Consider the following 71,129-nt stretch of genomic DNA (forward strand, 5'->3'; position numbering starts at 1 on the left):
GGGGCACAAAACAGACTTTTGAGATGATCTCTCATCCTTAAAATTTACATTTTTAACAACGGGAGTGTTGCAAATTCATTTACATTTTTCTTCATATGTATATTCTAATTAACTACTGATCACAATTCTGTGACTATCTGATCACAATTCTGACACTATTCTGTCATCAGATTAAAAACTTACTTGTTCTTTCTTTTTCTGCTTTTGCTTTAAAAAGAAACATCAAAGGCCTGGTCTGAAGACTCAAATAAAATTCTCAGTTACAACTGGTCAGCAATTTTACTTCAAGTTTCTTTCAGTGGGAAAAAAAAGAAACTTTTTTTGAAAGCTTCACTGGGAAAGACTTCTCGGCTTCCAGATGGAATTTCTAGTAAGAGCAAGTGAGATAATCACTCTGAAACAGCCTCACTTGCGATGTGGGAGTTTCAGATTTGTGCTCCTGCTTTGCCTGTTCCAGGCCCTCCCACGTCTTGCAGAAATAGATGAAGGACTGGAATATAAAACTGATACTTGTTTTTCTAGACAAGTTTAAATTTAACTATTTATGAACCCAAATGCTCCAAAAAAAGAGATTGACAGAAAGCCTTTGTTCTTTTTCCTCTACAAAATGTTCTTTGTTTCACAGTAACTATTTCCCAAGTGCATCACCAAGTTAATTATCTGGTGAAGGATTAGGTAAAGTTTTATTCTAAGAGAAAAAGATGTTTGAAAGGGAAGTTCAGTGAACCCTATAATAACGAACATAAATATTTGGTTAAACTAACAAAAAGCACGGTTACTTGCTGATCTAAATATTTTATTTCAAGAAGTTGTACAAAATCAGTACTAACATTACCATTGTTATCTAAAAATAAGATATTACGCAACAACAAACTCCATAACCCATTGAGCCACACAATGAAACAGCTTTAATTAATCAGAGAGATGCTGAGGACATCACTGTATAATTAGCTGAATTGGATTTGTAGCCCCTGCACAGCAACAGAGCTGCCCAAAGGAGACTATGAAGAACACACTCTTGAGCCGATGGCTCTTCTCCCCATCCCTGGGCACAACATTTGTGAACCTGTGTTTAATGTCCTCGTGCGCGTCCTTCCTTTCTCCTCTCTTGTATTCCTGCGCTTACTTGCTGCTCCTAATCCTACAGCAATTCAACACTTACACGCTGTCTCCAGATGCTTGTCCAGAGTTTGTACACAGCCTTCTTGCAGAGGACTCCTTTCAGGGACCCAGTTCATCACGTGGCCCCAAAACAATGGCGCTGGTAACTCTGCTGGGGGAATTACGAGGTGGGTGAAAGGGCTGGGGATGGCACCTCCTGAGCCACCTGAGGAAGAAAAACCTGAGATTGCATGCTGAGAGCAACGGGGGCATTGTAAAAAGGCAAGAGAGATCAGACAGGGCGTAATACTGTTTTATTTTTAGGCATCATTACGGAGAACAACAATAAGCAATCTCCACCCAAGGCCAGTTTGCCATGCACGGCTGCCCTCCTGCAGGGCCAGTTCCAAGAAGGGGCTTGCTCCACGGCCTGCTGTGCCGCACGGATGCGTGCCAGAGCCTGTTATCAGCTCTTGCCCAGAAAGGGAGTGCCTCTCTCCAAAACCTAGCAGTTCTGTACAACTCTCGGGTCTTTACTTGGTAACCTCCTTCAGCCAGGCCAAACAACAGGATATGTACTTTCCCGCAGGCAGGCAGGCAGGCGTGTTTTTCCAGAAATGTTTATAACTTGGGGAACAGACTGATGCAGTAACAAAATTTGGCCATGGGTACTAACTGTCCCCAAACACGTGTAGGCTGGAAATTTGAAGAAAATTTCTAGTAATCAGACCAGCAAGAAGGGGAATAACCTCTCAAGAGAATCAATAAAGGCAAAAATGTAATTACTTTTAAGTTAGAGCATGGTTATGAAAGGAATTATACCACAGCGGGGCCTCTGAGGTTTGTTTCTCCCTACATCCTTTCAGGAATGCTCAGAAAGGCGCATGTGACTTCCCACAACGTGACACTGCCCTAACGGGAGTTCTTGGAAATGGGGTACAGAACTGTACCTTTGGCGGGGAAAGAAAGAAAAAAAAAACCTACAAAATGCAAACTTGTGACTTCTACAAATCTGAAGCCAGAGCACGGCACTATGCAGTTCCGGCTTGTAGATGAAAAAGCCGCTTACCTATGAAGAGATCACATTTGGATCTTATGGCTTTTGATGTTTCTCCACCCCACACAAACGCACGTACGGACGACGGGAACAGCCGCTCGGGCTGCCAGGGCGGAAGCACGGGTGCTGCTGAGCGCCGCCGCGCCAGACAGTCCCCCCACGCCGAGCCCGCCGAGCCCCGCTGCCGCGGCCCCAGCCCCTCCGCACTCAGCGCAGGGCGCGGCGAGACGGCAGGAGCGGGGCTCGAACCGGCGGCCGTCCCGTGCGGGCGGCGCAGGCGCAGTGCCGCGGCGGTCCGCGGGGGATGCCGGCTCCCGCCCGCCGGCCCGGCCCCTCCGCGCCCGCTGCTGCCGCTCTCCGCGGGGCTGGCACGGGGGCAGCGCCGGGCGCGGGAGCGCGCAGGGCTTGGGGCGGAGGCGCGGTCCCTGCCCGCGGCGGTGCGCGGAGCGCGGCGCTGAGGGCCGGGAGGCCCATGGCGGCGGCGGCGGCGGCGCTCCCCCGGCGCCGGCAGGGTGGCGGCCCCGCGGTGACCGGTGGAGACGGGCTGCGCGCAGGGCGTGCTCGGCGGTGACAGCGCCCGCGGCGCCTCGCAGCTCGGTGCCGGGCGCGGAAGCGGCGGGGCCTGCGAGGGCCGGGAGGCGGCGGTGCGGATCGGTAGCGCCGGGGCGCTCAGCGGCTGAGCCTGCGCCCCGGACGGCCTGCGCAGGGGCCCGGCGGGGCGATGTAGGGGCCATGCCCTGACGGGACGGTGAACGGACGGGTGCCGTCTGCCGGGAGGCAGCTGCGCCAGCCCAGCCGCCCGCGGCCGATCGCCGCCGCTATGGCTGGGTCCGGCCTCTGGACGAGCATCAGGTCCCTGCTGCGGCGGAGCGAGGACCCCCTGTTCCTGAACGACTCGAGTGCCTTTGACTTCTCGGACGAGGCGGGGGACGAGGACTTTCCCCGCTTCAACAAGCTGCGCGTGGTGGTGTCGGACGACGCCTCGGAGGCGGCCCCGGGGACGCCGGTGAACGGGGGGCCCCCGGGCCTGTCCTCGGACGACGACTCGCCGCCGGAGCGGGACATCACCCTGCGCGGCGGCCGGGCCGGGCGGTCGGACCCCTGCAGCGGCTGCAGCAGCCGGCGGGAGCGCTCCAGGCAGAGGAAGGTGAAGAGGCGGTTGACGCTGGCGGCCCTCCTCTACCTCCTCTTCATGACGGGGGAGCTCGTAGGTGAGTCGGCGGTTGGCTTGCTGTCTGTCCGGCGCGGGTGCCTCGCAGCCTGCGACGCTGCTCCGGCCTTGGCTTTAAATATTTACTGAGAGAAACCATCTGTCATTCGGAGAGAGCAGAGAGATTAGCTGCAAGTTCAGAGAGTGAGAAGGAACAAAGTCCGCCTGTATTTTCCGTGCTAGAAAAGAAAGGGAAATTTGCAACTTCACTTACTGAATCTCATCAGTCCCCTCAAATGGCACGAAATACGCACTTTTTGTATGTCTGATGGCTTTTTATTTCTCCTGTTTTGTAAGTTTGTAAGGTGTGTTTGGCAAGGGAGAACCAGCATTTTATTACAGACATAAAGAAAATGAATCATTTAATCCTCATTATTTTTTAATTACTGCCACAAAATCTTGCTGTGTTTGCAACAAGGGGAAATACAGTTTCTGACATTTCCCATAATAACAAAAGCCTAATATCAGTGGGTATTTGTCCTTATTCACTAGATACAGCAATACTACTACAGCTGAAAAGACAAATCCTGAGCTGTAAATAGCAACTCGGTGGAGAAGCCACTCTTTACAACTTCCTGATGTTCTGCTGTGCTCTGGACTAGCAGATGCTCCGTCCAGACATAAATCTTATGATCAAAGTAGATTAAAATAAGTATTTTAACACTTCCCATTACAACACGTAAAAATACCAGTAGCTTGATTAAATTATTTGTGGTGGTTTTTTTTTTTTTTTGTTAGTACTTGGCAGAAGTATGGTGGGTTTTTACCTGGAATTTTGTTCCTATAGAAGCATCTGGTCACTGTTGGTTAGAATGAATCTGGCGCTCAGGTGCAGCTGTCATGCCTCCCTCATAAAGGCATGCTCTCAGTTGCTGTTCGGGTTGAAGAGAACCTGTGCATTACACAGCTGTCTCTACAGAACGACTGTGCTTTACTTAATAGGCTATAGCAGCAGAGGCTTGGAATAAAATTAAATTTGAAGGTCTCTTGAACGCACAGATCAGCTGTTAAATGTTCCACCTTCGCCATTATCTAATTATTTTCACAAATGATAGTATTTAGCTTTTAATCTCTGTTCATTTATCAATATCAGTGTCCTGTTCCCATCTGCCTTTTACATACATGCGTGCCATTCAGTGCAAATGTCTGCTTGGTGCTATCAGCCTCCTGAAGAATGCTTAAACTCCCTCGTCCACATTGGAAGTAGTGGGGAGCGTTACGCAGTGGCAGTACATTGATTGATGTATATGTTAAGCCAGGTCTCTCTACTAACTATAACAATTAATTGCTTTTAAATTGCCTTCATTTTAACATCATCAGAGCTAATCAGATTAGTTATTTGCCATAATTCACCAGAAAAAAAAAAATCAGAAAAGCTTTCTGGAACTAAAGAACAGAGATGCCTCAGGTATAGTAATATGGGACCTACATCCTCCTTCTCACCTATGCAGATTTGGTCTGTAATGACTGAAGATCTGCTTGTGTGAAGTTGTCTCATGCTCTTGGATCACTTACCTAGGATAGCTGTGAATTGTATCTTTATGACAGAAGTTTCTACCAAGATGGACAGGGACCAAAATGACTGCTTGAGTAGAAATAATACAGTTTGTCCCACATAGAGAAAAAAAATCACTGTGAGAAATGGTCTGTTTTTCAGAGACAGTCCAGAATACCAAATGCATCTGCACCAGTTTTATTTGGGGCCTTGTTTCAGGAACGCAAGTTAATGGAAAAAATGTGGGTGTGTCCTTCAACATCTCTCAGTATGTGGTTAGTCATTAGTAACACTGCCACAGTACATCAGCTCATCACAGATAAGGCACTTTGCATCAGACCTGTTGCAGGGATCTGGTTCGATGTCTCCATTTGCCTCCGGCTCCACTTTTTTCTCTGGCTGAGATTTTGGTTCAGCACAAACTCAGGTAAATTTGATAAGCAACACAGTGTTATATCTCAGATGTAGACATCCTTTAACATGAGAGTGATTTTATTTGATTGTATTCCTGTTGGAGTTCTGATACATGCTGAGTTTAATTCATCTGAAGGGCCCCTTACTGAATAGTATGTCTGAGCGGTTGGCAGCTTCACGCTGAAGTCACTAAGAGCGTATCTGTTGGGGGCTTTGGATCTGATGCACACTACTGTAGACCTCTCTATAGCTAGCGTAGGGAGAGCTCTAGAAATAATAGATGTTTAGACTAAAAATACTCTCTCATCACTGTCACATAATCTGTTGTTTGTCCCTTACAGCCAGGACTTCTGCAAGCTCAGCTCAGGGTGCCGGATTTGTCCGTATAAAGCGTTAGTACTGTAGTGTGGGCTCATCCTCCTCAGGTTTATGTAGGGCTATTACCAGCCCTATTTCATTATTTAGACTCTGAGGCAGACAGCACTAAGGGCCAGACCCATAAAATATTCAGGCATCCAGCTTCCACAGAGAATAAGTAGAGGACTTGGGTATCTCTGTACTTCTGTGGATCTTGACTTGAATGACATGTCACAGGGCAAGTAATCAGCAGCAGAACGAGTAATTACAGATGGAGCCCTCAAGTCCTGGGTCAGTGCCCTACCTATTTAATTTATATTACTCCAGCCCTGTATTGTGTTCTGTCTGGTTGTTTTCAAATTTTGGAACTTTTAAAATTGATCTGTAGCTCAAGTACTTGGGAAACTTTGTTTGATCATATAGGACATTTTAACTCACTTCCTTCTATGATATTTGTCAGATTTGAGTTTCTGTGAAAAAGTCAGAAGACCCTTTCAAACAATTAATTGGTTCAGTAAAAATCTTTCTGCTGTCTGTTACCAATGTCAAGATGAGGGAAATCTTGTTTCAGCAGCTTTTTTGTGAAGTCTTGATTGGCATATTTTTTGCAAAGTATAGCCAAGCTCATTACCCTGGCCCACCTCAGTGTCTGTTGTTTAATTTGATGAACAGTCATTGTAAAAGTCAGATAACAACTTACACTTTGTGGGAACCATTTTGCATCAAGAAATGAAAATCATATTGGAAGTCCTAGTTAGCTTTTCTGACAGGATTTTGATGTTTTCAACTATGTTTAGAAATTTCTAATTGATTGTCCATGAGGAGGACTGCTGTCCTTCATGGGCCACTGAAAACAGTGGTGAGCCATCAAGCTGTGTATTTGTAAGGGTTATAGATGTCTTTTTTTTTTCCAAGTTACCAATCATGGTCAAACAGCCCTTAGGCAGCACCTTTAACTAAGCAATGAACTGATACATCTGGAAACAGAGAACTTTTGATTTCAGAATTTCATAAATCTCAATTATGTTTTCTTAATCCACATGCTGCATTGCAATTAGCTTCAGTACCTGAATTCCTTCTTATAATTTTATTTTTGAAGTCTTTAATAAAAAGTGAGAGACTAGCTGAAGTAAAATTGACTCATCTCGGACTGAAGTGATTCTCAAAATTAATACATGTGAATTAACATACATACTTTAAATGATCGTACAGATAAACTACTGAATTGAACGTCCTTATATTGTTTCATCTGTGTTGACTATAAAAGAGGCTCAGTTGCACATTTCTAAGTTATATTTTTTTAAATTATGTAAGAACACAAATTAATTCAGAAAGGAAAGATGTAACTCATTTTACTCAAAAAGCTGCTGAATTGCTAGATCTTTAAAACTCATTATTTTTGAGCTGTGATGGCCTTTGGACAATTTCAGCCTCAGAAGAATTTGGCTTTAAATCTTTTGAACAACTGAAGAACGAGGGATGGAGGAAAGAAACGGGTTGAAATGTGGCGTATCTGGTAGTTACCCACAGTACAAACAATGCTACAGTATCAGCCATGTTGCTTGTGTTTGGGGGGGGTGGGGGGGGTGCGGAGGGGAGGGGGGGCCAGTGTAGCTCTGCAGGTTTTAGGACTAATCTTGAAAGCAGTCAGCCAGTTGTGAATTTCCCTTTGCTATTTCCCCATGGTCAGCCTCTTCACTAAGACAGTTTTAACTGTATACCTTTGCTCAAAATGTTAGTCGGAGCCTCAAGCCTGCCAAATGGCATGCCACCTGCATGCTTTGCTCAGTAGAATTTACAGACTGAATGACCATCTCAAGGTAAAAAGAGAAACTAAATCATAGCTGAGCTGACACTAAAGACGTGATCTTTTCTGATAAAATGGGCTTACCTTCCTGCATATGGAAGACAACGCAGCCTGTCCTTGATTCCCCTTTGGATAAGGGATGCTTAAGAGAGAGGTGCATTGTTTAAATCTCTCACCCATCCAATAGCAGCAGTAGCAACTGAGTTGGAACAGAGATATTAACCTTTGATCTGAGATTATTTGTCTCAATGCAGCTCATAATTATGAGAAAAAAATATGGTAATAAATAACAAAGAAAAACACTGTGAAAGTCATTGTCTGCAATAGATGCTGGCAGATCTTATACACCCCTGCCAGGACAGGGAATAATGAAGGTTAAAAGATAATGTAATAAGAAAAAAAAAAAAAGAGGGCAGGGTAAATTTCCTTGCCATTGAGTCATTGGATTTTTGTCCCTGTTCCATAATGTCAAAATATTTAACAGATGTAGTTTAGTAAAAGGATCAGCTGATTAAACACATATGCAATAATATATAGAGAAAAGATACAAAACTATTTTGGGCCCGATCTTGCAAACATTATGATGCAAGTAATCTCTGTAAGAATAACAGGAGTGAGTCCTTTCTATGTAACTCTTAATAGAAAGCATGCTTCATTGCACTTGTAACTATGGTAGCTTTAAATTACAGCATGGCATTTTGACTGTAACGGCAAAACCCCCTTGTTTAGTTATTGTAAGAAGGGCTCTCATGCACTTAATGCACTGTTCTGAAAATAAATAACTGTAAGCTGTGCCGAGAGGATATTATCTAGGATCATTAATATCATACATCCTGATTTTTCCAACTTTGTTTTCAGGTGGATATGCTGCTAACAGTCTAGCAATTATGACAGATGCACTTCATATGTTAACTGACCTTAGCGGTATTATTTTGACCCTGCTTGCTCTCTGGCTGTCTGCAAAATCTCCCACAAAGAGGTTCACTTTTGGATTTCATCGCTTAGGTATGTAGATAACCAGCTTTTGCTATTAATAGAGTATTTCAAGCAACAACTCTAAAGATCACCTAATTCTAGAAGGATTAGTAACTAGAAAGGAAGTAGCAACAAACCTAAAAGTTGCTTTCTGTTTAACACCCTGACTCTAATATCTGTTCACTAGCCATTGTGGATTCACTACATAGATTGTATTGTCACAAGGGAATAGATAATAAAAAATACATTTTTAATTTTTAAACCTGAGCCAAAAGTGAAGTTTGATGGTAGAGTTTCACTCACTGGGAGCAGCATGAGTCTCTCCCTCTCTGTGGAACTAGGACTTAGCAGATTCAGAATTAAATTCTGAATGCTTGATTCATCTTCTATCTCAAAGAGGAATGCTGGGGAATTGGATACACGATGGCACTGTAAATATGACTTCCTACAAATGAACCGTGGCCTAAAAAGTTTAAAAAGGGTTCAGAGGAGGGAAGCTGTCTTCAGCAAGAACAAGGGTGGATATGCAGCTGTGTTTCACAGCTCATCCAGAGCTGCTGGGCTGTTGCATTAGGTCAGGCCCCTGTGCACCTTTGTGCTTTCGAACTGAGGCTGTTGAGCAGAAGAGGGACACATTCTTTGGCCACTCACTGCTGGACCACTGTTACTGCTTGTGTGACACACGGAGGAGCTGGTTGGTACAGGAGCTGTACATGTCAGTCAGTTGCTCACAACAGATTATTGCCAGTCCTCAGGATTTACGAAGTCCCATTGACTTCAGCAGAATTATGACACCAGGAAAAAAGGTCCTATTAAATGTGAAACACTACATCTTAATCCAGAACCAGAAAGTTCTGTAGAGCATATTATCAGAGAGCTCTGCTCTGCCAGAAGCCACCTATACCAGTATTCCCCTTGCACTCCCCAAACCACTCAGACCAGAGGTCAGAATGTCCCATGGTTTGCCATACAGTAACTTAACCTCCGCCCCTTTTAGGTGTCTGTAAAAAGAAGTAAAAATAGAATTACGTACTAAACCTCGGAAGGGTATTTTTAGGATTCATTGCTTCATGTTTGGGAATGTAATGATGATAAAGGGTGTTTTCATGTGGTTGCTAACCGCCTATAATAATTCATATTACACAGCTGTGGGTCTTGTAGACATTTTACCAAAAGCTTGAACCTTTATTTTTCATGAAATTGATAATTTCTAGTGTCCGTTTGCTACCTCTGCTCTATACGTTCCACATAGTGTATATTTTTCAAGGAATTTCAAAGTCTTATGTAGTTATTATTTGCAATTCTTATTTTGGCTCCTTAAACAGCAGTAGAATTCACCAACTCCATCACTCCTAGTCATTTGTCATCAGTTAGTCACTAATGCATGAATGCATAACTCTGTGTGCTAGCAAAGATCTTTGGGGCTTTAGCAAGAAAGCATTAACAGTGCCAGCATTTCCCATTACAAACTTTTCTTTCAAGAAGTTTTAATTTTGTGATAGGAGCTCCCCTAATACTGAAACCTGACCTTGTAGGTATGCCCCTGGCATTTGCTCGTACTCTCCAGAAAGATGTTTGCTAGCGTTTATACATAGTTTAATCCTATTTAAAAATAATTTGAGTAGTTTATACTTCTTGGTAACTTTTCTAAAACCAAATAGTACCTACATTGAACATACTGTGGCCTAGCTTAAAAGGAGTTTAAAAAAAATAAAATAAAGTTGTTTAACCATTAAAGTCTTACTTAGTTCTGTAAATTTTCACTGACTTTTCAACTAATTAATTTGAGGGCTCCATAGCACTTTGCAGACACAATTTCCTGAGGATTCTTGCCACCTCACTTTCTGTATCTTTTTTTCCTCCATTTTACTGCTAAGAAAAATACTGGTCAGACTGATCCAATGGTAGCCCATGGGCCGAATCCGGCCCGTAGAATTTGTCTGTGTTGCCCACCATCTTCTCCCTGGGCACCGTCTTCTCCCTAGGAGAAGCTACAGGGAGCAGCTTCTCAGTTCCGCAACAATTACTCCTTCTTTTCTGCTGCCCAGTGCCAGTGTATGGTCAAACGCAAAAACAGGTTGTGGAGTCTCCACAGCTGGAAATACTCTGAACCCAACTGGATGCAGCCCTGAGCAGCCTGTGGTAGCTGACCCTGCTTTGAGCAGGACTGCATAGTTTTCATGGGTTCCTTTCTACCTCAATCATTCTGCGTGAGTAGGCGCAGTGCAGCTCTCTCTGCAGGAGGAGGAGGAGGACTAGAGCTGAGGGTGTAGGGGGGAAGAGTTTCTGTGCCTGCAATGAGGAAGGGGAAGTGGGTAAAGGCCCTGCAAGAGACTCCCAAACCTCAGCCTAGGCTCTGCAAGTACAGAAAATGGGATAGTTCAAAATTACTATACGCTGTTTCTTAAAGTCACGTTTGTGAAATTTATTTGCCTGATTTTAGGCACTCAGTCTGAACACTGTGGCCTGAAGGCCCAATTTCACACACTAGTGAATGCTGGCTGTAGAACAAAGCTGCTTCTAGGGTATATCCTTGCTGTAACACATTTTTCGAAATAACCTGTATGCAAGAAGCTTGTCAGCAAATAATATGAGTTCAACAATAGCTTGAGTTTAATGAGAGAGATGTTATAACATGACAGAATGTTAAAAATAGGGTACACATTGAGCATCTGTCACAGAAAATGTGTGACATATATCCCTGTTTAAATCTGGGGATATATGCAAGAACTACCTCATCATTGACCTGCTTTGCATTAAGATAATTTATACTTACAGTAAGCATGAAAATGTTCTAATGAACTATGTTTCTGGTGCTCATTAACACTTTTGTTTGTAGAATGAAGAATTTTCAAATTCATTCCCATAAACATTACATTGTAAAGACAACAGACCTATTAGTTGTCTTGTCAAATTCTAGTAGGAAATCAGTGCTAGTTTTCATTTATTTGAATTCTCTTTGAATACATATTATGTGTGCTCCATCTTCAGTTTTATTCCTTGCTCAGTGGTGAGAAGGAAGCTGACAGATTCAGGAATGGGTTAGAAAAGTGAAGGCAAAATAATGGAAATGGCAGCCATGTCTAAAAAGGATTATATTCTTGAAGCCAAAAATAGTTCTGTTTCACCACCAAGTGGAGATACCACCTCTCAGCAAGACACTGAGCAGATTTAAGCATAGATACGGAACCTGGCATTTTTCCATTGCTGCAGAGACAATGTTAGTAATGACAGAATCAGTCAGTCCACTGACACAGTGCATACTTCATTTCTCAAGAAGTGAAAGATCTCGGCACAAATCTACAATGCTGACATGACAACAACTCTGTGATGGAACCTGCAAGAACACTGGTTTCCGTTGCAGCAAACATGGGTTTAGATTGTAAAACTACAATATGTTATCTCTCTGGTAAATGCTAATGTGCTACGGCTTCACGATTTTTTTTAAAAAGCATTCTGGAAAGCCTTCTAAGCAATGTATTATTTTTTTTTTTAAGGCTGTTGCCCTGAATAATCTGCCTGCTTTGTAAAGAACACTACCACTTGCATGGATATTTCCAGGATTTTCATGTTGCTCTGAAATCATCTGAGATTGACAGTTGCCTTTCAGAGCCTTGTTACTGCCTGGTAATGCTGGTACTCATCCAGGCACTGACACAGTACCGAACAGCTGAATGCGTTGGTGTGAGTTTCTTCTCCCATAATGATGTTAAAAATTCAGTGTGTGGATGAAGTGATTTTGGTGATATTAAAATGCTTATATAGCTGCATATTTTTTACTGTAATATTCAATAAATAAAATTAAGGCAGTTCTCTGTTAGAAATGACACCTTCTGCAGTAACCAAAGTTTTACTACTCACTGACAGATTCAAAGCAGAGAGAGAAGTGAAGCAATTCTGCGATCAGTATTCTTAGAGCTATGGTACAGCCAAGAGCAGAATTTCCCCTTACTGGGGAATAAATCAGGGCAATGTTTGGAACAAGGGGGAAGAACACACATTACAGTTCCAAGTATATTAATTCAAACTCTGATCTTTGAATTCACACAGGAAGGCTAAGATCCCAGTGATCCATCTGGCAAGTGACAGTAATGAGCATTATGCATAACGATTACACATTACTCAGGCGTGGCTGCGGGTGTACGTGCAATACAGTGGAGCTAGCATTAAGGTTCCCAGTGCTTTCTGTAAAACCCTGTATTAACTTGCTTATAACGGAGACAGTCTCTTAACTGGACCCGTGTTTTCTCTGTCATATATCTTGCCTTTTTTGTTTGTTTGTTTGTTTTTTAAGTTTCAGCTGCAACAGGTCAATCATTTTCAGAATATGAATCCAGAGGGTAAAAGTTATGTTCATCTTGAAATTAATCTAGTGACCCATTTGGAAATACCTGTATTCTTTATAGTAAGACCTTGAAACTGTAGTGTGGACTCATCCTCCTGTGGTTTATGTAGGCTATTACCAGCCCAATTTCATGACTTGGGTACTGAGGCAGACAGCAGTAAGGGCCAGACCCATAAAATATTTAGGCCTATTTACCTCACATCAGAAAAACAGGAACCTGGTAGGGAGCTGTAACGCCTTTCCACAGATGTAAATAGCAGTGCAAGGTGCAGGACAATTAAATAGTAGGAGTTTTTATTAACTTTCTAACTTTCTTTTTATTTAGATCTATATGCCCTTTTGAAAGTCCTGGCTGATCAGATAAAATTGCTACACCAAAATGTTGGTCATAACACTCTTTCTTTTGTGAAATATCAGTATTTGGTAAACATGAGATAGTGTTAAAACAGCACAGTACAGCAATACAGAAACTGACATTAAGCAATCCTTCATCGCTGAAATCTGCAGTGAAGTGTATGTACACTTATGTCAAGAAGCTTAGGAGTAACATGTCTGACAAGTTTGTACTGTTCAGTTCCTTAATCTTCTTGTATTTTTTTCTCCATCATAAATACAAAAGTATATATAAAAGTAATTTCTAAATCCAGCTTAACACTGTGGACACTTGGAATCAAGCTTTCTCTTAGTTGTAGGTGGGCTGGTGATGTTTGAGATCACCTATCTTCCTCTCCCCTGCACAGGGCCTTTGTCTGCGACTTCTCAGGCGAAAGTTCAGGGTTGTCTGAGTAAGTCACAGTCATCACCCGTGCCGAAGTTGTCAAAGAAAACACAATTTGAGGGATATACTGACAGGGAAGTGTGAAGGAGTTGATTAGAACAAACTCCATTTGTTAATCCTATTTAATGAGTTTTATTTACCACATCACTTGTTAGTTGTGTATTAAGGTTATAATACGCATAAAATAGTTAAAATAATTAAGGCTCTGTCCACATTCTAATTTGGAAATAGAAATAGATCTGAGACTCACTTTTGTAATGTTGTTTCCTTTCTGTTTGCAGAAGTATTGTCAGCCATCATTAGTGTATTGCTGGTCTATATCCTTATGGCATTCCTCTTGTATGAAGCTGTTCAAAGAACTATCCATATGGACTATGAAATAAATGGCGATATCATGCTGATTACAGCAGCTGTTGGTGTGGCAGTTAACTTAATGTAAGATCTCCCTTTCTCTCCGTTAACACTCATAAATGTATTATTTCTGAATAAGCTGCTAATTCATTCATGGCCTGTAACTTTTTCATGGGATGTAATTTTGCTGTAACTCTTCATTTTCATGAATAAGACAAGAAATTATACTGAGTATTACTTTTTGAATTCTTTGGTTTAAAAGGAAAGAAAAAAAAAACAAAAACAACAACAAACCCAAAAAATCCATTCACCAAACCCTAAAGCCAGTTTCTTGGAGTGTTTTTCTTCTTTCATTTTCAGAATGGGTTTTTTGCTGAATCAATCTGGCCACCTTCACTCGCACTCCCATTCCCACCCTCACTCACACGTACCTCCGTCGAACTCCCCTAACACAGCCCACAGCGGCAGCCACGGACACAGCAGCCTTGCTGTGAGAGCAGCATTCGTACATGCCCTTGGGGACCTGGTGCAAAGTATTGGTGTGCTCGTAGCTGCATACATCATACGCTTTAAGGTAAGGTATTGCTAGTCTCTGAGGCAGGGTGGAATTTTTTTAATTTCAACTCTGGTGATTAAATTAAAAAGGGACTTGTTTTTCTAGGTTATTAAAAATACTTCATGATATTCTATTATAAGCTTCATACATTCATGCAAAATAAGCGAAGACTAGCTCTACTATGTATTTTGTAACTATTCAAACAAAAATAAATATTCATGAAAGTTGGAGCTAGAAGTAAATGCCTTTTCTGAGTAACATTTTTATAAGTGAGCGTATTTTCATATATCATTTAACACTTTGGAACTTCCCTTTCAGCCAGAATACAAGATTGCTGATCCTATATGTACATATGTATTCTCCATACTGGTGGTTTTGACAACAGTTCGAATTCTGTGTGACACAGGAGTTATTATTCTAGAAGGTAAGATCTATGCACAGTCTGCAGTACTTTACATGTTAAAAACCAGTGAGCATTGGCACTTTTTTTGACATCATGATCACCAACAAAGTTAATTGTGTCTGGAGACCTGTTTATCCTGCTGCTGCTTTTGTCTATTGGTTCTTGATGGCTCCTCTGAGTTGCAGCATTCTTTAGGTGTCTGACTTCTGCCAGAATGACACAAGTCCTAGCTCTGCTCACACTTTATCATCAGATGGTGAAGTGAAATGTGCAGAACTTTCTTGTGTGTCTGCAGTGGCTGTCAGCTAAACTAAGTGAAAATTTGCCCAGACTCAGGTCTACACTTTAATTGCTCGTAAAGTTACAGTGAACATGAATGCATGTAAAAGGAGGAAGCAAGCTTAGGCCAAATGTCTGGACAGGCGGTTCACTCACGTCCTGTCTTCCCCTTTTCCACAAGTGCTACTGTATTACTTGCGTGCTTCTGCTTTTACCATAGGGGAAGCTACAAGTAAAGACTGGTGTAAAAATGAAGAAGTACAAAAAAAAAAAGGAAAGTAAAAGCTGAACATAAGCTGAAGAATCTTATCTCATGTGGTGACTTAAGGGAAAGATGCCAGCAACATTCTTTGCATTACCACAGCTAACGTGACAACTGTTACTGCTTGATCTAGTACTTTTACCTTGTGAAAGTGAGGATATTAGGGATGGGAGAAAAATCCTAGGTTTGGGGGATTAAATTTAAAGTACACTGAGAAGGCAAAAATGTGAAATTTGCTTAAGAAACCGCAGTTAGCTCCAAGGCAATAGCTAAGATTTAGCTGAAGAAAACAGGTAAGACAAACAAATAGTATATCAAATTCCAGATGTTTTGAGTTGTAGCTATTTGCAGTATCCCAGTTGTCATAAACATCTCCAAATTAATTATGTTATTAAAAGTGATGATAGGTGAGCTTTATTTATGCTAGGGAGTTTTTCCAACACAAATTCAGGATCTCCAGAGAGTGCTTGCATTCGTATTGGAGACTACAGCTACAACATCAAGGTCCTAGGAGTTGTATCAGCTTTCAGTATTAATTTTAACTTAAGTTTAATCATTATACTAGGAATGCTAAATTAAAAATGTAAATTATTATCTAATACAAGCAATGAGATTCTAGCTTTTAATATAGATTTGTAAGGCAGCATGGAAGTCTAAATAGCATGATGTGAGATATCAAAATTTAAGTCCATGTTTCCTGGGAAAAACAAAGCTGTAGAAATACCACCACACAGTTAGCTAGTTATTTATCAGCTAAATAATTTTCAATGGTCTTCACTAGAAGGAAAATTTTGTTAAATATGAGACAATCCTAGACACTGGACTTTCAAAAAAGATGGTACTGGAACTAACATAACTTTAAATTATGACAGTAAGGCATCAGGTTCAGAGAGGAGTCATCCCAAAATTCCAAAGAAATTTGAGAAGCAGATGTCTGAACTCCTCATAGTGTATATAATCAAACTCCATAAACCTGGAAGATAAGCAGTAAAAAGCTATGATAGAAACAAATCTATGCAGAAACAGTTTATTCAGTATTTTTGTACTAGTTTTGATCCCATTTTGATCACCTAAAATTTTGATTCTGCCCTTTGTACAGCTGAAGGGGGGAAGTAGGGAAGCTATAGAGGTGCTGTAGCTGCTGAAAATACTACGTCCAGAAGGACTTGGTCAGTGTAATCATTGATTTGCAAAGATGCCACGCTGTAAGACAAAAGTCATATGTGTTAACCACTGCATATGGATTACTATGAACATTTGACAATGATACCAGTTACCTGAAGAGAGGTTTCAGGAGACAGGCCCTAGCGTTTTGGTTTTTTTTTGTTTTTTTGTTTTTTTTTAGGATTCTGACCTTAGAGTCTGGTCTAAGCAGTTACTATGGGTTAAAAGCTGCAGTAAAATTGTCTACACAAGTACATCACTCCAAAGGATCTAATGCTGGCTATTGCCAGAGAGCGGGTTCTAGACTGGACAAATCACATTTGAGACTACATTACAACTTCTGTATCCACACTGGACTTAATATGCCAATTTGCATTATTCTCTATTGATAACTTGGAAGTTACTAATCACTTCTGACAGCACAAATAATAAACTCTTTTGACACTGAGATCTGTCATGACATTTTAAAGGCCACTGAGAGTTTAAAGAAGACAGAATTAATTCTTGATCTCATGTTTGGTATCACAGGAGTTCCAAGGCATTTAAATGTGGATCGCATTAAGGAAGACTTGATGAAAATTGAAGATGTTTATTCTATAGAAGATTTAAATGTTTGGTCTCTCACTGCAGGAAAAACAACTGCCATAGTCCACTTGCAACTTGGTAAGCTGCTGTATAGCATAACTGTAAATTAAATCTGAGTGTAGGAAAAAAAACACCCTCTCTCTTCATATTGTTATTTAAGTTGAACCAGGAAATACCATTCTGGGAACAAAAAAATTAAAAATCTACTAACTATGGTTTTGTACAGCAGGGTATAGAACCCATTGGCCTAGAAAGACACAGTGTAAATGAAAATTGTGCAAAGAACATATGTTCATACTGAAACAACCAATACAGAATCTTTGGGGCAGTGGCGGGAAGGGAATTTCCACTCAGAAATGCCTTTATTTTGTTCAGGGAAAGACAGGGTGAAGTTCTAAAGTGGAACAGTCTGACAGGAAAAAAAAGTGCTTTGCCAAAACATGCGCTGATTTAGACATCTAACAGTACCATGAATATTAGTTCCTAGTAAGAAACCTCACAGTTTTTGGGGCGGGGTGGGGGGTGCTGTCTAACACAGTTTTATCAAGATGTGATTCTAGTTACAGGATAAAGACCTAAAGGTGTAAAATAATACATAGAGGGTATATAGTGACAGAATGATAGTAAATTAATGCATGAGTGCGAACAAAGATTATTCTAGTTGGTAAACACTTACAAATTTGAGAACAGCTGCATTGTCCAGGTTTCTTGAGGAGTGAATTCTATTAATTATTTTCTTTATTTTCCAGTCCCTGGTAGTGCATCTAAATGGGAGGAAGTTCAGTCCAAGGCCCGGCAACTGCTGCTGAACACATTTGGAATGTACAAGTGCTCTGTCCAGCTTCAGAGTTACAAACAGGAAATGAGCAAAACTTGTGCAAGTTGTCAGAGTTCCAGTGCCTAATTTCATACGTTTTGGGAGCTGCTGCCTTATTCTTTATCTTGTAGTCAAAGACTGAGAGCAATAAATGCAAAATGAAAATGATAAATAGAAACCATTAATATGTGGATTTGTACTATGTAACATGCAGCAGGGAGAACTGGTGCTGCAAAAAGTGCAGTGGTTGCCCTACAGAACAGATATTTCGCTCTCTCCCTTGTACTGGTTTATTCAATTTATTATGATTTTAAGACAAAGCTGTTTTCAGATTGTTGTTTACAAACTGCAACATGGCTCTGCAGATACCTCACAAATTACGGTCCAATCATAACTATGTACCACAAAGTACCTGCACTCCAAATGGAGCATCCAGTATTCAGTATTTCAATTAAAATCTCTAATGCTGATCATGCCAGGGTTCCGTAAGACATCACGATCCCTGAATTCGTTACACAGTGTTTTTGCAATAGTAATTTTCATACAGTATCTTAAACTGTAACGCATACAGTGCTAGTTGAATTCTTTTGTAAACTGTCTCTTTGGAGACATTGCAAAATACAGAATTTACTGTACCCAGACCAGGTAGTTAGCTTTAATCTGGGCATTCAGAGATCAAGAGAGGAAGATCCTTGCCCAGACTTCTGGCATTTAACTAGACACCCAACACTGGACCCAAAGTGTTTTACGTGATCAGTTACCTTTAATGTATTTTAGAATAGTGTTTATACATTAGAAACAGGTTATTTATTTTACAAAGTTTTGACTTTTAAGATGAATTTATTATTAGTAATCTTGACTGTCTAAACCAACATTTGATTCACATTAAAAGGCCAGTTGATTAGCATGAATTCTAATTATAATTAATGAATGTCCTATAATTGATCATTTTTCCATGATTGTTTTGTTTTAAAAGAAATGTCAAATTATAGAAACCATGATTGACGTATAGATACTGTCAAACACAATCTACAGACATGCAAAATACATGCATCTAACAGGAAAATGGGGAGCAGAAGTTTTAGATAGGTACTATTCCCTCAGTCACAGATCAGTAACCTTTTCATCTTCGCTCTGAGCGCAGTGTGGCAGTATCCTGACAGGAGTGCCACTGCAATACCAGTCCCCACTACTTAGCTTTATGAATAAAGAAAAATCCAAGCAAGCTCAGTAACCTAATGGTGTTGGACACAATATCATAATATTGTCTTGGACAACACTATCCTAACAACCTGCAGAGGCAGAAAGGCCTTTTCTTATTTACAGAGGGATGAGGCAATTTGACTACTTATTCATCCAGACACCTCAAAGTCCACAAAACTGTATGATTAGCCTCGTTGTGGAATGTGTACTTTGAATATACACAGGATAATAAAACCTGACACAAGCTGTCGTACACCTCCCAAGCTCAGATTTACGCCTGCTTCTGAAGTCAGTTGCATTGAAGAAGCTACGAGCAACAAGAATACAACCTGCAAAGTTCAGAAGATGGGAAGAACTTGGCTTCAAATATTTTTTTGCTTATTCTGTACTCTGATCTTTATGCAGAACTTCCACTGACATCAAAAGTAGTTCTCTGTGCGGATCATAAAAGTAAATTTTTTTGCCAATAATGGATATTGTGATATTCAGCTGTGAATACTTAAGCTATTGTCTGTTTTGAAACTTGCTTGGGTTTCACGTATTCATCAGGCAGATTTATACCTGCAATTGATGGCTTCTTTTCTCATTTTTTTTGAGGTAGGGGGTCACATGATGAATTTTTATTGGTGAAAACTGACAGCACAGTATTAATCTGGACAAAGTGCACATAACACTGGATTATGTATCTGTTCTGGCAATAAATGGGAACATTTGAGTACAGCACGGGAGCACATACAGCTCAGAGGCAAAGTAGCACTGTACTTGGGAAGTTAATGCTTCAACAGACTATCATTAATTAAGCCATATCACGGTTCATGAAAAATGCGCATCCCATCCTTACAAACCTACTGGAAAAAAAAATACCACAAACAAACAACAGGTATTTTGCACATACTAATACTCAAATAGGTTCTAATGAAATTGGGATTTACAGTTGATGTAATTAGAAGTTGAAGTACAGTAGATATGTATTGTATTTGGAGTTTTAAAATAATTTACTACATGTTTGTTTAATTGAAGAAAAAAGCAGAAATGTGTTGCTTTATTGTGGGTTTTATTAAATCAATTATTAAACTTCACATTGTTGTCTTATAAAACATTTATTTGTATTGCTGTCTCTTGTCATCATCGATTCATACAGCAGCTGTTTTTTGACATGTCTGAACACTTCAGCTTAACTCAGTTTGGGGATGCTATATATAGAATGAATTATGTCTCCCTCTTTAGTCAGAATAATTTAAGTCTTGTTATTTCCCATGCAATAATTGCACTTTAGAAAATACTAGCTGATAAAGTGTGGTGAAGGGTCAGCCATAAAGCAACTGGTAAGACATTCTTGAAATCCTGCATTCACCCTTGAGGGGCCCTTCTTATCAAGGTCTATAGGCTGGAAGGAGTTCAGAGAAAAAGCAACAGAAGATGAAATGAGAAAGAAGAATAAAAGAATCAATGCCCAGGGAGACTATCAAGTGTACATTCCCTGTTTCAAGGTCTAACTAAACTCACATGGCAATTTCTATCTGTGTGGCCTACCTCTAATCCTTTTCTTATTCTTTATGAATTATTCAGGGCACAGGTTGTCTGGCACTGCTGAGTGTGATGTAAGAATCCAGTACTCTTCTGAATCTGCTATTAATCAACATCAAAGGAATATGCATATCACTTATAATACTCCAAGTGATGGAATAAAGCAGCACAACAGAACTATAAAAACAACCAAATAGAAATAATTAGTACACTTACTCATAAGAATAGAGAAATATTCAGAAAACAATAAATTCCTGGTACTTTGTTTGCAAATCAATGTTATCTAATACACAAAAACAGTACTCTGGAAGCCTAAGTGCCTATAAAAGAAGACAAGTTACTTTTATAGACATTGCAAGGTCATTTTCAGTATCAGCTTTCCTAAATAAAGGAAAGGGGCCTTAGTATAAATAAGAATCAAGTCTAATGTCTTTCCAAGCAGGTCTCCAGCACATCCAGATTATTTCATGTGGCTAACATCATTTACACACTCTTACACTGTTCTTTTCCTTCTACAACATCCCCTGATTGAAATGAAAATGCATTTACTTAACAGGATATCTCTTTCACTCAGAGACTGCTAAGATTCGAGCATTTTCCACAGCTAGCATCCATGCCTTGCAGCTGCAATACTCTTGCTGACTGAACAGCTGAAATCCTGTGAAAATTCTGCCACCTCTAACAGTCTACATCGGGAAGATATTTCTCCTTTCTTAATCTGTGATTGTCACCCATCCTTTTCTAAAGCATGATGCTTTGATGACAACCTACTCATATGAGTCAATAAAGCATTTTTTATATGGAGTACACTGCAAACCCTCGCATCCCACTCTTCTATTCTGAAATGTTCTTCTCTTAAGAAGAAAATTACCAGAAACCTATTTTATTTCTGAATGTTTTCCTTCTTTAATTCTGCGGGATTTTTGTTTGTTTGGTTTTGTTTTTTTTTTCCTTTTTCAATTGTGATGACATTTAGCCCTTTCAATACCAGCAGCATTTCTTTCTACACCAGCAGGACTACCATTTAATGTCATACTTGAACCTGATCTTCAATTATTTTACTACTGTACAGATCTGCTATTTCTTGCAGAATCACTCCCAATTGACGGAATGAGTAAGAAAAGCAGTAGGCTGGCAATTAAAAGTAGTTTCTGACATGAAGCCAAAAAACCCGAAAGACACCCACTAACTAATGGGTGGTAAGTCAAGTCAAGTCTTTGTTCAGGTATTTTGGCAGAATCTCATGAGGATGCTGCACTGATGCTGCATAAAGCAAGGCATTATTTCTCTCTAGAGATACTACAAAAATATAATAAATGAAGATAGGTTCTTGAGTAATTAGACATGATACATATTGCAGCAGCTTCCCAGACTCCAATAAGCTAGTCCATTGCCAGAGAAGAAGTTCCCTTGAGATCTCAAGGGGACGGGACAATTCACTGTAAATAAGCAGCTCATTTCCCTCTATCCATCCAAAATGACATCCCCAACATCTTTTTTCTTGCTGGTTGCTCCACAAGCTAGCACACCTAGCTCAAACACTATGTTTCACCAGCACTTCGCATTATGCCACCGCTCTCTGCTTCTCCCACTTTGTCTTCTTGCAATACTCTACCCTCTCCATAGCTTCACTAATAACATCCTGCTTGCACCCTGTGCACCTGCTGCACAGGTGCTCACTAGGAGCTTCTCATGCAGCACTGCATGTGAAATGCTCTCAAAAGACTTGCAAGGCCTGTTTTAGTCAAATACATGGTTGCCCAAAGTCTGTTTCCTCTTTGATCTCTAGAGGGGAAAAAAAAAAAAAAAAAAAGAAATCTTATAGCCACCAAGTTGCTAACTCACAAGAAAGACCTAATCTGACAGCCTCTAGATTCTCTTTCTACCTTGAAAAAAAAAAAAAAAACAACAAAATAAATGTCCTCCACCTTCCTCACCCTTAATTCCCTTTCCAGCTTCACCCCATCCTCCTCCTCTTTGCAACAAAACATGCTGGGCAGTAACCAACACTGTGCTGTGGAACTGGCAAATCCCCTTCAGTTCTACTCTTCTCACTCCGTTTCCCATGGCTGAATGCTCTGGGAAGGACCATAGATGCTCTTTCGTTCTGTGAAATAACTGACACAACTTTGGAAGCTGCTAGAATAAACACTGATCCTCTCCGTTTACTGCTATCCAGCTACCACAGCAATCTGCTCTTATAATGCATGTGTACCTGGCTGCTATGTTTACAGCTGTAAAATAATGATATTCCAAACAATATTTTTGCTCTTTTATCTCTATTTTCCTTTTCTCCATTGTGTTCTGCTTTTTTCTCTCAGTATCACAGAGTTTGAAAACTGCCAGTACTAAATGTACAGGATAAAATAATTTAATTGCTTTTATTACAGTTGGGAAGCTTTACACCTTTTATGGCATCAATTTCTGTAGAAAAAAAAAAGCAATTTCATAAAAACACAAGCATGATTTTATCCAAATGATCACTGCTTTATGATTTCCTTACTATTCCACCTGGTGAAAGATAAGTTGTTTTCCTGGGATTGTAACTAGCCAGTACATGAGGGTACATGAAACTAGTTAATGTCGTCTGTCCAGAGTGCGTTTCACATTAAACTTGATGCAGATACAAAGGGATTTTTGATTCAGCTGATGAATACCTAAAAGTAGCCAGATGGCAAGCAGACGAAAAAATTGCTTTTGTCTCAGATGCATTAAGAGCACCCAAGTCCCTGTACGCTTCCTATTTCTTTTTACCAAATGACACAGAATTTATCTATTAAGTCCCTAAATAAATTGATGAGATGTAAACATATAAAACCAGCTATTTAACTCCAGTAACTGACCTTTAAAATTCAAATAGAATTTTTGAGAAAAACATAACAAACATTTTCATAGTTAAGATAATACTGCTTATTTGAACCTAGCACACAATTACTCCTGATTTTTTACAGATTTAATGTGTTCCTTTTTCCAAGCCCACTGTAAAAACAAATCTGAGACAAAAATGTACGGACAAATACGCTCCCCTATGAACTGTCAACCCTCAAGGCCTTTCCGGAGTTTACCAGCAGATGGTGCACTAGTCCCAGATTTGCTAGAGAGAGTTGCATACTGAATGTAACTACTGAGACTTCTGTATGTCAAAATAATTTATTTTGTCGTGAATTTTTAAAAAGTCTTATTAGTAAGTAAAAAAAAAAAAGTCTTAGTTTTTCTAAGGATAACGCAGGGGATTTAACTTTATCATGGATGCAATAAGGAAAAGCACAAATCTAGTGCAGATTTGCTAATCAATTACTGGGAAGGATTTAAGATACTTCTTAAAGGCATAGACAGGTAAGTATCACGGAATACCACACTCAAATCCCTCCCTCCGGTTCCAAGTATGTAATATAAAATTATATGAGTGGAAATGAGTTGTGGCTATGGGTATCTGAAATGCAATTAAAATAAATTACATTTATTAATGTAAACAATACAAGTTATCATGCAAGCCCTTTGTTTCTATGAAAATAAGTATTGCTTCTTTGGAGCGCTGAATTCATATTACCAGGACAACATATGCTTGCATTTGAAACATTCCTGACTGTCTGCTTTTCTATAAAGGATCTGATGACACTTTCAATCAAAAACGTACATTGAGAGAAGCAATTTTGTTTCCAAACAGGCAGATACAATTGTAAATGTAGAATATCATTGTGTTTACACTGCTGCAATGGCTCGTATAATATTGTCTTTCGATCTAGTTGAATAGGCTTCACAGAAAGAAAATACAGATGACAAAGGCTGAAGAACTCAGAACCACAACTTCCTTCCAGTAAAGTCTTCTTTCATTTCTTCAAGCTATTAAGCAACTCTGTATTTTCTAAGCTTTTGCAAAAGACACACACCTTCAATTGGAAACGGAAATTGCCCAACCAGTTACACACAGTGGTTTGTTTCTGCTTAGATACTTGCTTTAAATATAACCTAGATGGAAGAAATTACGATGTTTTTCAGTGAACCTAGCTGCTTGGACTTGCCACAGAGCAAAGGTCAAGTCATATAATAGAAAATATAGAAGAAATAACTCTTTGCATATCAAAAGTTGAAGGGCCATGTGCAGTAAGTTGTAAATAAAGATATGTTTTAGATATGCTTGCTCGTGGATAGCTATGCAGGATATCACATTGTATCTATTTACTGTCTTTGTAAAGCAGCAATGAAACCAGAATATTATTCTTCCACACTCAGACTTACTACATTTGAAGTTGCTCTGGAAGAAGGATCAACGGAAGAGGCAGTCCCTAATTTCAGCAGTCAGAGCTGGAAGGAAGCAGCTCACAGAGCAGGAGCAGTAACAAAATTACTACTAATAGGCCCACCAACTGCTATGGCTAAGTAAGGGTATTCATACTGCAGCGTATTTTTTTTTTAAGAGTTCATACTTTGTTGATGATAGAAGGTGAGAAGGTCAAACGCTTTGGTTCTTTATTGAGTGAATACACCTATGACTTCGGTGGCAACTGTATTTACTTAAAGCACTTGCCCACAGAGGGTGTATACTTTTGTCCTTTACACCTATCAAGAAGTGATACACTCACCACGTACCACAAACAGAAACTTCCATGTATCACCCTGTTTTACATACTACAAAAGCTTCCTCTTTGAACTAATATGCATACAAGAACTCAAGCAAAGACACGCCCGATTCTTAAATGTTTTTGTTTCTCTTAAGAAAGAGAGAGAATTTTTTAAAAACACATATTACGCATACACAACTCCTGTAAGTTTTGTTATATTAATCCCATGCCTCCCTGAAATCAGTACAAAAACATTCTTACAACTTCAAACTAATCTTCTTTTACATCTACTTTGTACAACATGGTACTGTAAAATTATGGCTAAGAGCTTGGCAATGAGGCAATGAACAGAACTGCAAGTCATTATGACTAGGATTTTGCTGTGTATTTCTGCTTTTGGGAATAAAGTGGATACTGCAGTCTTTAAGCCAAATTCTGTTTACTAACCATAGGAAAAATAAACACAGTAAAAGCAGCATAATACTAACATAACATTTAACAATTATTAACAGCACTGGCAGCATAATGCTAACAGTGATTTAAAAAAATATTCAGGCTTTACTAAATTATAAAAGAAATCATACAGCAGGGGAAGGGATGCATCATTAAATGAAACATTCTTAACAGCTTTAATAGAAAAACAGCTTCCCCTTTGTTTTGATGTAGTGAATCAATGATTTATTGCAAGTAGATGACTTTGCTTTTCTCTGGCAAACTGATAAAGTTTTCCTGTTACTACCAGAGATTACAACTAATCTGGATTTTCTGCATTTACTTCCTTGTTTGTTCTGCAGCAGCATCAAGTCTGGTATAGGATGGTGTTTATTAGTTACCTACCTACTGCAAATACCTTTGTTTAAATTAAAGAAATGACACACAACAGCAAATTAGGAGTGAGAAAGTTTTGCTAAAGTCGAAAGCTTAAACACATTTAACTACACTTTATTTACACTTAAGAAGTTTTTCAAACTTGTGTGGCTTTCTGACCTCTCAGCTTCTCTTGTTTGCATCCACAGCTGCCCTATTTGCCCTCTGAACATCACACAATGTAATATTGTGTTGAAATAAACTGCATCTGTTAATGCATCATGTTGACGCTATGTGAATTTTGCAATTAAAAATCCACATATTCTACAATACTGAAACAGAAAGACAAAGAATTCCAGCTTTTCACAAACATTGTGCTGTTAACAATCTGCATAACGACCTAGTGGAGTGATAAGGTGGGTGTTTCCTCGCTTATACCTCACAACATGCATCGGTCCTTTCCAAAGAAGAAATACAGCTCTGTGCCAAAGGCTGATGAAGAACTAAACCCCACAGTCACTAGCAGTCCACCTCTGGTCTACCAGAACAGATTGGTCTCATGCCAAGTACCATACAAAAGAGTAAAATGATAGATAGAAAGTAGCTTGAAAACCAAGGTGTTCTAGAAAGCAGCTGTAACCAGAAAGTGGCATGGTAGGCAGCTCTGCCTTGTGACTGCATCATTTAACATATGTTCCTGTAGGCAACGCTGACTGGATTGGTACAGAGCTCTGGCCCTCACAGTCTATTTTTGGTGCTGTGTCCTATTGACTTTTCCTCCTGAGTCCATAGATCCTCAGTTTGCCACCACCTGCTATGAACAGTGTCTGTGTAGAATTCCCACTCGCTTCAGTGGGGAATTCTGCTTTAAAAATCAATTGCTGTGATAAAGTCCCAAGTTTAAGAGGTGTCATCTGCCCCTGCTTCAGCAACGTTTGGGGGCAGTGAAGTCAGCAAGTCTGGCTGAGTGAGGGCTAAGTGAGTTTGAACTTAAAGAAATTATGTTTTCCAATTTACCCAAAAAGAAAAAGAAAATATACTAATGAAAAAGCTGTTTCACAGCTGTTGCCTGGACTACCGCTATCACGGCCTGCAAGGAATTCTGATAATTTATAGTGTTTAGGATTAAAAACTGCCAGACCACTTCAAGTGTGGAATTACAAACATGAACAAGTTATTTTGCCCTTTTCTTGTAAGTAAACAACCAGATGAATCAAATTTCAGTTACAGAACAGCCTTTACTCAAAGCCAGAGATATTTTGATAGAGGTGGGTAAAGAACAGACACCTGCCTACCAACATAATGTTAATATGTTAACAAATTCAAAGAAAAACTGCAAATGTTTTTATGCGAGTCTACTGAAAGGCAATGCATGTTTATGTGTGTGACCCATATTTCTGTTTCATTTTTTTTCAAATGGAAAGACAATTCTTAAGTATTTGTTGTTATCTACAGACTTCTGCTTTAAGAGTTTATGGACTATGGATCTTTACTGTTATTAGTAGGGCTCCTTTTTTTTTTTATATCATCCCTATAATGCATTTATTACAATATCATGAGCATAAATAAAGCAAAGCAGAATAGGGGAGAGGGAGAAGGCAGACAAACATTACAAGCTGGGCCTTTTTTTTTTGTTTAATTTCTGAGTTTAAATCACCAGCCTAATTATATTCTGATCTACTCATTTTACATAGGTGACTTTCTAGAACAAAGCAGGTGTACTAATAAATAGTACTAACAGTAGAAATAAGGCCAATAAAATTTAAAGTTTTTCTGATTTGTTTGTTTTGGTGGGCGAGACAGAAAGACAGATTTGGCAAGAAGAAAAGATGCGTCAGCAAGGGAAAGAAGAAAGAGGTCTCAGCAGAAAAGAGGGAGGAGGATGCGAGAGACAGAAAGCAAGTAATACCAGAGTCTAGTATAGTCCAGATCAAATGTCTGAAGTTGAAAAGACTGGTTTTCTACTGCTTGACAACTGGTAAAACTGGAGGAACACTTGTCTGAATTTTAATAGACATGCACAAACACTTGTTAAACCTTATAGAAACAAGGTCACAACGATGACCAGCTTTTATCTTAAAAATACTGCACCATGAAGCCTGAATTATTTACACAGAATACCTTTTAGGGAATGCTACACATGTAGTCAAATCTTGCCCGAGAGCAGCAGAAACAGTATCATCCCCCAGGCCAGGCACACACCTGCAAGCCCAGCGTCAAGGCACAGCTGGGGCAGGAGGCCCAGCACCGCACATGGCCCAACTCTGGCCCGTGCTGTTGCTGGCTGCTACACGACCCAGCCGGTTCATCAGGAGCCACAAGCTGGCTTGTCCCACCGCTGGGACACCCAACTGACGCACCCCAGAGACTGCAGGCAGGCTGGAGAGCAGGGCCTGCTGTCAACGAGGGGCACGCAGCACCACGGCCCACAGCGCCTGCGCGACGCGCTGGGCCAAACCTTGGAAGTCTTAAACGAAGAGAAAACCAAAACCAAACCAAAGTTTTTGTGCATGCTCCCATTGCTAACAGATGAAGATTTTAAACTGTTAATTTTCTAGACTGGCAGTATCAGCCAAAGTCCAGACAAACGATCTCCAGGAGCCTCGCTTGCTAACAGCTCCATGCCAGTTAAAACTCTGCTGTCCCCTAACACCTGACGTTACAGTTTTCTTACGGCTCCCTCGTTTGCTGCACTTTCAGCCAGCACAGAATCGATGATCTAGGCAGCACACCACCACAGAAAGGGAGGGCAACTCCTCCAACCGCACACCTTGGAATCGAGTTTTACTCTGTACCTGGTTTTTTTTTTTTTTCATCAAGAGAGATCTTCTCCCCGCTGCAATCATCAGCGCTGCTGAGGCTCCGCAGGCTTTAGGCGGTCCCGCAGGTGATCTGACAGCGGTGCCCGGGCGGGCTCACTCCCCTCGGCTCCCGGACCCGCTCCCGCCCGGCTGCTGAGCGGCGGCCGGGGGAAGATGGAGGCGAGGCGCTAAGGGGAGCCCCCTGCCCCGCGGCTCCGCCAATGAGAGGCCGCGGAGGGAGGCGGCAACGGCGGGAAAGCGGCCTGCGCTCCCTGACGGCCCGGCGCGGCAGCGAGCCGCTGCGGGTGAGGGCTGCGGGCCGGCTTTCCACTCACGGCGGCTGAATTTGTCACAGGCCTCGGGCTCTCCACGCTGTATGATGGGCCCTTAGAGGGACCACACGTGAGCCCCCCTGAAGGACACTACATCCCTGTTACACCCCAGAACATACAGCTTACGAGGTTATCTAAAAGTAAAAGCTCATTACACCAAAATCCGCTGGTCATCAGGTCAAGGTGCAGAATAAATGAGCTTGGTGCAGCCTCCATTAAGGGCACTGTAAAGGTGTGCGATATCTGAGTGGGGTGAGGCACCACAGAACAGCTCTTTGGAGTGGGCGGCTGCTCGCTCTTTGGACTTCTTTGGAGGTGCAATTAGCGGTGATGGCTGGTTTATGATGGGAGATAGCTTTCAGCAAACAATCCGCCCGCTCTCTGTTCACATCAGCACCTGAAGGTCAACAGTGACTCCGTGCCCTGAGTGCACTTCATCACTAACACATTTTTATTTCCATTTCAGTTGCATTTTTAGGTGATCCTGTTATCTCACGCACTCGCTGTATGGCAGGGATGTGCTGTACAGCAAAGACTTCGGACAGTGAATAAAAACCATGCTGAGTAGCGTGGCCATGTTTGTTTAATCTGAAAGCTTTTTTGGGAAACATCCAACACCAAATATTGGCCAGATCCAGTGAGTCATTCCCATTACTCGTTTGTTTTCTGCAGCTAGTCCTAGGGACAACCACCGTCTCTACTGAGTGATACAGATGAGAACTGCAGGATGAACCGTTTCCTTTAATGATTGTATCAGGCCTCTCTGTAAGCTACTATTTTCTACAGAAATGACACACACCAGTAAAGTAAATAGATAGCATGGTACCATAGTGATAGCATCTTGTGGCAGGGCAACGCAGGGGAGTAGGGAAAAGGAGATCCAGAAATGCTGACACCAGGGCTATCATATGCAGAGAAAACCAAATTAAAAACTCAACACAGCTCTTGGATAACCGCAGATCTTGTATTGTGGTTAAGGCCTTTAAATACTATTGTAATAATGAGAATAGTAATTAATTAATAATTGCATGTATACTGCAGAAAGCAACCTTTTATTATTCCAGAAAACTATTTACAAATATACCACTTATCACCCACCTGCAGTCAGAAAAGCATGACTGTATATTCTAATGATGCATTTCTAATGGTGACTATAACCATTTAAAAATGTTTCTAATGGTTTCTAATCTGTACTTGAAAAACTTACAAGCCAGCGAACATTTTAATTAAACTTTGTAATTAAAGTTGTAAGTTACTTAGTTCCATGGAAAAGTACTAGACAGGGTGAGCAAAGATAGTGACTGTTTAAAAAAAAAAAAACCAAACAAAACCCACCAAAAAACCAAAACCAAACCCAAGAATTGAATGGAGTAGGAGACAATATGGAAAGAACAGAACGGGCAGAAGGAAGCAAGTTGTTAAATTATTTCAACAGCCTCTAAATTGTCCACGGAATAAAAAGTCATAGGTTTGCATAACAGACGACATGGAAGTCTTATTGTTCTCAGAAAAGTCAGCTCATAAAATTCAGCCAATGAAATCTTTACCATCTTAACTCTGATGTTTGTAGAACAAGGAAATATTTTGTATATTGCTTTATAGATTTATGTTCAGCAGTTGGTGGGGAGATACAGTAATTGCTCTCGGTATGCTCTTCTTACAAGAAAAAAACCTCATCTGTGCAGGAGATAACATTTTTAAGGACATGCTGAGAACACACAAAATTGTCCCAAGAACTTTAACAATACTCAATCTTTTTGTAAGTGCAGAAAAATATTTTAATTTCTCACATTATGTGAATACCCTCCCCACAAATCTATATTAAAAAAAAAAAAAAAAAGATCAGTTAACAAAGTAAAACACTCTGTTACCTCAGCTATTATGCTTCAGGACAGGATGATGAGAGAAGCAACAACCTGTGACTGATGGCAGTCACACTGCTTAACGCACTACGGGAAGACATCACTGAAAAGCAGTTAAGTACAAAAATTACGTAAAAATTACTTACACTTATTACTCTAATATTAACAGATACTTATGTAATAGTATTTACAGACCCTACAAGTGATTTACTTAAGAACAAATTAATGTAATTCATGCATCAACTCAGAGCACAGTACTTTTTATTTTGATAAAGTCCAGTATAAAAAATAGAAATACACAGTAACTTACAGAAAATATTTTAAAATATTTCTCTATTAAAATACTTAAAACTTGTATTCCTCAGAGCACTGGATTTTTGTGGTTATATGCTATCCAATCATCTTGTAATGTCATTCCATAAAAATGAAAGCTAAGGCTGTATTCTGAAGTCTTGTAGTTCCTCTCACTCTTAAACAGAAAAGCTGCTGAGTCATCCTTATATGATAAACAAATATTTATGCTGCATCTGCACACAAATATGGGATAGAATAACTTGTAAACTTTTTTTTTCCCTCAGCATCAATAAATGTGAAGAAAACATAAAGCTTCTGAAGCCAAGCTACCTTAAAATTCAAGAGTCGGCTTTACTAACTTAAGTTCTGTCTTTGCTGTAGCAGAGTAACCTAAAGCACTTCACTGTTAGTCACTTAGGGGGACTTCTTCCAGTTAGCAGTTGTTTCAGTTTTGCTTTCTTCCTTACAGAAAGTAATACGCATTCTGAACACACATTGTAAAAGAAACTGTATACTATATTGTGAAACTGCTCAAAAGGGGACACATACAGAAAATATCCATAAAAGGATTGTTCTACCATTGGATGTATGTATTGCTTCATTAATTTACTGAGGCAAATGCATCCTTTCTCTGGCCCATCTATAAGAAAACACACAGATGCTTAAGGAAGAAGTGTCTCTTCATAGTCATTGCTAATTTTAATCTGTTATTTTCTCTTTCTTAAAGCAGATGTCCCTAATAGCATGTATCTAGAAATGTATAGAAATATTGTTAACTGCACAGTACATTTGAGTTTGCACATGAACTACCTTGCACAAAAAGAAATTAACTTTATGTAATTAATTTTGGACAATGTAAGTTTCCTAATTCTACTAACTTTTTCTAAATTTAAACAGGAACATTATTTAAATACAACAAATTATCTTATTTCCAATTCCCTTTTTATGTTCTAATCTTGCAGTCTCAAATATATCCTTAAAATAGATCCTTAAAAAAAAAAATTATCTATTAGACTTCTCAGTGTGTTAAGCTGAGCACATGTGTAAGCTTTACTGTTAGCAGTAGAACACTAGTTTTGACTTACATTGTTATAGTATCTAACATGGAAAATAAATGCAAGTATATTTTATGACCAGGTATGTTGCCATACAAAGACATCCTCTGGCTATGATGACAATTTGGTCTGTATACAAGATGTATACAAGACTGAAATATCTTATAGAGAGGGAGCAGACCAAAAATCCTAATTTAGGCTTTTGGGTAATCTCCATTTATGGAATTTACATGGAATGTAAAAAATTAAAACATATTTTATTAAAAAATATAAAATTACAAAATTAATTTATTTTGAGAAAAACAAAATTCTCCAAAAAGTTTGAAGTTTTTTTCATCTGTAATTACCATCTGAATATTCAACATTTGACATCAAATGCCTTCTGAAAATGAATATTTGAGACAGACTTTTGGACTATGTGGATGTTGTATGCCAACTTCTAAGTCAACATGAAACTCCTCATCTAGAGTCCAAAAAATGTAGGGAGACCCTAAAAACGTAGCAGAAGCATTTCCGCACACTGATTTCAGTAGTCAAGTTTGTGCAGAAGTGATTCCACTAGATTCATAGGGTACCTTTTTGAGGAAACAGAAACTTGTCACTTCGTAAGCTTTTTAACATCTTCCAGCTCTTCTATAGGTTTCCATTTCTGGTGGATTGTTAATAGCTGGAAGAAATTAAAAGGAAAATACAAAAATTAGTGAAATCCCAGTGAGCCTTTACTCCACTCCCACCCTCCCCATATCAAGCATCAACTTAGCAGTGAAAAAGGATCTCTAGTAGCTTTATATTTTCCTTTCAGAAATAAGCAAAAATAGCAACCAATAACATATTTAATAATTCACAGAACAAAATAACTTGGATATTAAATAAATAATGCAAAAATTATTTTTCCTTATCCTAGATGCTCTACTAAACTAAGATCTTTTTCCTCCTTCAGGCTACAGTACTCAAAAACATTCTTAGTCAATTTTGTAATTCAGAAACAAGATAAGGGCAAACAGCATTTCCTCTATACTCCAAATTTCCAATGTTATCAATGGAATTGAGTAAATGGATGGGCAGGGGGGCCACACCAACCAGAAGTAAGCTGTAAATTCAGGATCAGTCCTAGAATGTAACAGCTGAATTCCTATCATTAAGTAATACATGAAGGATACTTTATATAAAGTAATGAATTAAGCAGTTAGTTCCACTTTTAAATAGATATACAGCAGCTTCATATTTTTTTTCTTCATTAATATTTTGCCAGTTCTTACACATTTCAATAAAGTTACTAATTGTGTTGGAAATACATTCCATTGGTACTGACTATATTATTCATACAAATTACCTTCTGAGGCTTGGTAGGATCGATAGTTTCCCATGGTTCTGGATTGCCACTCTTGTTAATGCTTTAAAAGATGATAAAGCAAAACAGGTACTATATTTTAGGGTGTGATCTTGCACACATTTTCCTTATGTGAGCAGTCTATCATCAACAGAACTATTCATGTAGGCAAGTAGTTCCCCGAAATACAATTCTGTGTAGGAATCAATGATGACTTGTTTTATTTGCAGCTTCCAAAGTATCAAACATGCCAACGCTGTTCAAGTATAATGAGTTATCAAACAGGAAGCAAGCTGAAAAATCAAAATTTAATAAAGATAAAAAAAAAAAAGTAAGGGGATTCTTACTCTGACTGGTAAAACGCCCGTTTCAATCACTTTCAAGTAAATATAAAAATTCCCCAAATCTTAAAGAGTATAGGACTTAGCTCCAGTTATTAGCCAAGCCATTAAAATATTAACTTATTGTAAGTTCATATTGTCAAATGCTGTTCTTTATATAGAAGTCAACAGCCTGGTTCCAACATATCTGCGTGTCATCTATCTATCAGATTCTTTGATATTCTTCACAAGAACACTTAAAAACTAAAACACTAAAAACTTAAAAACACCTAAAGCAAATAAAAAAATATAATCTATTAAACCAAAAGTTAGGAAACAATTTAGACTACACTCCAAATTAATTAATTTCTTCAGTATTTAGAATCTGCAGATATCTTAGTCTTGACTAGTAGTCTGGAACAGCCACATGCATTTTTTTTTTTTTTGGGTGCAAATAGTCAGATACCTCTGTTGAACAAAAAGTGTAAATTCCAAGCAGCAAGTATTTTGCTTACATCACATCAGATTTGCTGAATAGGGAATAGGCAGAAAAAGCGAGCGCCCCAACTGCTGCAAAGGACACTACTCCAACCAGAGGAATGAGCTGAAAGACATAAAAGGGAGACAAACGTTGAAGAACTACAGAGCCATGAACAGGGGGAGTGAGAGCTACACAGAATTAAGGTGTTGACATCACCTCACTTTCAAAGCACAGATTCCACCTTACGCACATCCCTCGCTATCACCACCTCCTCTACAAGGTGCTCGTTATTAAACGGCAACCCCCGTGCACCAGCTCGAGCAGGCATCCCCTCGCCGAAAGGGGCTATTGCAGAGCCAAGGTCTCTGGCACACTTACTTCTTTTTTTGTTTTTAGGATCTGGAAGAAGCTCGTGTTCATCCTCGCTGCGGCTGCGGACCTGCAACAAACGGTCCCCTGTTACGGCAGCCCAGGTCAGGACCCAGGCTCGCCCGCTGGCCCCGGGGGTGAGGGCACGACGCCTCCGTTACCTGGCAGAGCGGAGAAGGACGGGCAGCGCTGCCGAACGGCATCAGCGGCTGCGGCGCCGGCTCCCCGCGTTATATACGCCCGACAACGCTGGCGCTGCCCTAAGCCGCGTAGGCGGGACCGCCGCCCGCCGCCAGGGCGGGCGGGCAGGCGGGGAGGGCGCCCCCTGGCGGCCGGCGCGGGGAGCCACCCGCGGGCCCGCAGCGCCACCCCGCGGCCGGCAGGCGCGCACCAGGAGTTACCGGTCTGGCCAGGGAGCTGCCCAAAGGCAGCGGGGGATGCGGTGTGCGCTCATCCCGCAACTCCCCTCTCCATGACCGCATTACTCAAACCTTGCTGCTCCGTTCCACCTTTGTCTTCTTGTTTGTCCCCTTTTACAGGCAATCGCCTGAAGAACAGCGCCTGCAGGCAACTGCACAGCAAGGCCTGGGCTCACCTCAATTCGGCACTCAGCAAGCGGCATATAGTGACAAAACCAGGAGCCCTATTTCACTCTGTCCCCTTTTGCTGCAATAAAAGCTTAACCCTGGCCCAGGTTCCTACCCCCCTAACACAGCTCCTATCGCTTCCCAATACCCCTGAGAAAAAAATCCTACTGAGGGCAGGCTGGAGGTGTGCGCTGCCAGCAGACTCCTGCAAGTCTGTGTCTCCCTTCGCCTCTTGCCCACTGCGAAGAAGTGAAGAGGAAGGAGAGGTTGCCTTTGCCTATGCTCCACTGGCTCCCTGGAGCAGGGGCAACACACGACAGAGCACAATTATCTGTTGGTCCTTCCAGGGAGTGAGTACAGAAGTTCAGCAGCAGCATCTTTGAAATGAAGGAGCTAACAGCATTTTGCTGTCCTAACAACTTTCGGGTCTGGCCATTCTAAAGCAACACTAAAGCAAACACTGGAAAGCAAAACCGAGTGAGCTTGAAGGTTTTCATGCTTTATTTCCAGCACTGCTGCGGAGAAACCTTTGGGTGTTTGGGAAATTCAGTGGCACTGGCCTACTTCTTGCCAGCAACAGAGCAGCAGGGTCACCCTTCTTTATTAAATGGTGACAAAGCCACCAGGCTATAGGACAGTCATTTATATCTGAGCCCCAAGTTACAAGGGCTCCTGCTACTCCCCTTTGCCCTCCTCAATTGCTAACTGCCTTGGAACTTCCTTTTGCGATCCATCTCACTGTAAACCACACTGCAGTGTAGTCCCTAGTGTCCCTGTTATGAGGAAAAAAAATATTTGTTAATGCATTTATAACTTAAGTTTCTTATTTCAGCTGAGGTTCTATCTTTGACTGGTGAGTATGTCATTCAGAAGTGTTTTTATTTCCTTGCATTTCCTTTCATGGGCAAAAGGAGAAAATAATTAAAAGCTTCCTACACTGATAAGGTAAAATGCACACTTGCATGTAATATCAAAGGAAATTTGTTATGTCTGTGTATTTTAGAAGATGGCCTGCAAAAATACATTGACAAGAATGATTGGGTAGGGAAAAGAATTCTGCAGAAACTGTCATAAAGCAAGCTCCCTTCTCTAAAGAAGAAATTATTATAGTTTGAACTGATTACAGACTTACTTAGTATCTGCTTACCCAATCCAAATGTTTGTACAGTAAGCAGTAACTGATCTAAAATTATTCCAAAAAACCCAGACTCCCAAACTTACAACACGGTATTATGCACTGACAACCTTTTCACTGCCACTGTATTTCGGAACCTGCTCGTCAAAAAGCAAGCCTGTAGATATGCACATATAAACCACTATATTTTATACAGTATGGGACTTACCTCCTCCTATTTAACATTCTGAAAGCTTTTCTATTTTTTTAAATATTCACTGTCCTTTGGAGACTTTGAAACACATTTTAAATTAAATATTCTTATAATGCCAGCGCTTGTACTGAAAACTAGGAAATCTACAGTAACCCTAAGCTGTTCTACAGTGCTTTATCTATGTATCTCCATTACTCGTTTCATCAGATGGAAACCTAGCCAAAGGAAACAAGATTTTGATTTATTCTTCGTTATTGAAATAACAGGTTTTTCACAAATGAAATTTTACTGTATTTCATACACATGGAAAACTACAGTAAGTACAATATTTAAAAGCAGGAAAGATGTAAGCCATTGCAAAGTCTTTGTAATATATTTAAAAATACCTACGCCACATCACTCCTTTTTGATTCAAGAGGCTAATTCTTGATTATAAAATTTTTCATAAAATTCCAAGTCTTTTACGTTTAAGGATGGTTTTACAGTTCTCAATGATTTTACAAAATGCTCATGTTTTACTGCAGTTGCTTCAAGTCCATTCTCTTGCAATGCCAACAGAGCAGCCTTTAAAAGAAAAAAAAACAAAACAAAAAAACCAAACAACTTGAAGTGCTTATGTTTTATGTTGCAAAGAAGTTACTGTAAGTATTCTAGAATATTTTACATAAAACCAAATTTTAGGTAAAGCATCTGAAAACAGCATTGTATAATTTATGGCTATTTAACGATAAACATCAAGTAAAATTACTATAACTTTTTCATTCACTTTTTCATCCGGAATAGACAATATATTCTTGCTCATTTATATTTTTTTATTTTCTTCCTAATCTTCTCTTTCTTATATAATTTATCTCAAATACTTACAAGTTTCTCTTCTCAATTTTTTTCTCTCTAGCCTTGACAGCACATGCTAATTTCAGCTAAAAATGCTGCACTTGCTTGCAGTACACAGAATAGAATTCATCTAGATGTGAGCTTGTTCTGGTTTTGTTAGTGAGGGGGGGCCTAAGGTGGTAGCTTCTGTAGGAAACTGCTAGAAGTCGCTCCCCTTTGTTCAGTGGACTCGGCCAGGCTTAGGGCGGACCCGCTGCTGGCCAAGGCCGAGCCAATTGGTACCAGAATGTCCCGTGATAACGCCTCTGCGATAACGTATTTAAGTAGAGGAAAACAGGAAAAAAGAAGAGGAGAGATGTGAAGCAGCTGAGTGGGGGGCAGAGAGGGGGAGGCGCGAGCCTCGTGGGCCTTGCAGGCCTCACCCTCTGGCCTCCCGCCGGGCAGCCGACTGGGCCCAACTCGGCCCGGCCCGGCTGCAAGAAGTGGAGAGGAGATGAGAAGTGAACAAGATGTAAAAAGGATCCTGAGAGGCGCCTGCCAGCTTATTGTGAGGAATGGCTACAGACGCCAAGGTCACTGAAGAAGGAGGGGGAGGAGTAATGCGGCTCCTGGCCAAGATTCCCCTGCAGCCTGTGGTGACGACCATGGCGGAGCGGGTTGTCCCCCTGCAGCCCATGGAGGTCCACGGAGGGGCAGAGATTCACCTGCAGCCCGTGGAGGACCCCACGCCAGAGCAGGTGGAGGCCTGAAGGAGGCTGTGGCCCGTGGAGGGCCCGCTGGGGCAGCTGTTCTGGAGGGACTGCACCCCGTGGAAGAGATGACCCATGCTGGAGCAGTTTCACAAAGGACTGTGGCCCGTGGGAGGGACCCCACGCTGGAGCAGAGGAGGAATGCGAGGAGTTCTTCCCCCGACGATGATACAGCAGCATAAAACAACGTGTGATGAACTGACCGTGACCCCCATTCCTTCCCCCTGCCCCCCGTGCCGCTCAGGAGGGGAAGGTAGTATAGATAATGTTAAGCCCGGGAAGAGGGAGGGGTGGGGGGAGGTTATCTTGTTCCCTGTCTCATTCTCCTCCTAATTTTAGAAATAAATGAGTGTTTTTCCCCAAGTCTTTTTTGCCCGTAATGGTAACTTTGAGGATTTCTCCCTGTCCTTATCTCAAACCTTGAGCCGTTTTTCTTATACCATCTCCCCCTGTTCTCTCGGAGGGTGGGGGGGAGCGAAAGAGAGACTGCGTAGTCTGGTCCTGATCGGGGCTGAACTACGACAGAGCTTGTATTAGAAAGGGCTCTGCGAAACCAAGTAGTACAGTTACCTAACTTCTAGTAAGTTATCACAGAAACCTTCTACTCTTATTTGGCTTTTTTATTTAAAGAATTAACTCTTGTTCAGTTCTTCTGTTTTACTCATTCTCTTTATATTTTCATGACAAACTGTGAAAGAATTTGTACTACAGATGGCTTGGTAACATCTACGAGTTAGCTCTCTTTCTTCATTGAAAGGTTTCATTTACAGTTTATTTCACGGATTAATCATGAACATTTCTTACCTCCTTGCATAGATTTTCAATATCAGCTCCAGAAAAGAAGTCTGTTAGGACTGCCACATCTTGTAATGACACATGAGTATCTAATGGAATTTTTTCTGTGCAGATTTTCAAAATGGAAAGCCTTCCCTGTAAGTTGGTGCATATTATACAAGAAAACAAAACCAAAAAAACCACAATAATTAATCCCTCTCCAAAGCAGTACCAAATTTGAAATTAGAACTGAGGAAAATCCAGAAGCGTACCAAAACCAAAACTATGTGGTTTTAGTGGAAGAGTGAAGAAAATGCTATTAATGGAGATAACATTTACTCTTATTGTTATGCTTATCTCATATATTAAAGTCTGTTACTCACAGTTACTCATTATTTCATGAAAACACAGTATTTCAGATTGAAAAGTACATATTTGGCCTGCACTGGGTCAACTCTTTTTCGGGGGGACAGGGAAGCTCAGGACAAGTAGCTACACTAACATTGGGAACAGGGCACACGAATTATTTGAAGCAAGGACAGTCAACTTGTTATGGTACTTCCTAAGCTGCAGCTTGATTTTGTAAATACATAATTATTCCAGATTTTAGATTATTTTATTATATGCAGTAGTATAACTACATACACCAGTTAAAATGTTACTGTTGTTTAAATTACAAATGTAATTTTTTTTTTTAAACTTCTTCATTGTACCTTGAGTTTGGTGACTGATCTTCAGTGAATCATCCATCAATTGCTAAATATATTATAGGAATACGCCCCCTTTGCTCTTAAAGTAAATGCTGGTAATTAACATCTTTCCATTTAAAGCCACGTATGGATTTGTAATACATCACCTTCAGATCTGGAGGTGGAATATAGATGACTTTGTCTAGTCTTCCAGGACGCAATAAGGCATCATCCAACATATCTGGTCTATTTGTGGCAGCAACTACCATGAAATCTTTGTTCAAAGTTTCCTGGAACTCTAGCTGATCAAGAGAGGATACAAACAAGTTGGTGCAACATGGTTAAGATATTATCTAAAGATATTTGTTAACTACTAATGAGAAAAGGGGAGAGTGAGAAGTGATAGTTATTTTCCTTTCAATATTCATGCTTTATTTTTCTTGAGGTAAAAAAAAATGCCTTGGTGCAGGCCAGATTAGATGACAAGGAAAAAATAAGTTAGTATCTGTCTTGAAGATAAATACACTTTTCTTTGGCTAGATGGTAACAAAGACCTTTTATATGCAAAAATTCAGTATCCTACAATTCTGAACCTGGTTTTTTAAATTTTCCTCCAGAGAGTACTAAAATATGAAGAAAGAAATTTAAATGTTGTGAACAATTCACTGAGAAGTCCAGCTGCAACTTTTTGTTTCAATAATTGATCATAACTGTACTGGTTTTGTATAAAGTCTGCATGAAAAAGCACTGCAAATGAAGTAGCGGAAATGCTTATTAAAAGTTCAAGTTCAGAATGGAACCTGTACAATAGTAAAAGTAGCACAATTAGTCTAAAAAATTACCTTAATGGCAAGCAAGAGAAATTTTGTGACAGAAGTAGTAATGCTCGTTAGCCTGTGTGGGTATGTTGTTCAAACAAAGTCTCATTGAGGAACAGTGTGTAGAAACAGTTAGCAGCCTACATATGGTATTCTCTACAAACTAGAAATTACGACATTAGAAGAGCATCTCACATATTTTTAAGCTTGAGAATTTTAAGAGTAAAAAGTGTCAATGCCAACAACTGACATTTTTGGAACAACTGGACAGCATTTATCATTCTTCCTACATAGAAAAGGGAACATAAATACCTTTTCCTCATCACTTTGTTCTTGACATTGACCCTCAAGCTGCAGTTTGCTTCCTCTTCTTTCTGTGACTTTCAGTCCAACACCATCCAACTCATTGAGAAGAACAGAAAGAACCCGCTCAGAGACACCATGGCCAGTTTTGCAGTGTGAACGAGATCCCAAGATAGAATCAATCTCATCTAGGAATATTATTGCTGGAGTATTTGCTCTTGCTTGGCGAAAAACCTTTTTAAAAAATAAAGTAAAATGTTAATGCATACTTTCTATCAGGTAAGGTGAAAACACCTATTTACATACACTCTGTATTTTACTTACTTAACTTTAAAAGATAAAGATTCACAAGAGCTCTTGTGGCTTACGGTTACTATAGGCAAATTCTGCTTCTTATTTAAATTATTAAATGAACTGAAAACAAAAGAATAGAAATACTTTAAAGTTTAAAATTGGTATCATTTTAGGGCTAGATTCTCAGTTTATATAAATGTGAATCCGTAAGCCATGTCTATTTAACAATCAGATAAGAGCTTTAAGTATCATGTTTTCAATGACTAAATTTAGGCCTAACTAATACTTTACAAAAATTACGCAAAAATAAACTATAGACCTTACACAAATTAAAAACTGTACCTGAGATAGAATCTTCTCTGAATCTCCAACATAAGGTGAGAAAAGGTCAGCCCCACTTACAGAGAGAAAGGAACAGTGACAACTTGTGGCCACAGCCTTCACCAGTGTGGTTTTGGCACACCCAGATGGCCCATAGAGAAGAATACCCTTCGGATGAGACAGGCCCATCCTAGCAAACGCCTGAGGAAATTTCATAGGCCACTCAATACTCTGTCAATACATAAAAAAGGGATTAATTTTTTAGTAATGAAACTAGAATTCACAGGCAATCGATAAAATCGCTGAGCACATTATTTCCTCTCCTTGGTACAAAAATGAATTTGAAACCAGAGAATACTAATTTGGTCTTCCTTCATATAATGCCCCCTTCTTAAAAGTTTCCTCTCAGTCTCAAACAAAACAAAAGGCAATCCTTGAGATATGATACCCAAGAGCCGTCTCTGACTACAAATTCAGGAATGAACAAATTATCTGGCTATAAGTTAAGTGTTTTTCAGCTACTAAAAAACATGCTTATTTTCTCATAATATTACGCTTGGTGGTGATATCTTGTGACTGGAAGATTTGTAACTCACAAACATTGTAATAACTTACTGTAGTATATAAAAAAAAAATAAAATGATTTATAATCAGGTAATTCACAAGAGAATTCATTTCCGTAATGCAGTATACAGAATACCGCGGATGGCATGGTTATGAGAAACTAGCTGTTTATCTAGATTTGTTTTATACATTACCTGTTTTAACTTTAATTTCACATCTTCAAGACCACCAATTTGCTCCCAAGTGACAGGTTTACACTCTGTTAGGCCAATTGCACTTCGAAAAGAGGATGGTTGAATTTTTTTAAAAGCTTCTTGGAAATCTGCCATGTTAATCACCGTTTCTGTTGATTCCTGAAGAAACCCAGATAAAGCATATTAACAATATTTTTACATAACTTATAACACTGCATTAGTATGCAACACGCTTCACAAAAGGCCAAATGCAACTAATAAAGAAGCAAATTCCTGCCCTAAAAAGTTTAAGCACTGCAGACACAAAAAGGTAACACAAAGTAGAGTATATTCTCACAGGATTTCCTATTTCCTATTACACAGGAAAAACAATTTTAACAGAAATTAATGTTTTAGAGAAAACAACTGTTTTCCCTTAAATTATACCCCCATTATGCAGTGATCTGCTAAATCAACTGGTTGCTAGTTTCAAAGTTACTATACACCAAATCCTAGATTATATTGAATACAAATAAAAACATTCTAACACCTGTTTTCGCCACATACTGGAGAAACAAAGGCACTTTTATCTCAGATAGGCTAGAAAATAGCATTATTACACTGCAGATGCAGTAGCAGAACTAAGATGTATTATACAAAGGTGCTCGCAGTTCTCAGGGCAAATAGGCCATCTACTTATTAATTATTTCCGTATGTCCATCTCTTTCTTTCTGGGATACTGGGCTCAAATCATTTTGTTTATTTTCAATACTTGTAACATATCCAGAGGAGATGGAAGTTCTAGAAATATGATGCTCTCTTTCTGCCCCCGAGTGAAGACAGAAGGTTCTACCATTCTCTGTAGGTGCTCTGACGCCGGAAATTTTGCAGATATGGTTTTGAATTTCTGCTTAGCCATTCCAGATGAAAAACCACCGCAAACATATCTCACAATTCTTACAAAATTCAGGATAGATGGAAAGAATATTAAGAAATAGCAATTACCTAATTCCATAGCTGTAATACGTAAGAAGTTAAAATTTCTGCACACTGGGCAGTTGTATACCTTGTGTCTACAACAATGTTATATCCAGCCATACAACTCAAATTATAATAGTTATTATCAGTAGCAGTTATAAATATATGTGTCTACCCAAACTTTAATTTGCAGTTATTGTTAAGAAGTAGAATTCTAAATTGCCAATAGCTTCAAAAGAGACCTTTGGTGGACATTACAGTTTAGTTTGCCAAAAAAGACAAAAATCTGTGCTTTGCACAATCCTAAAAAGATAAGGATAAAAACTTTCGGCACAGCTTTTCACCCAGAATGGAGAAAACAGTCTTTTCAGTTGAGAACTGAAAGGACTAGTGAAATGGTGTATTTATGTTTATAACACATTTGGTGTTTTTCAGTATTTTAATTTGTGAGTTCTTTAACTTGTTGAGCTTTTCAAGTAGAGCCACGTATTAATGAGGAAAGGGTGGTACATATTATCAAAGAAATTCTTCTTGACTAATTTGCAGCCATACCAAAGAGCTGTGGAACACAGCCTGCATAGCAGCTTCTCTGCAGAGTGCTGTAAGGTCAGCTCCAACATACCCAGTTGTCATTTCTGCCAGTTTAAGCAAATCAACATCTGCAGAAATTGGCATACTAGATGTAAGCAATTGCAGGATGGATCTTCTTTGCGTAAGTGTTGGTGTCCCAATAACAACCTAAGCCAAATACAGTAAACAAAAAATTAAATACATATTTTGCTATATTCCTCTTCTTTTATAGACCTAGACAAGCAACTTTGTCTCTGCTTTATACTGCTTACTGAAAATTTATACATAATTATATTGCAAATAAAGAATTTTACCCAAAACTTATTAGCAGGAGTACACAAGTGACAAGTATCTTAATACTCTCAATTGACACTTACTTTCCAAGTGAACAGTGTTTATACAAACAGTTGTTCATAAGACACCGTCAGCTAGTGTCCCTCAAGTCCTATTTTAAGGTAACTGCAACATAGGACATAACACTGAAATAAAAATTTCCTTGCATCACAAGGGCTGAACTAGATTCGGCCAAAAAAAAAATTAATTAGATAAAACATCAATATATTATCAAAAATTGGATAAAATAGCACCATAAAATATATATTGACAGTCTGTAAGTCCTGGAAAATAATTAAATTTGTAATTGTGAAAGCATTAATGAACTTGTCCAAACTGGATGCAAGAGTGCATTTAGCTAGCAAAATAAACAATACAAGCAAAAGCACTGTGCATTGCATAACTGCACGTGTTCTTTCTTCTTTTGACCATCAGGCTAGCAAAAGTTTTACAGAGTAGCCCTAGCCTCTGGTACTGAAATCTGAAGAGAATTTTTGACACAACAGGTTAGTAGTTCTCTGTCACAATAAACTTTTAAGGAGAGACACACTACTCTTCAATCTGGGATTTAAATGAGAAGTATCTAAGCCTATAATGCTAAGCATCTGTAAGCAAAAGAACAAGTCCATGTCTTTGTGATAAAGAAGCATAAATATTCCTCTCTTCCATTTTCAAGTATTTGGAGCTCTCAGTTTCCTCAGTAAAATGTGCTCCCTACCTTAACCCAAGCTGCAGCAAGCTAAAGAAACAAACAGGACAAATGTCTCAAGCCTGTAGACTCCCACTATGAAACATGACTAGTAGACATTAAAAAAAACAATTAAAAAATTACTTTATTAACTGCCCCTTGCTCCACCTCAAAAAGGAAAGAAAAAAGAGAGCATATGAATAACAGGGTTTGCTTACCTCTCTGTCAAATCTGCCAGGTCTTCGCAGTGCGGGGTCTAAGGCATTAGGCCTGTTTGTTGCTGCTATAACGACCATCTTACCCTCACTGCCTACACCATCCAGCAGTGTTAGCAACTGAGCAACAACACGATCTTCAGGAGTATTGCTTGAACTTCCTCGCTTTGGGCACAGAGAGTCAACTTCATCAATAAAGAGAATGGTTGGGCCTTCGTATGACATTTCTCTGCCCTTTTCAAAGACTCTTCGCAAATTCTCTTCACTTTCTCCCGGTCTTGAACCGTAGAGAGCTGGGCCACTGATGCATAACAGATACGCACCCACCTCTTTTGCTACTGCCTTTACCATGAGAGTTTTCCCAACACCTGGGGGCCCTATTAATAGCACTCCATTAGGGACAGAAAGCCCTAGCTTCTTAAAAGTTTTTGGAAAGCGGAACGGCAGATCAATAATTTCTTTCAAAGACTTTTCCACATCATCTAGTCCCGCAATTGAAGATTTTGCGGTGTCTTCTGATAAATGTCTGTACCACTCACAAGTGACCACCTCCTTAATTTTTATGCTCGTTTGGGGGGTTATCAGTCCTGCTTCATCCGTCAGAGGGTCTACGGACAGGATTTCAATATATACCACGGGATTTTCGAGATTCGGGGCAACAGTAACAATATAATGAAGTGAAACATAAACATTTCTCAGCAGTTCTCTGATCGTCTCCTGCAACACTGCTCTGGGAGTCGACTTTTTCAGGGCAGAGCTCTTAAGGACCACTTTCACAGTCGCCTTTTTCAGCTGGCGGTACGCCAGGAGCTTCAGCCGGCCGGCGCTCAGCGTGAGGCCCGCCAGGCCCGCGGCCGTGACACCCGCGGTGCTGCAGCTCAGATCAACCTGCAGGTACCCGTCCGCCAAATCGGGCCGGGGCCAGGCCGTGCACAAACAGCAGCCGGTAGGCAGAGAGATCCTCAGCGGAGCGCCGATCCTGGCTCCCAGGAAGGAGAGGGTGGCGGGTCCTACCCTGCACCTCTGGGTGCCTTCATCCCCCGGGTCCAGGGGGAGCAGCTTTAAGGGTGCCGCCTCCATCGCGGACTCGCGCGCCGTTCCCTCCGCCAGAGAGGGCAACAGCTCCCCCAGTCCAGCTCCTTACTCAGTCCAGCTCCTTACTCACCCCACCTCGCCCTCCCGCGGGGCTCTCGCTCCACCAGCGCCAGGCCCGCCAGCCCCGACGCGGCCGCCCGGCACTCCCGGCCCCGCGGCCGGAACGGAACAGCTCCCGCGCAAAGCGCCGGGCCCCGCTGACAGCCGGCCGCGGCGCCTCCCGCGCATGCGCCATAGCGGAGCACGCGTGCGGGGAGGGAGGGAGCGCGCTCGGCGGGGCGGGGCGGGGCAGCGCCTGCCCGCAGGCTCCCGCCGGAGCCTTGCCATTTGGCGGGGGGAGGCGGGCGCTGTCCATGAGGAAACGCCGTCACCCAGTGACCAGCCCCAGGCCCTCTCTCGGCTTCTTATACCCTCTTCCCACAGACGAAACGGATTGACCGCCCCTTTCTCGTTGCTGCTGGCTTTGCTCTCCACAGAGCTGGTCTTGGTGGGCCTCGCTCACCTCCCTCGTTTCGTCTCTTCAGGGCCTCCCGCTTGTCAGGTTGGGGCTTCTTAAACACGTTCCCAAAAGTTGGAGTTCCTCTTTCCTGTGTCACCTGTCAGTGCCTGGCTTTACACGAAGTAGCCCCTGTTTCACCAGCAGTTGGGGTTGAGTCAACTGTAGGTGCTGGTTCAGAAGAACAAGTAAGGAGCTACGCATTGGAGTTGAGAAGCTGCTGATAGAAGTAATAAGAACACAGATCTTTATTCAACAATTGGTAAAACTGTAGTAGTATGTTGCTCTGACAGATGCTCAGTCAGCATTTAAGAAAAATTAATTATGTAACTTTTTGGTCAGCTGCCTTCTTAAATTATGCCATGAATTGTGCAGTACTTTTATAAAAACCTTCCAGGAGATCTGTCAGCATTGTGGGATACAAGGTAAAATAATGATCTATAAAATCTAGTATGTGCATAATTTTACTTTTGCAAGTAGATTCATTGTAAGTAAAGTTACACATGTACTGAATATGTACAGACTTAATTTGAGGCCTACAAGAATTCGGGTCTCAAATACATGACACCGGTCATAGTTATGTTCACAGAAAAAGCAGAGAGAGTGGTTTACAGGAGGACTACGAATTCTCCAGTGTGTGTTTTGAAGGCCTCTGGAGGGGAAGCATAGGGAAATCTTCCTGATGATGTCCTGCTTAATCACATTCCTTACTGAACCAAGGGCTGTACACAAAATATTTTCATAAGCCATAGTCACAAAACCAGGCAGTGTTAACAGAGCTGGTTCAGCTCATTTTAAATGCTGAGCTGGAATTCAGAAGAAAGGTGTAGGGCTGAGCAGTATGAAAACCAGCAGGCCGCCTCTTTATGCCTAATTATGCGCAAAAGGGCTTATGTTCTAGTTCCTTTTAATTCATGACCAAATTTTCTCCTTTCAGTGTTTATTTTCTGTTCCTTTTGTCCTGGATATCTCCTTAATGTTTCTTTTCTTAGCACATTTTTGTACTGCACATGTATGCAAATGCTTATATGGGATATGCAGACTCATTAGGTATTTAGTGTGGAACAGACTAATGCCGGTCCAGAGAATGTACAGACAAAAGATTATAAGGAGCTTTCATTCCAAGAAGGAGAATGTATTTTCAAGCCAATGTCTTATAAACATATTCTTTTGTTTTATTTCTTTCCCTCAAAGGTTCTTGTAAACACAAGTGCCCTCAAAGTACATACTCGATTAAACAAAAAACATACTTTGTTTAAAATTGCAGATTTGTGTTTCAGAGTTCCAAACTGTAAGTGGTAGACCCTCTGCTTGGTTTTAGAATATTGTATTTGGGAAAGAAAAGTATGGAAAAGTGCATATTTGAAGCGAGCTCTGAGGTTTATATTCATATCTAGTTGTTCTTTGTAACAGACTTATTGTAACATCTGGAAAATCTGATTTCTTATGAGAAGGAAAACACCTGCAAATCTAATATTGAGTGATGAAGAATTCCAAATAATCGTTGTTAGAATTACTGATTTGAGCTTCTGTTGGCTTTAGTGAGGGCAAGTGTAGATCTTGCTGATTTTTTTTTAATGACAAATGCATGGAAGAGTTGTTTTGCAGTAATCCATCTATTTTTCCAATGTAAAATTTGCTTTGATACAGATATGCATAAATAGAATTGGATAAGTAGCAGAGCAACAGTCTCTTTTCCCTTCTGCCTTCTGTTTATCGTATTTCCATGATCAGTTTAGACAGTAAAAGAGGGAGTTCTACCCTTTATCAGATCCATTATATAATTCCTGTCTTTCTTTTAATAAGAAAAGCGTCAATATGGCAGATGAGCTTGTTTGGTGTAGTACTTTTTTTTTTTTCCTTGTTGAGTTAGTTAACTGGCACTAAGTCTTGATTTTGTGCATTGCACTGCCATGCAAATACTTGTGTCAGTGCAAAGAGTGGCTTGAAGTGGGCAGCCCGAAGAGGAAAGAGGGCTGTGACCTCTTTTGGTAGCAGTTCCAGTTTGTGTCATCACATTGATTGTGGAAATGCAGGCGATGGTTTAGGGAAAAAACAAGATAAAGCCACCAACCTGCTCCACAGGTATCTACCAGTAATAACTTCTGAAATATGAGCAGAATACTTCTTGTTTCACAAAAATGTGAAACGGGAATGATGTACTAATTCATGAAACACGATAGTCTTACATAAGAATAGTTAATTTGACAGTGTTGATGCACACAGCTAATATTTTTGTTTTATTCTAGTTATCTATAAATTAGTTACTAAGTGTAAAACATATATATAACAAGGACGCAGTTGGTGTTCAACATAAAAACTATTATATTTTTGCCTGATATGCACATCTCAGTCAGTGAATTTTAACTTAAATGTCTTCAATTTTTAACTGTAGTATATTCCTGTAATACTGAATATTTTATTTTAAGACACTGATAGCTCAGTTCTTTTCAGTATAGTGAAGTGGAGGCCCAAAACCACTAATAGTACTTTTTGAAAGTGCACAGGATTGTCTTTTTTTTTGAGCAAACTGTGGGACCAAGACCTTATTTATGTATTTAAATAGAAAACATCACTGAGTGACATGCTTCGAACTGCATACCTTTTGATAGCCATACTCCTAAATAATTTTCAGACCCCAGCATTAACAGTGACAAAACAGCAAAAAGGTATTCCACCAAGAATCTAAACTGTCAAAAAAATAAAAATAATGTTTTAAACTGTTTTCTTACCATTCACTAGATGGCAGCTGGTCTTCAAGAATGTCTGCATTTCTCTTTTCAGATCTGATAATTTGAAGGGAGTAGTCATCAGTTCTTGGAGAACTCAAATATTGTCCAGCGTTGTTTTCACTCCGTTTCTAATATGAAACTGAAAAACCAGCACAGTGAGTGTTCAGATAATTTTCAGCTTCATTACTGTTTCAGCTTTTTCATGTTGGTTTTGTTGCTGTTTATTTCTGGGGAAGAATGTTTCTTTATTCTTTGCTTTCAGATTTAGTAGGCTAGATTAATTTCTTTTTAAGGAGAACATACAGTACTCTAATAGTATTCTAAAAAGAAATAATATTTTTTTGTTTTCTTTTGTATATACATATTGAGTTTGGGTAGAATAAAATAATGTTCAAAATTCCCAATTATTACAACTCACAAAATAAAAATAACTGTGTCTTGTTACAATAATTCCTTGCATACAAAGTATAGAAGATACTAAGCTGATTGTATTTTTGATAAGTTTGACTATATCTAGTATCAGAAATGAAACTTTTATTTAAAACTGTCAAATTAACAGTCTCTTTAGCATAGTCTTTTAAATGGTAAATGGATTTGAAAATGGGCTATGATTGTCTATTAATCAAATAAAGATAGCTCAAAGTGAGTAGATGACATGTCTGTTCAGGGCAGGATTTCAGTATTTGTTTAGATTCTGTGATGAAGTATAAATGCTGTATTATGCTAGATATTGCACATTTCAAACACCAGGCTCTTTTGTAACAAAACGTCATAGATTGTAAAGATGTGCTTAGAAAAGGAGCAGAAAGAGATTTTGTATGTCTGCATGTCTTTATGGGAGGGCCACCCTCAATGTGTTTACTTAATTTTCTAGTGAATATTCAGTCTCTTACCTTTATACAAAAAAAGTTCCCACTGCAGTTAGTAGGAATTTTGAGTGTGCAAGGCATGTGAGGCTAGGCCCTGCATTTCTCAAAGAAGAGTGCAGAAGATCTCTGCCTGCTGACAGAAAGGTATGGTGAAGTTACTGCACCTTCGATAACGTTCATGCTGTATCTCTGCTGGAAGTTATTGCCATCACTGCAGATGCATCAGAAAATAAAGTAGGCCTGCACCTGAAGTCTTCTAATGGAACCTCATTTGTCTTAGCTTAAGTTGCCAAGAAAATGCTTTTAAGCTAAGTATTGTATTTTCTTGGACGTAACTTGAGGCTCAATTGCACATTGCATTCTCTTGACACTTCTTTGGGGTTGTAGCCTTTCCCAGAGTTTAAAAATGGACAGCAGCGGATAATTTATTTATCAATTTGTCAATGTTTGTCTTTAGCACCTTTTGATTATTTTTTAGAGATGCTTGTTTATCTGTTTCAGCATAATATATAATACAGCGGTTCACTAGATCTTATTTGGGATATGGAATAGTGAGATCCTTGTGTGGTATTCAATATAGCAATGAGAGCAGACTGTGGAGAATTACAGAGGAACCATATAAGATTGAGTGACTTAGCAGTAAAATGGCAGATGAAATTCAGTATGCATAAGTATGAACTGGTGCACAAAGGGAAGAACGATCAAAGGGAAGAGTCACTTTTATAGCATCAGTATAGATGATTCCATGGAAATGTCTGCTCAGTGCTTGATATGGAAAAAACAAATAAAATTTTTAGCAGTAATTAAGAAAGGAACAGAGAACAGAACAAAAGCCATCTCAGTCCTACTGTTTTTAAGTTTGTGGTTCACCTGTACACTAGGTATTGTGTATACTTCTGATCTCCTCTCCCCAAAAATCTGTATTAGAACACAGAAAGGCTAGGAGAAGGCAACAAGAATGATCAAAGATACAGAATGGCTTCAGTGCAAGGAATGACTAAAAGTAGGCTGTGTCTCCTCAACACAGAAAGCTAACTTTGAGGTGGCTACGGAAGAGATTTACAAAATTGTAATTTGGATAGGAAATACCTGTTTTAAGGGTCTCTTCCAATGCCAGAATAACTGATGCTACTCAGACCTGTCTTCAAAACAAAGAAAAAGAGGTAATCCATCACCCAGTGGGTAGTAGATCTGTAGAACTTCACTGAAAGATGCTGTGGATGCAAAATTGTACATAGGTGTAAGGAGAGGCTGGACAAGTGCTTAGAAAAGGATGCTGTTCATGAGAGTTCTCAGGATTGAGGACATCTGTGTAAGAAGAGTTCATAGAGGATTGCTGAAGAGCCACACTCTCGTTTGTGTCAGAAACTTCTGCAAGCTGAAATCTTTGGAAACTGGGAGTGTATGAGAGGGGAAGTGTCATGCATGCTTATTCTGACTGTCTATTTCTGACTACTGTACTCAGTGTTTTCTTTTTAAAGGCACATTCTTAAAACATCACATGCTTGTTTCTTAAATTGTGCAAAGAATTTATAAAAATAAGTGGTTTCAGGCATACAAAATATTAGGTACATGGTTTTTATTCACTTTTTCCCTCTTAGAAAATCCCACATAGCAGTTATACAGGTTAGTGTATAGTTTATATAGAATTGTCTTGCAGCTTTCTAGGATTTTCCCAAATGCTTTAAAGGAATTTCCACTGTGGTTTCTAGGAATTTCCTTTGTGCTTTTAAAGAATTTTCAAGAATTCTCCTTAGGCTTGATAAGAATTTTCCTGGTGCTTTCTGGAAGTTTTCCTTCCTTGTTTTGTAGGGAGTTCTGCCAACGTTTCCTAGGAATGTTCTGTTTTCTGTTCTGCTTTATAGAGTTTCCTGAGTGTATCCTAGGAATTTTCCTGGTGATCCGGCGTGTTCCCCATGCTTTCTAGGAAATTTCCAGGTGCATCCAGCAATCCCCTCTGTGCTTTCTAGAAAGTCTTTCTAGAAGAATAATTTCTAGGAATTCTCTCTGTTCTTTGTAGGAACATTGCTACATTCCAGGAATCTGCCGAAAACCATCTAAAGATTCTCCCCAAGCCATCTAGGAATCCTTGCCGTGTCTGACTTGAAGAGTTAGTTGAGCAGAAGCAAAACTTAAAGTACTTGGGTATTAAGCTAGTTGTTCAGTAGATCTGTTTTCCCATCCGAACTTAGCTTGAAAAATATTTAACGCTTTTTTTTAGACTGCCCTTCCTCCATGCAACAGCTATGTATTGTACTTCTTTCTCTTTCTTCTTTCCTCTGGTTCAGATAGATTTTATATTTTTTCCTTTTTCAGGGTTTATGATAGGTCATATTTCTTTCTTCAGAATGGCTATATCACTTCTTCACACATTCACAGAGTATTCATGTCAGACTCTAATTTAGACTGATTTTTAGAGCAAGACTATATATATCATTGAGTCTTAACTTGAAAACTTCAGATAAGATAATGTAATTGACAATTTTTATTGATAGGAGATGAGGAAAAGACATTCATCGGCAAACAAATACGTGTGATATAGTGATAGCACAAAGACTAAGTACTGAATCAGAAGGTGATTAAAATGATTAGGCATGAGTTGTATGTGAACCATCTGTATTACCCTAGCTAACATCACCTGCACTCAGGTTGTCATTTTTTCAGGTACTTGCTTTGCTTAATCCACTAGTCAGTATACCTTCGGCTCTTGATAATTGTTTTTTATATTTGGGTTCAACACTGTAAGGAAAACAATCTTTTGTCCTTGTTTGAAGTATCTTTATGAAATTTGAAATCTGTTTTCTTTGGAGACAGTAGAATTAGATAAATGCATTAGCAATGAATCCAGTTGTGTTAACATGGGAAACAATCTGCTTTTAGGAAGGGAAACTCAGTGGTTAATAATGTTAGAAGACTTTGGTGAGTTTGCTTTTGTTTCCTTTTGTTTTCTTTATTTTTGTTCCTAATATCTGTCAGGGCTCAGAGTGCCCTGACAGACCTTAATTACCCTCAACAGTCTCACCTGGGGCCTCCACCCACACCTCCACCCGTGAGCCCAGCAGCTCTACTTAAGCCCAGGCCTGAGCCTTTGCTTTGTGATTGCCTGACCTGTGTTGTAGGTGTGCCTGTCATCAGAGCTGGTTATGGTATAGTTGTGATCCTTCTTGTCTGAGGCTAGTTTCCTGGCTTGTCTGTAGGTCTGTCTTATTGCCATGGGTTTGTCTGATGGCCTGGACTTCTGGCTATTGTTCCTGGCATTGCATTGCTTGGGTACTGTGGGCTTGGACTTAGGCTTGTTAGGCTGTGCCTTGCTGGACTTGCTACCAAGTTTGGCTGCTGGTTTCCTGTCACTTACAGAGCCCCTAGTCCTTGTTGTTCTCTGGTAAGATCTTCTTCACAGCATTACTAAAATGTCAGTGGCATATAGCAATGTATATGTTGGAGTTATTCTTTATGAATATGGACTTTCTTGTTTAGGAACTGTCTCAGTTACCTGTAAGTTTTTATATTTTGCTTGCTTGTTATCCAGGTTCTCAATAAATAGCTGTTGGTTGGTGTGGGTGTCTGCACCTATATTAGAGTTCCTAAGATGATGCTATCGTCCCCTGTTACTTGCTGTTGAAGTATCCTGTTTGCATACCTTTATTCAAGCTTTTAAGAGTTTCTTGTATATATACATACCATGAAAACGAGATCATAAATGATTTTTTTTTTTGGTAGTCTTTAGGTGGCTATGTTATGATAATACACAATGGTATGTGCTGGTCTCTTTATTTTTTTGGGAGGCGGAACTTGCTTGGTGTAAAATTGTGTCTATGGTGCTAACTAGGTTGTACTTACGCAATTTGAGATGAAGAATCACATGTTGTACTTTTAACAGGATACTTGAGCCTTCTGAATGCTTTGTCCTGTAGGTGTTTAATAATATTTGTACACTACAACACTGACTTCTCACTCCCTGGTCTTGTGTTTGCTGCTGTTTGTTGCTCAGCTTAGGACAGCTGTTTTCTGTCTTAGCTTATACATTTAATATAAACAAGTTTTTTCCAAATTTTAAGTTGATTCTTTAAATTTGTCTTGTATTTTTTTTTATCAGATGTTGATAGCTTCAGAAGTAGAAGCGTAAATAGAAGTTCTGTATCTGGGAATGATGCTCTTGAAGAATAACCATGAGCAGCATTCCCTTAAAACTGGCTGAAAATCTGAAGAAAGTTACACTTTTATTAATGGCTAATATTGCTACATATAGAGACCAAATAAAGTTTAAAGAAAACCTAAAAGCTACTACAACTTCCTTCATTTTGTCTTTTGTCGAAAGAAACTTATACGAAGATATGTAATGCACAGTTATTAAAATATATATAATGTTAAAAACTGTTCAGCAAAGTAAAACAGAATTGTAAAGAGGGAGATGGTTGACACAGTATAGAGAGAATATGAGAAAAATAATTAATACAATTATGAACATCAGTTAAAATTCATTTGGATTGCTAAAGGCTGGTCCCTATAATTATTCTTTATAACCTTTCCCTTTTGTTCTGTTTGCTTTTACATAGCCTGTGAAGCTTCTCATCTTTCACTCCCATAAGAAGCAGGGATGTGAACCACAAGTTATATTTTTGTTATTTTCTTTCAGCTGTCTGAAGTAGTACTTAATTAGTAACCAATAGTTTAATGAGATAATCTATTTTAACTTAATAGCTTTCAGTTGCTGAAGGAGAGGCAGTCCTGTTCCTGTCTGAGTTCTCCCGTTGCCCTCTTTTCCCTTCTAATAGCTCAGTATTTTGAGTGAGGGAAAGCAAGTGGAACTGACTGAAGCATGCTGAGGAGGTGAATAACAGCTCAATTTGGTGGCAAATTGTGAAGTTTAAAAGGAACACATTAAAAAAAAAAATCGACTTTCTTATAGGAGAAAACTAAATTCAAAATTGCAACTCAGAAAAGATAAACACAAATCTTGGGCTTCTCTATTGCAGGTGTTTATTGCTCAATATTCTCTCTGTTTCCATTTTCTCTTGTTCTAATACTGTCCCAGGAACAGTTTTCTGAAAATCAGTACTTTTCATGGAGCATTTTCACCACAGTAAATGTATTTTGTAGCAATATCTGACCAGATCTGTAGATGGTTTATGTAGAAGAAGCTTTTTTTTTTATCTGGGGTTTTATTTTGGACTGTTGTCTAACTGGTGAATGTGTTTATTTAAACTGTAATATTAATAGTGAGCCTTGTTACCACATTTTCATTGTGTGCTTGGGAAAGGTAGCCTCTCTAATATACCTGTACTATTTTTGTAGTGCTTTTCAGAGAAGCAGCTTTGGACAGTAAGGAGGCGGTAGCTTCTGCTTAAAAGTAATCAGTTTAATTATCTAATTGAATGTAATGCAGAATATTTTATTCCATTTTTAAAATAAGGAAAAACACATTCTAAACACTACTGATTAAAGATTATTATTACTGTTTTTTGGAGATGCACTGAGACTTGTGTGATTTCCCGAATGTACAGTGTCCTTGTGAAGCACTTTAATAATGTCATAGCAATCCTTTAGTGTTTTATTTATGCTTTATTTACACATTTAGGGAAAGTAGGAGAGCAAAACATTAGTATAATCATCATTCCTTTGGAAGGGAGTGTTACTGTATGGATTTAAGGGGCAGAATCAGAAGTTGCATCTAGATCGTAATTTTGATGAAATCCTGGTTGGAACTATTCTTAGCAAATTAGCCGGATGGCTTTTTGAACTGCTTCACTGTACTTCGTTTCTCCAGGTTCTGGAACTTGGTCGAGTTCTGTGCTCACATGAAACTGTCTTGTACTTCTTGAATTTGACTGCATGTGGAGTTTTACAAAATTGTTTCCATTGCTCTTTAAAGTTATCTGTTGCCAAATAATTAATTTCTAATACAGTTTATCAAGGATAAACAATGAATTTAATAGTATTAAAGTGATGGTTACATGCCCAAACACCATAGATCAATTTAATTTATAGTTCCTAGTGTCTGAAGTGCTCTTGAGAATATATTTCATTGTCTGAAATTATGAAACAGAAGAATGGTGCTATATTCCATTACTTAGAAAATTAATTAAGGGCTTTGTTGTTCACTTATGCAGGTTGTCAGAGTCTGCTTCTGTGAAAAACTAAGTTGATGCAATAATGCCTTGTGGAGAATAAATGTTTAGGTAAGTTCTTTCCCATGAGTGATTTCTGTATAAGGGGAACAAATACTGTGCCTCTGGTTGTGAGGCCACAATTGTTTACTGCAGGAAGAGAATTAAGTATGCTTTTTAGAAAGAAATACAAACAAAAAAACCCTCCGAACAGCCTGATTATGGGAAGTATATGAGCACCTTCAACTTCCTGGGACAACTGAAGTCTTGGCATTACCGAAGAAATGCTGATTATGTTGGAAAATCTGACTTCAACTTAGTACCAGTAATTTGATACAGATATACCACATACAGTGGAGAATCTTGAATTCTGTTGGTTAAACTATTGTGTTCTGAACTGAGTACAGTGTATTTGTTTTTTCTGCTATACCAATTGTCTTTCAGGCATCAAATGCACTACAGTATTAATAGAAGTCATCTGTGTTCCTTAAGAGGAACAAATGACAGTCAAAATAGAAAGGGACCAAGGCAGCAAAGAAAGGTCAGGAATCTTGGAATAAGTTCCATGAGGGTAGTATGAAGTAGGAAAGACAGTATGAGGGGAAAAGGAGTTCCTTGAACAAAAACCTGCAATTTTTCTGTCCTTATGGTGATGCATTTATTGTTTGTGGGAATGTGAATGACTCTACAGATATTCATGGGTTGTTATATATAAGAATAACTGTATGTTTTATCTGCACATCTCTTGTCCTTTAGCTGAAGAGATATTTTTTTAAACTCTTTGGAGAGACAATCAATCCAGCTGCTGGTAGGAGCAATTGTCTTTGAGTAGTATAATAGTTTTGCCCTTTGTCTTTGGGAGGAGTCCTATGCCTTCAGCATTCTTCTTTCCTAAAACAAAGATCTTGGAACACAGTCATGCCCAAATATCAAAACATTTTTTACCCTTGTCGTCATCCATTAAAGTTTGGTTAATTATTCTAGGCTTGTATGAATTTCCATGTCTGTGTTTCTGTCTTTAAGTTGTGTTATTTTAACTTATTGCTAGTTTAACATTTTTTAATACTTCTGGAGTAAGTCACCTTTTCTGCTTCTTGCCCTAACCTTTGATTACTGAGCTTACTGATGTGAGGCTGTTACAACTTGCAGAGGAAGTGGGAATGATTTAAACACTGTCAGAACGCTTCCATACATCAGGAAGTATTACAACGCAAAATATTTCTGAGAATGAAATACTCTTTTAAAATATACTGACTTTCAAATGCTGGCAGTTATGTCATCCAAGTGCTGTAATGAACAGCAATGAAATAGATGCCATCCAGAGGGACCTTGACAGGCTGGAGAAGTGGGCCCGTGCCAACCTCATAAAGTTCAACCAGGCCAAGTGCAAGGTCCTGCACCTGGGTTGTGGCAACCCCAGGCATAAATACAGGCTGGGTGGAGAATGGGTCGAGAGCAGCCCTGAGAAGAGGGACTTGGGAGTGCTGGTGGACAAGAAGCTCAGCATGAGCTGGCAGTGTGCCCTTGTGGCCCGGAAGGCCAACCGCATCCTGGGCTGCATCAAGAGAAGCGTGGCCAGCAGGTCAAGGGAGGTGATTTTCCCCCTCTACTCTGCCCTGGTGAGACCCCACCTGGAGTACTGTGTCCAGTTCTGGAGCCTCCAACACAAGAAGGACATGGACCAGTTGGAGAAGGTCCAGAGGAGGCCACAAAGATGATCAGAGGGCTGGAGCACCTCTCCTGTGAGGACAGGCTGAGAGAGTTGGGGCTGTTCAGCCTGGAGAAGAGAAGGCTCCAGGGAGACCTTATAGCAGCCTTCCAGTACCTAAAGGGGGCCTACAGGAAAGATGGGGAGAAACTCTTTAGCAGGGCCTGTTGTGGCAGGACAAGGGGTAATGGTTTTAAAGTAGAGAGAAGGTAGATTTAGATGAGAAATAAGGAAGACATTTTTTACAATGTGAGTTGTAGAACACTGGCACAGGTTGCCCAGAGAGGTGTTGGATGCCTCATCCCTGGAAACGTTCAAGGCCAGGCTGGATGAGGCTCTGAGCAACCTGACCTAGTTGGGGATGTCCCTGCACCTTGCAGGGGGGTTGGACTAGATGACCTTTGAAGGTCCCTTCCAACTCTAACCATTCTATGATTCTATGAAAGAAGACTATAGCAAGAATTTTCAGTGGCAGACTTCCTTATTTTCTGCTGGGCCTGACTATGGAAGTTGGGAGGTCTGGGGTTTTTTTTTGAACAAGATGAGGTGGAAGATTCACACAGGAATACTGACTAAGTCATGTTTCCAGATTCCTGGGTGTGATGTGAAATTTAATAGGCTGGGACTGAATGGAAGGTGGTTAAATTATTGCTCATGCTGCTCAATCTTTAATGTCTTTGTTTCCATTTGTGTTTTTAGCACTTGCATCCAGCTGTGTAGGTGGATGGATATATGCTGAAATTTTCCTTGATGAGAAGTATTTGCTTTTTCACTTTAAAGACGCAGTAATTTGAATCCTTGCCATTTTCTTTTCTTACTGAAGTTGGTGTGATCTCTGCTGGCTGTGTTTCCTGAGTGTTTCACATGGACATTACTGCTGTTCTATCACAAAATATACTTGCTGTAAAAGCTTTAAAGCATGAATATTGACAAAACCAGAGATAATGACTCTGATTTAATTCAACTATTGTGAGCTGTATGAAGTGGTTCATTATAGTGGTGATTTCTAGGTATTCATTGTCTGAGATGCAGAGATCATTACTGTCCAAATACCAGAAATGGTTTCAAGGCTAAGATACCAAAGAAATAATAACCCAAACCTCAGGATGTTTTCTCTGTATCTTTGATTTGTTCCAAAACAAGAAGTCACTTAAAATTCAGCATCAGGCCTTGAGGTATCCAAAGGTAGGATTTGAATACTCTTACAAAGTTATAACGTCATTGTCTTGTCTAATAGAATTCCTCCTATTGAAAAATCAACCAACATTCTCAATAGTTATAAACTTTATGTATTTTTTTCTTGTTTTAAAAATCACTTGTATGGGCTCCAAGGGACTGAATCTCTGTCTGGAATATTATCTACAAAATAAGGTAAACTGAAAATAATGGCTTACAATTTCCTTAGAGTTTAATGTACCACTCTGGGGACGTAACGCAGTGTGTTCAAACAGTTACAGAATCTCTTTGGTTGATATTTGAGAAAACATTGTTTTATGAAATTATATATTATTGTTTTATGTGTCGTTTGAGCACGGCACTGGAGAAAAATGATGAACCAGGTAAGATAAGTAGTGTCTATATACTGCACTTCAAGAAATCAATTAAAATTGTCATTCTGTTAATGAAAATTTGTCAGGTTTGGTTTCGTAGGCTATGCATTACATTTGTCTTGAATGCTCTTCTGTTTTGATGAAAATATCTGCTGCTTGCTGTAATCTGTTTCCTCCTTTATAATCTTTGGGGATTTGACAACAGGTTTTTTCAAATGTTGTTACCTCTAGCAAAAGTCAACTAGTGTATATGAGTTTGGTTGCTTAGAAGCAGTCTGGTATCAGTAGTGATTTGGAAAAAGGGTAGAACTGTATTTAAGGAGTGAACTGGCAGGACCAGAAGAAAAAAAGGTTCCAAAATCGACAGCAATTTTCTTTGTTAAAACTTCCCTATGAAAACTGAGAGGCCTAGTCAGATGCTTGCCCATGACAGGACAGCTTAAACCCTGGTGTGAAAAGACTCCAAATGCACTAGTCTGCTTTTCAAGATATAGCTATTAGCTAGACTTCTAGGTTACTTCTGGTTAGAATTGGATGTTGCTTAGATGCACTTTTAGTAAAATAAAGCATCTTGTTTATTCACGTTATGTTGCCTTAAGGTTATTATTCAAACTGTTCCTTTGAAATAATATCTATAGCATAAAATAGACTTTTCAGACTTAAAATAGTGGCATTACATAAAATAAAACTACTTTATCATCTGATGTTCTTTATTATTGAATTTCTAGGTATTGCATCAGGAGCAGATGTAACCAAATACTTAAGTGCATAATTTAGCAATGTCTGATACCCTTTAGAAGAGTATCAAGTTTGCCAGGCCCTCAATACTTGAGTATGTTGCTTAAAATTAGTTCACTCTTCCTTTAGCTAGTGCTGTGGAAGCTGAATTGTATTTCATAGCTACCAACTAATTGGAAAGTTAAGTGTTTAAGTTTGTAAATCAGCATTGTCACTGGGCATAAAAATGTATTTAAGGCATTGGGTGTAACTTGAAATCTGTGTGTATGTTCCTCTGGCCTTTGAGAGAACAAATTTGAACTTAGACATTTCTAAGAATAAAGGAGCTACTGCTTGCATTAATAGTTTAGAGATGTTGATGACTGTAAGGGGTCAAGAATGTGATTACCTTAAATTTACATCAGCTTTTAGGTGTTACCATGACCACCTCTGTGCTTTTGTAAGTACTGTAGCTGTGTAGTATTTTGAAAAATTGCTGCCAGGATATCTTTTTCTTAATCAAGGAGTATTCTTTTTCTTTGATAGTTTTTCCTGATGGAAGAATTACAAACTAACCTTGTCTATAATGAGATCACCTTAGTGCTGTGATGCAGCTGTTATAATTAGGCTTTGATCTTGAGTAAAATAGCTCTTTCATTGAAGTAATTAAGCAACATTCTACTGATAGTGTCTGTTTTGAGACTCTACCTTGTACTTTAAAGGTGCTTTAGGGAGTTAGCTAACTAAACGTGTACAGAAGATTATTTGATTCAGGTACCTACTTTGTTATTTTGAAATTTCAACCTAACTAGGAATTCAAGTAGGAGTAGAGTTAGAACTAAAAAGGGAAAGACTAGAAGTATTTGCAATAGAAATACCTTTTTCTTCAAAGGTGTAGACCTCTTTAACTTCTTGTGCAATGAATAATCCCACTGAAGTGGAAGATCAGAAGCATGAGAATACTTTTCTAAATTCATATTACCTAGATGCATGCTATAGCAGTCATTGGCAGTGAAAATAATAGGTGCTTCCTGTGCTTTGGTTAGCACACCAAAGAAAACAACAATAGAGAAGGGAAGGGGGACTGTTTGGGTTTTTTTTAATTTTTTTTTTTTTATTTCAAGCTAACAACATGAGCTTAGAGGTAGTTTATTACATTACCCAAATTGCTGTTGCAACTTGAAAAGCATCGTGAATGTCAGTAGCCTGAAGGAAATGTTGTATTTCCAGAATCTCTCCCAAAGGAGGTTCCTGTCAAGTATAGTTTCAATTGCAATTGAGAATGGTGATTAAAGTTTGTAAAAGATTAAAGTGTGTAATTAAAATGTAATAAAGCCACTTGTCAAACAGAATCTTGCTAATGGTAAGCAGCTGTTTGTTATTGTGCTGAACTGTGGTCTCTGAAGCAACATCAGTGAAATAATTAACCTATTGAGGTTGGAGCTTCATCCAGTCACAGCAGATCTGATAATTACTTCAAATGTCCTTGTATTTGATGGTTAGCAGAGTATGTATTACAGAGAATGTATTCATTTCTAGAATGCAATTGGTTTAAAAATTCTAGCTCTTTATATTGTAAAGGTATAGCATTAAATGTAGAACTATTAAAATTGTCAGTGCATTAATAAAAGCTTCTTAGTCTTGCTGTCCATCTCTATTCTCCTGAATAAGACAGGTTCTTTAGTTACAATATTCTTGGCAGTCTCTGCCTTTCAAAGAAAGAAAGAAATCATACAGCAACTAATTAATCTCCACGGAAAGTTAACTTTTTTTCCCCAAGGGAATTCTACAAAAATCAGAACTTCTGAGTTAAATAACTTATAAATTAAATTTAGCTTTTGCATAAACCACAGGTTGGAGTCCAGAGTGCTAATCTGGTGAAGCAAGTTGGTATAATCGCACATGGCTGAATACACTGTTAGTAAAGTAATTTTTAGTGAAAATGTTCAGAAGGAATCCTTAAAGCATGTTAGTTCATTACACTCGTGAGACTTAAGTGATTATTCTCTCCCATAGATTGAAAAGATGGAAAAGACTGTTGTATAGATCTGAAGATTAATCCTTTCCAAAGATTAATTATTTTAGTGTGAATGTTCTAAGTAGATCTGGTTCTTGAACAAATGCTTTCATCAAACTAAAGATTCTGTTCTTATTTTTCCAATCTTTTATGGAGTGTAAGGTCTCAGTAGAAACTATTTTCCTTAAGACATGCAGTGTGTGTGTTTTACCCACTTAATGCTTTGTTTCTTCACTTCTTGGGTTTTATTTTGTCAGCCTCTTCCAAAGCTGTTACAGGTTGTGCTGTTCTTGCTATGATCTTCATTTTCACTTAAGATGACTAGGGATCACACTCTGCCATACCCCTTCCAAGCTTTAAATTCACTTTATTGAACTCCAAAGCTGGATAAGCTGTAGTCACTTCCTACAAGTTTAATTAAAATAAGAGGCTGAGGAATAGCTTGCATATGGATCCAAACCAGCTATTGGCTATATTATCTTTACCGCACTCAGCAAGAGGTTGAGAGTTGAGGTCCAGACTTGTAGAACTCTATTTGCTCCATTGCTTACAGACAACCTTTTTACTGTAGAAGCAGTTTCTCAGTAGGGGATCATTTATCTCCTGGAGAATTAGTTTGAAAAATCCTATCAACTTGAGTGGAAGTTGGACAGAGCCCTGGCAGCCAGTCCAGGAAAAATGCCTACGTTGCACAGAGCAGAATGTAACTGTCCGAAGCATATTTGCATGAAGGTTGTGGAGACCTGCTGGGGAAGCGCCTGTGGAAAATTACTATATACATTTATTTCTCAAATTAATGTCTGCTGATTAAATTATTTTTCATTTTAAGAATGCATTTTTAACTATTTGCCCTGCTAAAGGCTGTGTTCTAGACTTTGAGATTTGAAGACTAGAATACTTCCAGATTGTGAAGTCACTAGTTGTGATTTCACTTTTGAATTCCTGTAAATGTGATGTTCTCCATTTGCTGCTTTAATTTTTTTCATCTGAAATGTTGCCTTTGTATTTACAAAAGGAAAATGAAGTAATCTTGAAAAAGTGAAAACAGGGAGATTTAAGTGACTAATATGCTTATATTTAAAGAGGAGTTGAGGACCTGCTCCATTAATCATGTGATAGCTGTCTATTAGAATGACATGAATAGATGAGAGAGGGAGTAAGTACCTTGCTGATCCAGACCTATTGCAAGAGTGCTTACCCAGAGTATATGCCTGTTATTACTACATCCCAGATTTGGTACAGACTGAGTGGATACATAGTCTCCCAGCTTCAGATCCCCCTATATCTCTTAATGATTGATGGAAAAATACACCTCTGCTAAATAAAATGAAATATATTTCAGAATAATTTAGATGCTTTTTTTTGCTTGTTCTTTGTATTATGCATTGCATAATTGCATAATTTTGAGGCTAATTTAAAACAGATCCTTACTGGTGTCATTTTCTGTAAAAATGAAGATACAATAGAGATTAGAAAGCAGTATTAAAAAATACCAACATAGTTGAAATAAGTCTTCAAAATAGGAATACTCTGAAGTTTTAGGAGTCAGTATATTTTGTTCGTATTCTGACTTTCAGTAAGTCTTTGAATCAGTTGCTCTCCCATGAGATAACGTCTCTTCTTTATCCCTGTTAGGAAGTAAGGACCCTTTCTCCAGGGTTTTTTGGGGGACCAATACCTCTGCATGTTTGATTAGAATGTGCACCTTTAATGTTTCTTTTAGCCTTAATGGTCAGCTAGAGTATTGTTGCAGATAAGTAATGTAAATTCCCATTAAGTATTACTTAATATACATGGACAAAGTTTAGCAGCCAGGCAACATGCAGATCTTCCACTTTAATGAGCTGTGCTCCAGTCTGTGCTAAGTGTGATAAACAAGAACACTGAGATCTGAGTGGGTCCTGATGAAGAGCCTATAGTACTAGAGAAAGGTGTGGTGAAAACTGTCGTTGTGACAGGGTCTATCTCCTGCTGCAATGGAGAACATGCCAGAGGGAGGATGCTTGTTTGAGAAAACCCATTGCTTCTCTTGCAGCTGGCTCCAGGAGGGGCTGCTTTGTTGTCTTATCGTGGCACTTGCCCGCTTCCCGTTCTGTAACTTTATGGCCAATGTGTGGTGTCAGTTCAGGGACTGTGCAATTAAAACTTTTATGCATGTAAACCTATCTCAGCAATCTTTTTGCATCCCTTATGCAACAGGCATGGAATAGAGAAATGTGTTAAGGCCCTTGGAATTTGATGAAGAAAAGTAATCCATGAGAAAATACTTGACAAAATATCATTATTTAGGAGCTCCAAACATGTCCATGTCTTCCAAATGAAGCATACATAGGATCCAGAGGGTTACCCTTGGAGATCAGTGCTGGTGCCTCACCAGGAGAGTGTAGCAATTTGTTCAGGGCTTTTGTCTCACTTCCTTTTCATAAGGATAGCTTGGATGATGCTTTTCTATGTTGTTACAGATGCACTTTTGCAAGAATTGGAAAAGAACAAATTTGAGATCAACTTCTTAATTGTTTTTTTTCTTCGCTAATACACACTGTGCAAGGATTTATGAATAACTTACTGAGATTTTTTTTATAGCTTAGACTTGAAAAGACAGTATTTTTAAAAATAAAATTACAGTAGTGAGGATAATGCATAGTAGAATAGTAAGATAAATCAAGTGTACATTCTAAAAGAAAATGGAAATAAGTTTTATTTTCAGGTATCCTATCCTTTCTTTCAAATTAGAATTTATAGCTGTTGTAGCACTTAAGCTAAGGTTATCTTGTAGAAAGTTATACTGAATTTAAATGATCCACAAAGTCACTTTATCTATGGGCGAGTGAACCTGTGCAGCTTGTGCTGCACTTCACATTTCTTTCAACATGTCTCTTCTCTGTACCTGCCTTGCACTGACATCCGCTGGGAAAAGCGGGAGGCCTTTGGAACTGCAGCAGTTTGGAATGAAAGAGTTAATCTCAAATAAAGATTGTAGGTATCCTTTTCCCAAGTATGTTTCTGTTTTCCTGTGCTCAAATCTTATGCTGATGATAATATGTAGGTAGCATTCCTGTACAAAATTTATTAAAAGAAACTCAAATCAGTTAAATTTGGGTGGTTTCTTTCTTAGCTACAGCCATATATTGACGTAATAAGGAATAATTACAAAATTCTAAAGTTTTGACTTAAAATACTTTAAGTGCCATACTGTGGTCAAGTTTCCAGTTCAAGGCTTTGCTTAAAGTCACTAGGAAAATGTTACCATTCTCATAACTGTAAAGAAAAATTATTTTTAGAATTACATCAAATGTGAATTTTCTGACACATCATGTACAAAGCATTTGTGGGAAACTTGAGCCCTTGGTTTTGAAGGGAGATGTTTAAATGAAAAAGCAATAAATTCAAGGAAGCCATTTTATTTGTACGATTCATTTAAAGAAAGACATCATTTTTGAAAAGCTGGATTGCTTTCCATTTTGTTAATGTGTAACAGTAATGTAGAAAGATTGACAGTAATAGATCACTTTGGACAGGGGGAAAAAAAACTTGTTTTAGCAAGTGGTTTCTCAAAAAAAGTTATTTTACGTGTACCAGCTTCAAAGAAAGTTGTAAGAATGTAATGATTCTTGGATGTTGGGCTGAAAACGATTTTTTTTTTTTAAATAAAATAAGTATTGACCATATGTGTGTTAGAAATGGAAAGAGCTTACTGTAGCCAAAGAGTTCAAACCCAAGAATGCTGGACAAGGTTCTTCGAACTTGCATGGAGTAGTATATTTATTCAGAAAATAGGCGTATAGCCTGAATAACTACAGGATTTAGCCCTTTAACCTGTAACTGGGCTGCTTGATCAGTGGAAGACCACTTCAGAGAAATGTTGAGAGATTTTTAAGTAATAGTGGTAAACTGTAGTTTGGAAAATATGTGAAATACGTGTTTTTTTCAGAGAACTTAGGATGTGTTCCAAATACTTAATAAATTGGGATCATGATTCAGAATATTATAAACATTGAGGAAAGTATAGACAATTGACTTTTTTTATAGTTGGAAACTAGATGAAGGACTGCAAACAACTTATTAACACTAACTGGATCTATGTTGTGTTGGTGGAAGCTCCAGCAGCACTTCTGAGACTGGTGACAGATTTACATACTTTGAACAATAGCTTGGAGTTGTTTGTATGTCAATTCAAATCATATATGATTTTTAATGATCTGAAAGATGCTAAATAATTTGATAGAATACTTAATGCCATTAAGTTTACATTCAGAATGAACAGAAATTTGGTGGCAAGACAGTTTCTTCAATGAAAGTGCTTTGTATTCCTTAAGTGTTTTGCTGATGCCGGAGCTCACTTATCTTCGTGTTTAAAGCTGCATTTTTGCCATAAGTGATAACCTGGTGAACAATTGACAGTCTGAAATGTTCATTGGTGGCAAGTAAGAAAACAATATTGTAGTTGGTGACTTGACTTTTAACTAAGAGATTATTTTACCAAAGTCTAGGAACTGTTAACTTGCATTTTATACTGCTGACTTACACATTTGAAATACCAAATGACATTGTATCAACTTTACTTTTGAATAATTTTAGAAAAAAGTGCTGAGAACTAGCTTGATACGATTACGATTCAAGGTCTTTTTGTTTAGTCAGTTGTTTCTATATGACAGTACAGCTTTTGAACAGAGTGGTTAAGGCAACACTCAGTATCTGTGTACCGATGGGCTCCTGTGGAGCTACTGTGTTCTGTGCTGTTTGTATTGTCTTACCTTATTCTCTTCTAAAAGCTAAAACCATCCTGATTTTGTTCAGTATACACAGCAATGTAGCTTATAGTGCTTTTTTATGTGCCATTGATAATCTTTGGGATTATGACATATTGTATGTTGTCACATGTAGAAATCCATGCAGTAGAGGTATTTCAGTGTGCTCTGAAGGGGGAACTCTTAGCTACGCAGCAAGCTTCTTGAGAGAGATCATCCACCGGTCCTTTATGCAGCTGTGCTTGATTCTTAGTGACTTTTGTGTGTAATGACTGCTACTGCTCTCTGAAAGATCTAGTAAATGAAAACGTTGATATTAGCTGCCATATTTGTTATGTATACCTTTTTAAATAGAGGAGATAAAATCTCACAGGATTACAGCCCTAATTGTGCAGTATTAATTTAATAAAGTCAGCAAAGTATTTATTTTTCTTAAGTCAGATATAAAACTAAAACACTTCATCTTAAGTGTTATTTAAGAAGCCTGAGCTTAAACATAAACTGAAACTCCTGCTTTTGTCTGGCTGTGTTTCTAAGTGAAACAATGTACCCAAAGAGCATTCACGGAAGTCTTAAATGCGTGTTAGTGAGTAGAATTTGCATCTGCTTTTTAGATGACCCAATTCCTGAAGCAGACTAAAACTTGGCCTTGGTTGCTTTATAGTATCTGTTGTATGGCCAAAGCAGATGGACTGATGATGCTCAGCATTTTTATCCTGTCCTCTCTGATGTCTTGCCCTTAATCTTTCACCACTTGTACATCACATGCACCAGACAAAGCATCCATCGGTGCAGTTAGTCATCTCATAAGTGAGATCAAAATTCCTGATTTCTGGTATCTTAACTCTATTTGCAAAATTTTTGCTTAAACAGATGCTAGCAGTTCTTATTCAAATCTTCTCTTAAAATGACTTTGCGTAGCACACTGTATTAAAATCCTGCTGCTATTATTACTGCTCACACAGAGCAGTAATGAAAAGCAGCTCAGTCACTTTTGAATTTTGTATGCTGTCATAATTACGGTTATATCCTTTGCGTCATACAAGTGAAATTTGAATAAATAGGATTCTTACTGGGAAGAATATTATAGACAGTTTCTATTCTTGTACTTTTATTTCTTGAGTGTTCCTCAAACATCTCTTCTAAGATTTGACAAAAATGGCAACACATTCACTTTTTCATTAGCAACAGATTCTGTTATTAAATAGTTTGAGAATTGAGTAATACAGAGCTTACATCCACTGTCCTTGTATAGTAAATGATGTGTAGTTTTCAATCTTCAAAAGCAGTTCTATATTTGAATATATTTGACTTTCTGTTCCTATGCATCTGTGCTCTAAGTGTGTCTGCCCAGACATTAAAGGCCAAATTTATTTCCTTTATAACTTTCTTTCACGTTCAATGCATGAAGATAGTGGTACTATCTCACTTTATTTCTACTGTCCAGTAGAGATAATTCTATTGTTCAATATAAAAAAAAAATTAAGCACTTTTCCTTTCATATTTTAGACATGCAGACTCAGTAAAGTTATATAAATGTCTGAGTGATCTCATGCACTTGAGTTCTTTTCCTGTTCTTGTTATGACTGAGGATATGTGTCAGATGTCAGGGTGATTCTCCTCAGCTAGGACTTTCTTGATTTTTTTTTTTTTTTTTTTTTTTTTTTTTTTTTTCCTTCCAAACACAGAAGTACGGTGGGTCTTCAGTCAGTCTGTAGTTTGTAAGATACTTGGTGATCTCTGGAATGAGGTACCTTTCCAGTTGTGAAGACAGTTAAAATGTTTTTTTTTTTTTGTTTTGTCTCAGTTCTAATATTTAACACTGTTGCTATGTAGACAAAACCAGAACTTTGTAATTTGATTTATTTCCTGTCTTGTAAGAAGTACTAGAATATTTGTTATTGTTCTACAAAATTTAACTGTTGGAAAACCACAGGAGAGGTGAGTGTTGTATAATGGCAAATGGGCGTGTAACAAAGGGGTGCTACAAGTGGGCTTCATACAGAGCAAGATGATATAGTATAGGCACCTGAAATTTTCTGGAAATAAGTGACAGAGTTGTTGAACAGTCCAACTAGCTGTTAGTATTGAGAAGGTAAGACCTTAACTGATGAGGTTAGGCTAGAAGTTATCTGTAGTTGTTCACTTCAGCTGTTGCAGTGATTACAAATTTTTTATGAAAAAAAGATTCAGTTCATATTGGCTCCTGACACTTTTTTAACCCCTCAGGACGCTAAACCCTCCTTCTATAGTGAGCATTGTGGATTTGATGCGCAGTAGTTTGACATGACTCTATGCTCATTCATTTGAGGGACTTCCTTTATGGTGAGGGTGCTCTCAGAGAGTGAAGAACATGATCAGTTTCTTTGGATTTCTCCTGAACAGCACCCAGCCATCGCTAATGGAAGTGTATTAAGTGGAGGTGTCAGTCTCTTCCACTTTGTGTGAGCAAATTTTATCCTATCAATATACAACGTTATTGGCAATGGGCATCTATTTGATATAGATATAAACTTACGATCACACATGGATTAATTTTGATTCTCCTAATCAGTTTGATATCTCTTTCAGGATTATTATAGATACATGATAATCTGAGACTGAGGCTCCCCTCTGATCTGTCTTTCTCTTCTTGTGAGGAATGAGGTGGGTTACCACGTCTGTATGTTTGAAAGCTGAACTGATGCTTGGCTGTTACAATGACTAGAGATTTTTACAGGAGCTCTTTCGATGTTGTCTTGTCCCTCTGTATACTTTCAGGGTTTGAACCAGTTTATACTTGGCAGTGTTGTTTTAGTGCCTTACTGGTGAAAGTGTCTGTATTTGATTCTGAAAGGCAGAACCAAAGCAGAATTGCTTATGTTCTGTGTTGCCGGTTCTCTAGTCTCTCAGCAAACATTTTATGTAATGCCAAAAAGGTGACTAATTACAGAAATAGTGTGCATCAATTTACACAATTAAAGTTCAAAGTGGTGGTTTTTGACTTCACAGAAAGGGGATAGATTTATAATTCCTGATTCTTCAGGGTTCCTGTTTCTAGATCATCTTTAGTTTTAAGTCAAGATATCTTCGAGACATTTTATTTTTACAGTGGCATAGAAACATTACTTTCCTTGGAGAATCAAGATACTTTGTGAGGTTACGGATTTCGGTTCATTTGGATGTTAAATTTCACATTAAACATCTAGTATGAGAGTCCTGCTGCTGCAGGACTGTGTTCAGACAATCAGATACCCTAAACACTGATCTCAGTCTTTGTTTCATTCCATGATGGGACCGAAATCTGTCATAAGACCATGAGATTGTCTCTGATCAGAGACAAAGTTATGTCACTGACTATATGAAAGAAAATGTGTGTGCACTCTGCATCTGAAGAAGAGCCTGCTGGAGCTCATGAACATCGTCATAAAGCATCATAATGGGAGAGATGCACAGAATATTTGGAAAAGTGGTTCAGCAGTTTCTGTTCACATTGGGGACTTCGTACCGCCTGAAATAATTTTGACAATGTGGGGGTTATTTCTTGGATGTCAGTCACAGTCCATATGTACAACCACTTAAGGATAAAAATGAAACTTACTAGTTAAGGAATCCCTTCAAGATGTTCTACCTATGCATGCTCCACTTTGATTGTCCTTCAGAGTCTTTCAGAATCTTCCTCCGATCTTTTGATTTCTAAATTTTGCTTGGGACAGAATAATCTCGTGGTGCCTGGTTCACTTCACCTTAATTTGCTCAACATGGGGAAAGAATTCACCTGAGTAACTGCGCATAGCATGCCTCTGAACCCCTGGGTGGGGTAGGTGGTTCTCTTTTCGTGACTAAATTTTTTCTTTTGATAGAGTAAGTTGTAGGTTTGGGGGTATTTTTGGTTGGTGTTTTTGTTTCTTTTTAATGTGCATGAAAAACTTCTGTGAAACATTTACAAATGAAGCACATAATTTAGTGTGGAAATAAGCTTGTGTGGGTTTTG

At 39.0% G+C, this 71,129-nt stretch overlaps 3 protein-coding genes and 1 long non-coding RNA gene across 10 annotated transcripts; 1 reads left to right on the top strand and 3 right to left on the bottom strand.

The window, feature by feature from the left end:
- The first annotated feature begins 2,478 nt into the window (after positions 1 to 2,478).
- SLC30A4 (solute carrier family 30 member 4) lies at positions 2,479 to 20,238 on the top strand. Of its 2 annotated transcripts, XM_010117114.2 has the most exons (7): positions 2,479 to 3,369; positions 8,300 to 8,446; positions 13,821 to 13,974; positions 14,251 to 14,464; positions 14,765 to 14,870; positions 17,083 to 17,217; positions 17,889 to 20,238. In XM_010117114.2, the coding sequence occupies exons 1-7, from the start codon at positions 2,979 to 2,981 to the stop codon at positions 18,041 to 18,043; spliced, it is 1,302 nt and encodes a 433-aa protein (XP_010115416.2). In that variant the 5' UTR covers positions 2,479 to 2,978; the 3' UTR covers positions 18,044 to 20,238. The 2 variants fall into 2 exon arrangements, with proteins under 2 accessions (XP_010115416.2, XP_086613781.1); XM_086757655.1 differs by lacking the exon at positions 8,300 to 8,446.
- LOC147599241 (uncharacterized) lies at positions 3,355 to 13,877 on the bottom strand. Its single transcript, XR_015259946.1, has 3 exons — positions 13,790 to 13,877; positions 4,136 to 4,240; positions 3,355 to 3,468 (listed from the first exon to the last, which is right to left on the bottom strand). It is a non-coding gene; the product is annotated as an uncharacterized LOC147599241 (long non-coding RNA).
- Positions 20,197 to 35,149, bottom strand: COXFA4L3 (cytochrome c oxidase associated subunit FA4L3). Of its 6 annotated transcripts, none has more exons than XR_015259943.1 (7): positions 35,061 to 35,149; positions 34,909 to 34,969; positions 34,565 to 34,653; positions 33,733 to 33,793; positions 32,975 to 33,066; positions 31,060 to 31,153; positions 20,197 to 20,546 (listed from the first exon to the last, which is right to left on the bottom strand). XR_015259943.1 is itself a non-coding variant. In XM_086757661.1 (6 exons), exons 2-5 carry the CDS (start codon positions 34,948 to 34,950, stop codon positions 32,998 to 33,000), a joined length of 261 nt encoding a protein of 86 aa, XP_086613787.1. In that variant the 5' UTR covers positions 34,951 to 34,969; positions 35,061 to 35,149; the 3' UTR covers positions 30,134 to 31,153; positions 32,975 to 32,997. The 6 variants fall into 6 exon arrangements, 2 of the variants coding, with proteins under 2 accessions (XP_086613787.1, XP_086613788.1); XR_015259942.1 differs by lacking the exon at positions 20,197 to 20,546 and adding an exon at positions 29,910 to 30,089; XR_015259944.1 differs by lacking the exon at positions 20,197 to 20,546 and adding an exon at positions 29,910 to 30,089 and having other exon boundaries at positions 31,361 to 33,066.
- A 1,885-nt stretch (positions 35,150 to 37,034) lies between these two features.
- On the bottom strand, positions 37,035 to 46,394 carry AFG2B (AAA ATPase AFG2B). The gene is made up of 8 exons (XM_086757616.1): positions 45,121 to 46,394; positions 43,864 to 44,049; positions 42,355 to 42,513; positions 41,618 to 41,827; positions 40,991 to 41,215; positions 40,028 to 40,162; positions 39,202 to 39,327; positions 37,035 to 37,378 (listed from the first exon to the last, which is right to left on the bottom strand). The coding sequence occupies exons 1-8, from the start codon at positions 46,195 to 46,197 to the stop codon at positions 37,226 to 37,228; spliced, it is 2,271 nt and encodes a 756-aa protein (XP_086613742.1). The 5' UTR covers positions 46,198 to 46,394; the 3' UTR covers positions 37,035 to 37,225.
- Positions 46,395 to 71,129: the final 24,735 nt, after the last annotated feature.

Source organism: Chlamydotis macqueenii, chromosome 12 (assembly GCF_036417535.1).
Source record: "Chlamydotis macqueenii isolate bChlMac1 chromosome 12, bChlMac1.mat, whole genome shotgun sequence".
Taxonomy (NCBI): Eukaryota; Metazoa; Chordata; class Aves; order Otidiformes; family Otididae; genus Chlamydotis; species Chlamydotis macqueenii.

What these genes read in the sequence shown, in the direction of transcription:
- AFG2B (XM_086757616.1), bottom strand. Translation starts at nt 46,197, where the DNA reads ATGGAGGCGGCACCCTTAAAGCTGCTCCCCCTGGACCCGGGGGATGAA. An exon ending in CTGTGTTCCACAGCTCTTTG is followed by an intron (nt 42,514 to 43,863) that starts GTATGGCTGCAA and finishes GGGTTTCTTCAG; the next exon opens with GAATCAACAGAAACGGTGAT. An exon ending in AACAAAGTGATGAGGAAAAG is followed by an intron (nt 40,163 to 40,990) that starts GTATTTATGTTC and finishes TCTCTTGATCAG; the next exon opens with CTAGAGTTCCAGGAAACTTT.
- COXFA4L3 (XM_086757661.1), bottom strand. Translation starts at nt 34,950, where the DNA reads ATGAACACGAGCTTCTTCCAGATCCTAAAAACAAAAAAAGAA. An exon ending in TCCTAAAAACAAAAAAAGAA is followed by an intron (nt 34,654 to 34,908) that starts GTAAGTGTGCCA and finishes TATGTCTTTCAG; the next exon opens with CTCATTCCTCTGGTTGGAGT. An exon ending in ATCCTACCAAGCCTCAGAAG is followed by an intron (nt 33,067 to 33,732) that starts GTAATTTGTATG and finishes AATTTCTTCCAG; the next exon opens with CTATTAACAATCCACCAGAA.
- SLC30A4 (XM_010117114.2), top strand. Translation starts at nt 2,979, where the DNA reads ATGGCTGGGTCCGGCCTCTGGACGAGCATCAGGTCCCTGCTGCGGCGG. An exon ending in GGTGTGGCAGTTAACTTAAT is followed by an intron (nt 13,975 to 14,250) that starts GTAAGATCTCCC and finishes TTTCATTTTCAG; the next exon opens with AATGGGTTTTTTGCTGAATC. An exon ending in CATAGTCCACTTGCAACTTG is followed by an intron (nt 17,218 to 17,888) that starts GTAAGCTGCTGT and finishes TTTATTTTCCAG; the next exon opens with TCCCTGGTAGTGCATCTAAA.